The sequence below is a fragment of the Hypomesus transpacificus genome, unplaced genomic scaffold (genome assembly GCF_021917145.1).
Source record: "Hypomesus transpacificus isolate Combined female unplaced genomic scaffold, fHypTra1 scaffold_194, whole genome shotgun sequence".
Taxonomy (NCBI): domain Eukaryota; kingdom Metazoa; phylum Chordata; class Actinopteri; order Osmeriformes; family Osmeridae; genus Hypomesus; species Hypomesus transpacificus.
Genome location: NW_025813739.1, coordinates 24,721 through 86,529, shown reverse-complemented (window position 1 = coordinate 86,529; position 61,809 = coordinate 24,721). Strand labels below are relative to the sequence as shown.

Here is a 61,809-nt window from a genome sequence, read left to right as displayed (position 1 = left end):
TGCATCAAACCACCTAGTAATATAAGATTGAAAACCCTTCTATACAACAGAACGCCGGGACAAGCCCCTACATCTAGAATCTAATCAGATCTCCCCAACATATTGTAGACACACACAGCTGTAAAAGATGCATTCATTCATCTCTTTGTGCTACAGTTGATGTATTGCTAACCGTTGTGCTCTCAGCCCATCTCAGCCCCCTCCTCACCCCCCCCATCCCCCCCCCCCCCCCCCCCCCACCCCCCCCCTCCCATCCCCAGCAGTGAAGTGCACAGCTCTGTATGTCATATCCAGGGGTGATGGTGATCTATCCACTTCAGCTAGCGTTGGGGTTCCGCATTCAGTGGGATGTTTATGGCCGAAGGGATTTCGCACTCATAGCCCACCAGTGCTGGGAGCGGAGGCCGGGTGGGTAGAGAGGAGAGGAGACTGATTGAGTCTCCTGTTGCTGGGATAAAAGAGCAGTGGGAATCTGTGGATGGAGTTTCGCAGATAGTGAAAGGTTTGCTTGGTTGGGGGGAACTACACGGATTAGGAAACATGCTTTCGTTTCAGAAATGTCTGATATACTCTCCTCTTTCCGGAATCTCTCCAGGCTGAATGTATCCTGAGGAATTTTACTATTCTGAACCAAAGAAAAAAACTATTTATACTTTCTAATGAACAAGTGGGATCCTTCAAACTAAGAAGTGTACTTTTTTATTTTTCAAAAACGTCTGATATCGTAGTTCTTCCGATAATATTGTTGATCGTGATGAGTCACTTCCTGTTTTGATAGGATGAAAGACCTGAACTGAGAGGGTAGTGTGATGTTTGGTTCTCATGCACACATGCACGCCACATCCATCAAAGACCGTAAAAAGGTTCCAGGAGGGTTTTATCCATTTGATAAGCTTTAACAGGCAAAGCCAGTGGGTCTACTGTTAGAGGAAAACACCCTAAGAACTTCTTTCTGATCTCTTTGACCATGCTTTTGATTACCATGTATTTAATGGATAATATTCAGAAAGTGTACGGCTTAACTTTTCAGAATAACTTTCCGGCGAGAATACAAGATGGGTTTTTTTTTCCTGTGCAAAGTCACTGTAAGCTCACAGCCTAACACGACGTTTCCCAACCTGTCTCCGGGAAATCAGGAAACACCAAACAAGAGCGATCCTCTCTCCTTCTCCCATTCGTGCTTCTGCTGGTAAATTGAAGGAGATTGGACACACAGCGTTGTCATGTTTGTCCAAAACCAAAAGTGATGGCTGCTGACCTGACAGTTCAATCAAACTGGCAGTAATAGTTCATGAGAATCCATTTTATCTGTGTCCCTGTTCCTGGGGCTGTTTCATCAGCAGACACCTGCAACCCAGTGAAAACGAGAGAGCGAGGAGAGGACCTGCAGCTTCAAACAGGGCCCGGGATTTGTGTCAAGGATTCTAATCGGTGGTGGCATTATCGTGGCCTGCAGGCATCTACCTGGGGAGCTGTTTATCCAGGGACAGACTCAGGGCTCGGCGCTACCGGCTAGATTTTCCCTTTGAGGATAAGGAACTCAGGATCGGGAACATTCAGGGTTTGGCATCCATCTGTGGAACTGCTAAAATAGGTTGACATATATTTATAAAATGATACAAACAAGGTTATGACCAGTGATACGTGGTTTAATTGACTTGGAATGGCCTCTCAGATAATATCAAGCTATTTGAAGAGGAGATTAGAAGATAAATAGTGTTTCTTTTTTTACACGTTCATGTGAAAAGGTCCTTTACTCCTTAGAGATATTCCAATTAATGGTCGTCGCTCTGCCGTTCTAGAAGAAACCTGCTGCGATAAACGAACAGAGGCTCAGAATGATTTATCATGTCTGAGGGAAATTAGAACGCGTGAGCCTGGGGGTCACATTTCATCAGAACTCGGATCTCAGTGAGACGTATTTCCATGAGAAGCTCACTGAAGCAGAGAGCAAACTGGATGTCACAGTGGACCCTTACCCTGATTGAAATCAGAACCCATTTACAGTGACTGATCCCCCCCACACACACACACACACACACACACATACACATCTCCCTCCTGCTCCTCTGAAGTGTCTACTCACCTGCTTTAAGAAGTGGCTTTGCGTGTGCTTGGAGAGCACACCCCATACGGTAATGGATATGTTCAGCTCTGGGAAATTACGCCTGTTTGACGGATGACATATTGTGAGCTAATTTCAATCAAGAGCATTTAAGTATCAGTTTATAGGTTGAAGCATTTCGATGATTCATGAAACCAATTGAAGCACTTCATCTCGGCTCTCTTGACAAGAAAGCGTTCGCTTTACGAGATCCAGCAACAAGAGCTTGCTTGTGACAAAAAACATCAACCTTTTCTAACCCTAACCCCAACCCTGACTGTTTTTACCGACCCTAACAAATCAAGCAAGATGTCAAGCCTGACAGACACAGGTCAACACAGCTCGAACCTGAATTCCTCTCTTCTCTGGCTGCCTGTTGATCCTGGCTCCCTAGAGCAGAGGCTCATCATATGGATGTTGATCTGTGAGAGGTCTGTCTGAGAGCCACCTGTGTCCAGCCAGAGTCATTACGCTCCAGGCCTGAGCCTGTCTCTCCTGTTCCAGACCTTCTCACTTCCAGACCCCCTCACGAAGGGCGTCGGGGAAGCGAGGAATCGTCCGTGACACGGAGTTGACCTCCGTCTACAGTCTTCCAGACCACCCAAGCCCCACCCCCAGACCACCCAAGCCCCACCCCCAGACCACCCAAGCCCCACTCCCAGACCACCCAAGCCCCACCCCCAGACCACCCAAGCCCCACTCCCAAACCACCCAAGCCCCACCCCCAGACCACCCAAGCCCCACCCCCAGACCACCCAAGCCCCACTCCCAGACCACCCAAGCCCCACCCCCAGACCACCCAAGCCCCACTCCCAGACCACCCAAGCCCCAACCCCAGACCACCCGCATCATCAGAGGCAGGGAAACAGGCCTCCATGCAAACAGCCTGCATCTGTCCGTCCACTATTACGAACACACACACTTTTCATTTGACTCCTCACTTCAAACGCCAAACGGCATTTCAGAGATAGTCTCCACTTGTTTGACTAGAGGCAAGGCAAGCTCTCAAAACGAATTACTGGAGATAGAGAAGTAGAGTGTGTGTGCGTATGTGCGCGCGCGTGTGTGTGCGTTTAACAACCCCTCTTCCTTTCCAATGCATAATTTGAAGTCTGTCAGAGCACTTAGCTTCAAAATGCATTCTAATAATAAACCCTTCTCTCATTTTCCTGGGTTCGTTTTCCAGGTTTATTTGAAACAGAAAAACACACGTGTGCGTGTGTGACGCCACGCACTCACACGGCTAGTACATACGTGTGCGTGCGGGCGCATGCCCGCTGGTGTGTCCTCACCCACGCGTGTGCTGGTGTGTGAGGGTCGTATCTGCGGAACGTTGAGGCGTCATGACCGAGCCATTCCACCAGCTTAACCCTCCTCCCTCCGCCCAGATCCATGGTACCACCACCTCCTTAGAGCACGAGACCACCTAGGCTTCACTGTCAGACAGAAGAGAGGTGATGGGACAGAGTCCTTTCGCTGGTCTGGAGAGAGCCGGAGGTTAGAAGGCCTAAACTGTCGATCTGTGGTGTCTGTGGTTTGATGAAGGTCGTCAGCTGAGGTCAGAGACTTTACAGGACTCTCGAGATGAGGCGTGTTGTGGCGTTCGTTGCTGAAAGAAATAGAAAGGTCCTTCCGTGTGTTCCATGAAGGCATGATATTGAGGGGGTGACAAAGAGCTGTCGGAAGAAGGGTGAACTGGCTGGTGTGTTTACTTTAACCACATTTGCTGGAATGTGACTCTACGTGTTCAATTAGACGTAAAGAAGTAAAGTTAAATGAAGACAATATTGGCATGCTGTTAATGAAATTGAGCAGATGCAGTGAAACTGTACGAGAAAGTATTCGTTCAAGAAAGCTTTCATGCTTCGCGGAAATCCTTTGACACCCAGCCTATAGAGATGCTCAAACAGAACCACATGCCTAGACTGTGTCGTTTGTATTCAGTTGGAGCCCCCTCTACTTCAGCCCAATAAACACCTAGTGATACAGATGATGATGCCCTTCTGTCGAGACAAGCTGTCGTGAGTGGGTCGTTTAGGAGCCGGTAAAGGGGAGACGATGAACAGGCCGCTCTGGAAATGTATTTCTGATTGGTGTTCACACAACCAAGACAGCCACCGCAGCCTGGCGTTTCACAGTGAGCATGCGGGGAAAATTATTGGATTCCTAAAATGTCTCTCGAAAACGTCCTTTGCAAATTTTTCGACACAGAGATAATAAGCGATTGGCAGTGTGTTTCTTCTCCCCTAGTCTGCTACAAGACTTTTAGCACATTCTACACTCCTTTCCGACTTCTGCAGCAGGTCTAAACCAATTCATCACGATTGGGAAGATTAGTTTCAGTATAAAGAAAATCTTGGGGAAAAAAACTCTACACATTCCCAACATGCGGAATGAATGCAAATAGATTTGTTTGGTCTCGCTGAAATGGGTTTTGTCCTCTCCGCCTCAAATGACTGAGCAAACACATTGTTTGAAAGGCTGTGGTCAGATTGGGACAGCTGTGTCCAGAGAGATCTGTATGCTTCTCCTGAAGTAGTTCTGACACACACACACACGAGAGATGAGCAGCTGTTCCCATGTTGTGTTTCCTCTCTTTAGCTCTGATGGTGAATAAGTAATTGACAACAATCTCATGACCTCACGGTCCTTTCCCATTGTCCTGAGACCTGAAAGAAGAAGAAAAAAGGAAACAGAGCGAAGAGGAAGATGCTGGTTTTCGGGAGTTGTGGGGGGTGCCCCTGGTTTGAACCACACCAATGTGTGCCGTGTGCATCGGTGCACACCAGGGTCGGTATGAGAGAACAAAACCGTTCCCTAACGTCGGTGAATTCCCTTTATATACCCCATGCCCCAGTTAAATGCCAAGACTGCCTAGATTGATTATAGCTACCTTTCATCCAGTCTCCACTCAGACCATCCCCTGTTCCTTCTCCACGATGCGGAGGAGAGGGATGAGGAGGAGAGGAGGAGAGGGATGAGTAGGAGAGGGATGAGGAGGAGAGGGATGAGGAGGAGAGGAGGAGAGGGATGAGGAGGGGAGGGATGAGGAGGAGAGGAGGAGAGGGATGAGGAGGAGAGGAGGAGAGGGATGAAGAGGAGAGGGATGAGGAGGAGAAGGATGAGGAGGAGAGGAGGAGAGGGATGAGTAGGAGAGGGATGAGGAGGAGAGGGATGAGGAGGAGAGGAGGAGAGGGATGAGGAGGAGAGGGATGAGTAGGAGAGGGATGAGGAGGAGAGGGATGAGGAGGAGAGGAGGAGAGGGATGAGTAGGAGAGGGATGAGGAGGAGAGGGATGAGGAGGAGAGGAGGAGAGGGATGAGAAGGAGAGGGATGAGGAGGAGAGGGATGAGGAGGAGAGGAGGAGAGGGATGAGGAGGAGAGGAGGAGAGGGATGAGGAGGAGAGGAGGAGAGGGATGAGGAGGAGAGGAGGAGAGGGATGAGAAGGAGAGGGATGAGGAGGAGAGGGATGAGGAGGAGAGGGATGAGGAGGAGAGGGATGAGGAGGAGAGGAGGAGAGGGATGAGGAGGAGAGGGATGAGGAGGAGAGGAGGAGAGGGATGAGGAGGAGAGGAGGAGAGGGATGAGGAGGAGAGGAGGAGAGGGATGAGAAGGAGAGGGATGAGGAGGAGAGGGATGAGGAGGAGAGGGATGAGGAGGAGAGGAGGAGAGGGATGAGGAGGAGAGGGATGAGGAGGAGAGGAGGAGAAGGATGAGGAGGAGAGGAGGAGAGGGATGAGAAGCAGAGGGCTGTTATCTCTTGCCTGGTCCCCCTGTTTCAGTCCTTATTTACATACCCTCCCCTCAGAGCCTAATGAGGGTTTGGGACATCTAGCCCCGCCCCCTCCCCTCCCACCACCAGTTCCCGGCCCCAGCTTTGCCCCCCTCAGAGAGACACTTGTTCTGGAGAGCTCACCTGCTGAGATCAGGGAGGATGAGTGCTCTGGGAGGGATCTCCCCTGAAGCTAGCCCCCCCTCTCTCCACCCACCACCCTCCACCCCCCCCCACCCTCCACCCCCCCCCACCCTCCACCCCCCCTCACCCCCCACCACGCAGCCGGCTCCCTGTGACGCCTCTGAACTTTTCCACCGGGGGCCTTATTGAACAGCTTCCCAGCTTGTGGCAGTCAGAGAACCTCACCCCCTACCTTCCCCCTTTAACACCCCCCCCTCCCCTCCCTCTCCCCTTTTCTCCTCCCTTCTCCCTCCAAACTGGGCCAACACCACCCTTAGGGGTGGGGGGCTGTCTCGCCCTCCTGGCTGCTCAGCAGGTGAGGCCCAGCAGGACAAACTGGGGGAGTCTCTCAGCGTCCTGCCTCAGGTGGGTCGGTTGTGAGACAGATTTCCGCTGTGCTGAACACGTCCCTGTTAACTCTGTTGCATTCTGAATTAAATACAATACCGTGTCTGTCAAGCACAGGCACGAGGTGGTTGAGGTGTGGGTGGGCCCAGAGAAAAATGAGTAGGCACGTTTTCTACGGAGGGGGTAATGCGTCTATCGCATTACTGTAGGTCCAAAATGTGGGCAGCGTTAATTAGAACAGTAATGGATTGCCACTTGATCACCTTGTTAATCATGGCTGGTGAGGGGAAATCGTTGGTGGATCTGGAGCAAAAAACGTAGGCAAGTGGATAAAACAAAACGAAAATGATACACGGACCATGACGCACTGATCCCTTTCATGAATGCGTCTGTCGCCTGATTATAATTGTGTTGTTCTGTAGAGCCAGATCATTATCAATTGTCATCGCTCTCCTGTTTTGCTTTTCCGCACTGTCTAATTCTCCTTCTAGTTTCTTCCATGGATGCCATGACACGGTTTCAGCTCTCAGCCCACAGCCACAGCGTTGCTTCAGACACACATGGACTAAAGACCTTCAGACAGCGGTATGTGTAACATAGTGGTGTAGTCGATGCTGTGTCTTAAGTGGGATATATGTTCTTTAGGAGGCTTGAGGTGACAAGTAGCAGACATGTACGTTTTAATCTCCCCAAAAAAACACAAACTCAAAATACTTCTCAAATTTGATCCTACTCTTGACTCTGCTAGAGGATTTGCTCATGCCCGACCGATATCCGCTGACAAATAAATGGTGACTCGTGGCATCTGTCAGAGGGACAAACCAACTCACGTCTTCATTCTTCGCCATGCAGATACGAAACGATCACCTGCTCATTTGGAAGTCACGGCACATCTCTTCCTCGCTCGCTCTCGCACGGCTGTTCCTACGGCCTTTGTCTCATTTCACAGGTGCCAGGAGTCTTACTGGTTGGTGGCACAGTAATTTAGACATGATAGCCCCAGAGAATTAGACTGTAATGGGGGCAGTTACACTATGTTCAGATGCACAGTGGGCAGCTAATTACAGACCCAAGGCTTGACAATGACCGTGAGAGATAAATAAGCTCACGCCAACACAGCTGAACCTGTTATTGAGTATTCAAGGAACTATTTCCGTTTGTCAGGATTGTACTTATTATACGAAACGGTATATGTGTGTAGATTGTGTGTTCAATTCTACAAAAAAAACTGTGATGGTTCAATTTATTTTCTTCCTTGCCCTTGAGTGTCCTGTAATTAAATTGTTTTGCTGATGTGATTCTCCTTGTTGCCTTTTCAGGAAGTCAATAATATATCTAGTGTTAGCTGTTAATTGATCAGTCATCGGCTTCATTTAGTTTTACTTGCGATACAGTTTACATGCGATGCATGTTTTTCATGCATCGCATGAAATTAGTCTTAGTCTTAGTCTTCATTGTGCTGACTCAGGTCTTTCCAAGTCCTGAGAGAACCTTCCTCCCCCTCCTCCTCCCCCCTTCTCCCCCCCTTCTCCTCATCCTCGATCACCTGACTGTGGTGATTCTGTCTGTCACAGCACTGTTCCAAAGTCCCTCATTCAATTCAGCCAACTCCTTCCATCAGGCTGTGTTGCACACAAGAGGTGTGTACCAGTTTGGAACACACTACGAACATCATCTCGCATTCAAAGTTTACTGACATTTGACAAATCAGCACAATAACGTTTCAAACGGGCTGTCAGTATATTGCATATAAAAACTCCCCCGAGATTAAATGCATCAATTGAAACTGCATTTTCAAGTCACTATTCCATTGCCCCCTTTCACCTGCATTACAACTGTGAAAAATGGTTTCAATATTCTCTCTCAAAGCCAAAATGTGATGTGTTCCCTGCGTTTGGACATCTTAAGTTAAAAAGAAAATCACAATAAGTCTTGCTGTGTACGTGCAAGCCAGGGGTGCGTTCCTGCCTTTTCAGGTCCATCTCCTTTAAGCCTGAGTGTGCAGGATGTCTCTATTTATTTAGATGTAGCCATTTAGCAGACGCTCTTATCCAGAGCGACTTACAGTAAGTAAAAGGACGTTCCCCCCTGAGGCAAGCAGGGTGCCCAAGAACACAACACCATTTTTTTTGCATGGCCGGATTCAAACCGGCAACTTTCTGATTAATAGCCCTATTCTCTAACCACTCAGCCATCCGACCCCCTATTTATAAGCCGTTTAGTGGCGCTGGGGCACTGCCGGTTACACATCGTCGCGTTAGCTCTTTACATTAGCTACAACTTCTCAGGCTTTCAACGTCTAGCTTCTTTCTTGAAAACTGGAAACCATCTCAGGATCCCTTCTCCTCATTGCAATCTCATCCTCTCTTCATGGTGATGTACTTCTGTCTTTATCTCCTCATTAACCACATGAGCAACCCCAGCCTGGGGGGTCATGCCCCCGACCCCCACCATCTAACCCACATCCTTTTCCCCTCACCCCACCTAGTCTGAGATGCATCCCATTTCACAGACTCTATTTCTGTCCCTCCCTCCCTCCACTCCACTCCCTCCCTCCCTCCCTCCCTCCCTCCCTCCCTCCCTCCCTCCCTCCCTCCCTCCCCCTCCCTCCCTCCCTCCCTCCCTCCCTCCCTCCCTCCCTCGTGTGGCTGCAGGATGCTGATGCCTAATTAATCGCGACAAGCTGCAACATGGACACCACAGTCAGTCCTGTGAGGGGCCCAGTGTGCAGTGACCCTCAGTCTAATAAGGTCCCTGGAGGTGAAACAGCACAACAGCGGAAAAACACCGAATCTGGAATCTCTTCATGTCCTACAGCCCCCGACGGACAGATTGAGATGTTTTCAGATTTAGACGTGATTTTCCTTGTGCTCTGACATAAGTCCAGAATTTTCCGTTCTCTCTCTCTAGGCATTGCTTGTGTTGTGGATTTACGTCAAATCTCGACACCTTTGTAAAGGGTCTGGATCTTAGCCATGCATCAACTCAATGTTCAACCATGTTACCATGGTTCAGGCGGAAACATACCATGCTTTGAATAATGCATTTGTTGATTACCGTAATTAAAGAAGCAGTTAGTTACAGTCAAGATATCTATGATTTTAACAACATTTGTTAAAGCGTTGACAGGAAGGTGAAAATGAGGTTAAAACAGATGTAACACAGAGGAGCTGTAGCGTCCTTGAGTATTGCATCGTATACTGACTGAATATTGGATGGTACAAAAGCGATGTCAAAGCGATATTGTGTTACATCTGTTTTAATCTCATTTTCACCTTCCTGTCAACGCTTTAACAAATGGTGTTCACTTGACTTGACGTGACCATAACAAAAAAGGTGGTGGTGCAAAGGAAAGACTTATTATTCTGGATAGGTTTGGCTTTGCCAGAATCAAATTCAGGCCATTTCAATTATATGCTTTTGTACCATCCAACATTCAGTCAGCATACGATGCACTACTCAAGGAAGCTACAATATAATTGAAATGGCCTGAGTTGGATTCTGCTAAAGCCAAACCTATCCAGAATATTAAGCCTTTGTTTTGCACCAATACTTCTTTTGTTATGGTCACAAATTAAGTGTCAAGCGTACATAACATGGGGAACTTGCTACATTTGCTAAGTCAACAGATCCACTTTGCAAAGTGTTGACATCAACAGGAAGAGGAGGGCATGGATCCCAATAACACGCCACCACAGTCGGGATTTGGACCAGAGTTGTACTGACACATCGGGTGCCTGAGAGACTGTCAGGGTGAGAGACAGTTGAAACTTGAACATTTGCGTCCTGACACCAGATATCATAAATCACAACTCTCAAGTCCAGGTCTGCGTTCGAGAGTCGAGGCGATTCAGAAATCCATTTTGATTTCTCCAGCGGCAGCAGAAGATAAATCAATATGGCCACTCTTATACTTATCATGTAAAAGAGCAAGGGAGTGTACCCCATAAATCTCTGGTGGGCTGGCGTGCTCTCTCCTCCCTCTGCAGGGGGAGACCAGGATAGAAACAGGGCCTGTGCCGAACCCTCCTCACTCCATGTTTTACCACAGAGCTGCCAAGCGGCCCTTTGAAGTCTGAGAAGCAGCTGTTTACCAAGACAATCCTACAAGAACACAATCCCCCCTGTACACCAGCCCATGACATGGCAGGCTTTGATTCATCTTTTCTGAGTTGTGTTTAGACTTATAACCAGCAAGGCAAAAAATAGTTTTTCAAAGCTTAGCAAAAGGAATATCTTTGAAGAATTTAAAAATTCCACAGCTTTTTCAGCATAGAACACAATATTGCGATATATTTCGAGCTGATGGATGGACTGACGTTTCCTGAAATAATAAACCATGAGGTCTGAACAGAGAACACTGACACTGACTTTCTCGGAAAATAACGAAACAAAGTATGTTAGGCAAGAAATATAACGTATTCAGGCCATTCAAGTCTCGGACATTTTCTTAAGAATAAGAAAATGCATTATAATGAGGTTAGAGTATTTCACCGGCTAAAATAGAAGCGTTAATGAGGAACCTTGATTGGCTCTTCTGTTCTTGTCTAGTGAAAAGGTTACGCTTTACCAACACCATAGTTCACAGCTATTGTAAGCCCTACTCCCACCAACCCAAGCACCCTGCTGTGGGGGATAACAATAGCAGTTTTAGAGGACAGTTTGAGGACACGTTGTAAAATGATGAAAACCACAGGAAACATGGGCAGAGATGAGGTGTTTAGCACGAGGCGCTAGCGGCATTGGGAGGGACGGTACCAGGAGCTAGGGCACGGCGGAGGCAGAGAGAGGCAGAGAGAGACAGAGAGGCAGAGAGAGAGGTAGAGAGAGAGAGATAGACAGAGAGAGAGAGGCCGAGAGAGAGAGGCAGAGAGAGAGAGAGACAGAGAGCAAGAGGCAGAGAGAGGCAGAAAGAGAGAGGCAGAGAGAGAGAGAGAGAGACAGAGGCAGAGAGAGAGACAGAGAGAGAGAGGCAGATAGAGATAGACAGAGAGGCAGAGGCAGAGAGAGAGAAAGGCAGAGAGAGACAGATTCAAAGAGAGAGAGGCCTTGAGCAGATGTAGACAGACAAACACAAGGGAGGATAGGGGGCTGCAGATCTGTGAAAGAAGGTCCTCTAATCAAGGCCAAGTCATCTTGATTAAATCAGTTGTGCTTTGAAATGGGGTTATGCATATTGGGAACGTGTGTGACAAGGGGGCTTATGAACCACACATCTCGACATCTTTAAAAGTGACTTTTTAATTTCCTTGCCCCCTTTTGTGTTTCCGCCCCTCCCTCCCTCTTGCTCGCTCCATCTGTCCCTCCCTCCATCCCTCAATCCCTCCCACTCCACCCATCCCTTTCTCTCTCCCTCCCTCCCTTCCGCTCTCTCTCTCTCTCTCTCTCTCTCTCTCTCTCTCTCTCTCTCTCTCTCTCTCTCTCTCTCTAACTCTCTATTCCTCCCCCATGGTAGTACTGTGAGGTAGGATCAATGTGGTGTTCTCATTTGCTCCCCAACGTTCCATTCTTCCATTCATTCTCTCTGGAAGATTCTATTAGCATCTTCCACGGCTGAGATATTCCTTTAGTATTCTCCAAGACTCTCTCTTTTTTGGTCATCTCACACATTCCATCTTGCTTTGTTACTTTCCTTCTTTGCTGCTCTCCTCATTTTCACTCTATCTTTCTCCCACTCTTTCTCTCTCTTTCTCTGGCTGGAGAGTATGTAGTGGGTAGACCTTGTACCAAGATAAAATTATATAAAAAAAAATGTGCCTTCTGTTTCTTCAGAACTTGTTGAAAATTCTCTTAAACCTTTGAACAAGAGGCCGCTTGAACAGATGGGGAATTCTTAAGTGTGACAAGAATGTTACCCTGACAAGATAATGGACGATCTACATGACAGGCTGTCTTTGAGAATCAGAAAGAAAAACCACTTCTGTCTCTCTTTGAAAAGGCTACTGATTAAAGTGTGACACTGAGACCTCTCTCTGTGGCAAGTCCAGCCTCAAAATGATGGGGCATCGTCACGGTCACCTTGCCAAACCCCCGGACAGAAAACCCTTCCCTCACATCAGCTCTCAGCAAGCATCTGGGACCAAACAGGATCAGTACCAGTCATCTTTCATGTGATGTTTACGATCTTTGATGTTGTTTGTACAGGGAGTAATCCCCAACCCACCCAAAATAAAAATAAAACAAAAACTTGCGAAGAAAGAATGGCATCAGACCTAGGTGAGTGTGTTCCATACCTCTACAACAGCCTGCAGTCAGGACCTGAGGCTCAAGGGGTGATCTGTGTCAGACAGTCCATTAGCTGGTGTCTCTGAACACGGCATGTCATGATGAAGCCATGAATATGGAGTGCTGGAATGTTCCCCCAATTGATCCATATTCTCCCTCGTACACCTGGCCACTGGAGAGGTTGTCTGCCCAGACACACCTGCTGGAAGCCAGCGGGGAGGCAGAGAATCAGGTCCACTGAGAGCAGGATTATACAGGCAACTTGCTGGCTTTCTGCCTCCACCTGTGAGTCTGTACCGGCCGACTCTGCCTCCAAACCCCCCCCCCCCCCACCTTTCCAATGACAGGGTTGGATTAAAGAATCATCCCAAACTGACCGCTCGCTTTCAACGGGGTCAAAATATTGTGAGAATAATATAACCAGGTTGGTCCTTTAAAAAAAAAATTGTACTTCGAGTTCCTCCAGGCTTCCTCTTCTGCTAAAGATTTGATGATCTTCCATTGATTGGAGTCAGCCAATCCCAGGTAAGGCTGTATGAAGTGTGGGCTGCCTAAATCTCCTGATAGGCGCAGGCATTAACACAGAAAGGGAACACAAAGGCCTTAGCCTCCTGTATTATCTCCCTCTCACAGAGAGGAGACATGGAACATTAATCACTGGCAAAGCTACCTGGACCCTGCAAGGAAAACACACACACACACACAGAGATACACACACACACACACACACACATAGACACACCAACTGACAGAAACCCAGACAAACATAATACTAAACTGTATTAAGTGGCAGTTGCTTTATTTGCCTTGGAATGTGTTTGATCCCACATGACTTACGGGCCTGACCTTCACTGTGTATAATGTAACTGAGGATTAATGGACAGAATGGATTAATAGATCAAATTAATGTTTTATTGGCTGTGTAATTAATGAGTCAATTCAGGTCAGAGGTGCTGAGTCATCAGAACCTGTTGTGAGTGGATTATGCTCTTTTGCCTATTTTTCCAAATAAACATTGTTGTCATGCATGGTCTTAGGCCTAAGAATAGGATTCATTAAATCCCTCATTACAATCACTGATGATGACATGGCGCTAGAGTGAGATGTAGGGTAACTAGCCATGGGTACTAATTTGCAAATAATTGATGAAGTAGACACTACATTTGCACAAAGTGCAACTTTCATATATTATGCATGCGGTTTGCATATTCAATGGTATTTTAACACACTGCACTGTGACTCATTTTCTATGCAACAACATCAGCTCAGTGTCTTTTCAGACGGCTAAAAACCATGTTCTGCTTTTCAAATGCCCAAGACATGCTAACCACAACACATTTAAAGTAACATTTAAGACAAACAATAAGCTGTCGCACAATGGTTGTTTTCCCAAACCCATATTCGCTGAAGCTCAGTGTAATTATATAGGTAGGGTAGACTGTGGGCTGCTGAGTTTATGTAAAGTGATGAGGAATGAGCTTCTTATAAAGACCTTGCCTGGGGCTGCACTGTGGATTTATGTCCTGCTCCATGGAACGAGTCTCTCCCCAGATACTGGGAGGGAGGGAGGGAGGAAAAGATGAGAGAGGGAGGGAGGGGGGAAAAGAGGGAGGGAGGGAATGAGATGGGGATGGAAGGAGAGAGAGAGAAGGGGGGAAGAAATGGAGGGGGAGGGAGGGGGGAAGAGAGGGAGAGAAGGAGAAAAAGAAATTGGGTGGGGGGATGGAGAGAGAACGAGAGGGAGGGAAGGAGAGATAGGGGGTGGGAGAAGGGAGGTGGAGATGGAGGGGGGGAGGGAGGGAAGGAGAGAGAGAGGGGGAGGGAGGAAGAGAGAGAGAAGGGAGGAAGTGATAGAGGGGGGAGGGAGGGAGGATGTGATGGAGGGAGAGAGGTAGAGAGGGAGGGAAGGAGAAGGAAAAGGACAAATTCACTAGAATTTAATAAGGTGTTGTCACAGCAGATAGCCCGGCCCTATATCAACTACGCAGAGACGAGGGGGAGCTCTGCCAACCGGGCTGAATCCAGCTCTGTTCCTCTGGTGCGTCTGGAGGTGGTGAAGGCCTCTCCTGGACTACCTACCTGCAGCACACACTTCACCTCCACCTTCACCCTGCTGTCCCAGTCTCATTCTCTCTTATTCAACCTCACATCAACAACAAGAGCTTCAAACTCCCATCCTGATCTGACAGACAAACCCAAATCCTTCAACAAACCCCATATTTCAACACGCCCAAAATAGTATTATTAACCCAATATTTCATATTATTATATGGCAACGACGGTACAAGCTTTCTGATTGGCTAATGGGTAGTCATGCCAGCCGCGTATTGACCGCGGTCTGATAAGTATTCTTAATGCCCTCTGACGTCATCTTCAAAATGGGTGATATCGACGAGTCAGCTGCTGAGTTTTACTATCTTGATGATGCGAAGATTTGTCATCAAAAGTGAGGATGAAGACTAGACTCTTTGAATCACTTGTGTCGTTATTTTGTGTAGAAATTTTAGCAAAACCATGGTGTCCGCTTTCTATCAAAAGTAATGAGTTGCTAGGCAACACATGACACACACGACTTGAGAGCTAGCACAATTAGCCTAGAGGTACCATTTACTTTCGTTTACACAATGAAAAGAAGCTAAAAATGCCATATAATAAACTACTTACTAACCTCGGCTTTGCCGTATCGACCGAGCGACACACCGTTCCAGCCTCAGTAATATTTCCCGGCATGACCTCACTCTCGGTTAGTAAGTAGATAATATTGTTTCAAGCAAATACAAGTACAGGGATAGCCACAATTCAATTGATGATTAACCAATGTTACTGCAACACAGTCAATTCACTGAATAGACCGATATTGCGGTAGGATGAAGTGGTGATACAAACCTCACCTGGAGAAAACATTATTTGATCGATCTATGCCATTCATCTCATCATTCATCATCTGCATTTGGTCTGCTCATTCTTGTTTTTATATATATTTTATATTGAAATGATGGACACTTATAATACAGTATTCTGCAGAGCGATGCCGAGGTTGTGAGTTCGAGCCTCACCTGGAGCATTGATATTTGGTTGGTCTTTACTTTGTTCATCATATGGAACTGAGTTCTTGAATTATCTGTTTCAGGCGTCAATCATACTCTTCGTACAGATTTGGCACAAGCTGGTGGTCTTTCATCTGCTCCAGTGGTGCAATAGGTTAGCGAGCGGTACTTATAAGACAGTATTCTGCAGAGCGATGCCGAGGTTGTGAGTTCGAGCCTCACCTGAAGCATAAGAAATGTAATATATCTTTGGTCTGTAAATAGAAAACAAGAGAGTTCTTGAAACAAGGGTTTCAATCTCAGAACAATACCAATGAAATAGCCCAATACTTCTTCCAAAGTGAAATTGTGAGTTGGAACACATTTATATCTCACTAATAGTTTATCTAATTTCAATAGTTTTCTGTTTTCTAGATGGATTTCAGAACTGCATTACGTGAACACTGTACAGAAGGTCTGATCTGATAAGTAATGTCATCCTTTCAACTGCTCCAGTGGCGCAATCGGTTAGCGCGCGGTACTTATAAGACAGTATTCTGCAGAGCGATGCCGAGGTTGTGAGTTAGAGCCTCACCTGGAGCATTGATATTTGGTTGGGCTTTACTTTGTTCATCATATGGAACTGAGTTTTTGAATTATCGGTTTGAGGCGTCAATCATACACTTCGTACAGATTTGACAGGGGCTGGTGGTCTTTCATCTGCTCCAGTGGTGCAATCGGTTAGCGCGCGGTACTTATAAGACAGTATTCTGCAGAGCGATGCCGAGGTTGTGATTTCGAGCCTCACCTGGAGCATTGATATTTGGTTGGGCTTTACTTTGTTCATTATATGGAACTGAGTTCTTGAATTATCGGTTTCACTCGTCAATCATACTCTTCGTACAGATTTGACAGGGGCTGGTGGTCTTTCATCTGCTCCAGTGGCGCAATCGGTTAGCGCGCGGTACTTATAAGACAGTATTCTGCAGAGCGATGCCGAGGTTGTGAGTTCAAGCCTCACCTGGAGCATTGATATTTGGTTGGGCTTTACTTTGTTCATCATATGGAACTGAGTTCTTAAATTATCGGTTTCAGGCGTCAATCATACTCTTCGTACAGATTTGGCACGAGATGGTGGTCTTTCATCTGCTCCAGTGGCGCAATCGGTAAGCGCGCGGTACTTATAAGACAGTGTTCTGCAGAGCGATGCCGAGGTTGTGAGTTCGAACCTCACCTGGAGCGTTGATATTTAGTTGGGCTTTACTTTGTTCATCATATGGAACTGAGTTCTTGAATTATCGGTTTCAGGCGTCAATCATACTCTTCGTACAGATTTGTCACGAGATGGCGGTCTTTCATCTGCTCCAGTGGCGCAATCGGTTAGCGCGCGGTACTTATAAGACAGTATTCTGCAGAGCGATGCCGAGGTTGTGAGTTCGAGCCTCACCTGGAGCATTGATATTTGGTTGGGCTTTACTTTGTTCATCATATGGAACTGAGTTCTTAAATTATCTGTTTCAGCCGTCAATCATACTCTTCGTACAGATTTGACAGGGGCTGGTGGTCTTTCATCTGCTCCAGTGGCGCAATCGGTTAGCGCGCGGTACTTATAAGACAGTATTCTGCAGAGCGATGCCGAGGTTGTGAGTTCGAGCCTCACCTGGAGCATTGATATTTGGTTGGGCTTTACTTTGTTCATCATATGGAACTGAGTTCTTGAATTATCGGTTTCAGGCGTCAATCATACTCTTCGTACAGATTTGTCACGAGCTGGCGGTCTTTCATCTGCTCCAGTGGTGCAATCGGTTAGCGCGCGGTACTTATAAGACAGTGTTGTGCAGAGCGATGCCGAGGTTGTGACTTCGAACCTCACCTGGAGCGTTGATATTTAGTTGGGCTTTACTTTGTTCATCATATGGAACTGAGTTCTTGAATTATCGGTTTCAGGCGTCAATCATACTCTTCGTACAGATTTGTCACGAGATGGCGGTCTTTCATCTGCTCCAGTGGCGCAATCGGTTAGCGTGCGGTACTTATAAGACAGTATTCTGCAGAGCGATGCCGAGGTTGTGAGTTCGAGCCTCACCTGGAGCATTGATATTTGGTTGGGCTTTACTTTGTTCATCATATGGAACTGAGTTCTTGAATTATCGGTTTCAGGCGTCAATCATACTCTTCGTACAGATTTGGCACGAGCTGGTGGTCTTTCATCTGCTCCAGTGGCGCAATCGGTAAGCGCGCGGTACTTATAAGACAGTGTTCTGCAGAGCGATGCCGAGGTTGTGAGTTCGAGCCTCACCTGGAGCATTGATATTTGGTTGGGCTTTACTTTGTTCATCATATGGAACTGAGTTTTTGAATTATCGGTTTGATGCGTCAATCATACTCTTCGTACAGATTTGTCACGAGATGGCGGTCTTTCATCTGCTCCAGTGGCGCAATCGGTTAGCGCGCGGTACTTATAAGACAGTATTCTGCAGAGCGATGCCGAGGTTGTGAGTTCGAGCCTCACCTGGAGCATTGATATTTGGTTGGGCTTTACTTTGTTCATCATATGGAACTGAGTTCTTAAATTATCTGTTTCAGCCGTCAATCATACTCTTCGTACAGATTTGACAGGGGCTGGTGGTCTTTCATCTGCTCCAGTGGCGCAATCGGTTAGCGCGCGGTACTTATAAGACAGTATTCTGCAGAGCGATGCCGAGGTTGTGAGTTCGAGCCTCACCTGGAGCATTGATATTTGGTTGGGCTTTACTTTGTTCATCATATGGAACTGAGTTCTTGAATTATCGGTTTCAGGCGTCAATCATACTCTTCGTACAGATTTGGCACGAGCTGGTGGTCTTTCATCTGCTCCAGTGGAGCAATCGGTAAGCGCGCGGTACTTATAAGACAGTATTCTGCAGAGCGATGCCGAGGTTGTGAGTTCGAGCCTCACCTGGAGCATTGATATTTGGTTGGGCTTTACTTTGTTCATTATATGTTACTGAGTTCTTGAATTATCGGTTTCACTCGTCAATCATACTCTTCGTACACATTTGACAGGGGCTGGTGGTCTTTCATCTGCTCCAGTGGCGCAATCGGTTAGCGCGCGGTACTTATAAGACAGTATTCTGCATAGCCATGCCGAGGTTGTGAGTTCGAGCCTCACCTGGAGCATTGATATTTGGTTGGGCTTTACTTTGTTCATCATATGGAACTGAGTTCTTGAATTATCGGTTTCAGGCGTCAATCATACTCTTCGTACAGATTTGGCACGAGCTGGTGGTCTTTCATCTGCTCCAGTGGCGCAATCGGTAAGCGCGCGGTACTTATAAGACAGTGTTCTGCAGAGCGATGCCGAGGTTGTGAGTTCGAGCCTCACCTGGAGCATTGATATTTGGTTGGGCTTTACTTTGTTCATCATATGGAACTGAGTTTTTGAATTATCGGTTTGATGCGTCAATCGTACTCTTCGTACAGATTTGACAGGGGCTGGTGGTCTTTCATCTGCTCCAGTGGCGCAATCGGTTAGCGCGCGGTACTTATAAGACAGTATTCTGCAGAGCGATGCCGAGGTTGTGATTTCGAGCCTCACCTGGAGCATTGATATTTGGTTGGGCTTTACTTTGTTCATTATATGGAACTGAGTTCTTGAATTATCGATTTCACTCGTCAATCATACTCTTCGTACAGATTTGACAGGGGCTGGTGGTCTTTCATCTGCTCCAGTGGCGCAATCGGTTAGCGCGCGGTACTTATAAGACAGTATTCTGCAGAGCGATGCCGAGGTTGTGAGTTCGAGCCTCACCTGGAGCATTGATATTTGGTTGGGCTTTACTTTGTTCATCATATGGAACTGAGTTCTTGAATTATCGGTTTCAGGCGTCAATCATACTCTTCGTACAGATTTGGCACGAGCTGGTGGTCTTTCATCTGCTCCAGTGGAGCAATCGGTAAGCGCGCGGTACTTATAAGACAGTGTTCTGCAGAGCGATGCCGAGGTTGTGAGTTCGAGCCTCACCTGGAGCATTGATATTTGGTTGGGCTTTACTTTGTTCATCATATGGAACTGAGTTCTTGAATTATCGGTTTCAGGCGTCAATCATACTCTTCGTACAGATTTGTCACGAGCTGGCGGTCTTTCATCTGCTCCAGTGGCGCAATCGGTTAGCGCGCGGTACTTATAAGACAGTATTCTGCAGAGCGATGCCGAGGTTGTGAGTTCGAGCCTCACCTGGAGCATTGATATTTGGTTGGGCTTTACTTTGTTCATTATATGGAACTGAGTTCTTGAATTATCGGTTTCACTCGTCAATCATACTCTTCGTACAGATTTGACAGGGGCTGGTGGTCTTTCATCTGCTCCAGTGGCGCAATCGGTTAGCGCGCGGTACTTATAAGACAGTATTCTGCAGAGCGATGCCGAGGTTGTGAGTTCGAGCCTCACCTGGAGCATTGATATTTGGTTGGGCTTTACTTTGTTCATCATATGGAACTGAGTTCTTGAATTATCGGTTTGAGGCGTCAATCATACTCTTCGTACAGATTTGACAGGGGCTGGTGGTCTTTCATCTGCTCCAGTGGCGCAATCGGTTAGCGCGCGGTACTTATAAGACAGTATTCTGCAGAGCGATGCCGAGGTTGTGAGTTCGAGCCTCACCTGGAGCATTGATATTTGGTTGGGCTTTACTTTGTTCATCATATGGAACTGAGTTCTTGAATTATCGGTTTCAGGCGTCAATCATACTCTTCGTACAGATTTGGCACGAGCTGGTGGTCTTTCATCTGCTCCAGTGGCGCAATCGGTAAGCGCGCGGTACTTATAAGACAGTATTCTGCAGAGCGATGCCGAGGTTGTGAGTTCGAGCCTCACCTGGAGCATTGATATTTGGTTGGGCTTTACTTTGTTCATCATATGGAACTGAGTTCTTGAATTATCGGTTTCAGGCGTCAATCATACTCTTCGTACAGATTTGGCACGAGCTGGTGGTCTTTCATCTGCTCCAGTGGCGCAATCGGTAAGCGCGCGGTACTTATAAGACAGTGTTCTGCAGAGCGATGCCGAGGTTGTGAGTTCGAGCCTCACCTGGAGCATTGATATTTGGTTGGGCTTTACTTTGTTCATCATATGGAACTGAGTTTTTGAATTATCGGTTTGAGGCGTCAATCATACTCTTCGTGCAGATTTGACAGGGGCTGGTGGTCTTTCATCTGCTCCAGTGGTGCAATCGGTTAGCGCGCGGTACTTATAAGACAGTATTCTGCAGAGCGATGCCGAGGTTGTGATTTCGAGCCTCACCTGGAGCATTGATATTTGGTTGGGCTTTACTTTGTTCATTATATGGAACTGAGTTCTTGAATTATCGATTTCACTCGTCAATCATACTCTTCGTACAGATTTGACAGGGGCTGGTGGTCTTTCATCTGCTCCAGTGGCGCAATCGGTTAGCGCGCGGTACTTATAAGACAGTATTCTGCAGAGCGATGCCGAGGTTGTGAGTTCGAGCCTCACCTGGAGCATTGATATTTGGTTGGGCTTTACTTTGTTCATCATATGGAACTGAGTTCTTGAATTATCGGTTTCAGGCGTCAATCATACTCTTCGTACAGATTTGGCACGAGCTGGTGGTCTTTCATCTGCTCCAGTGGAGCAATCGGTAAGCGCGCGGTACTTATAAGACAGTGTTCTGCAGAGCGATGCCGAGGTTGTGAGTTCGAGTCTCACCTGGAGCATTGATATTTGGTTGGGCTTTACTTTGTTCATCATATGGAACTGAGTTCTTGAATTATCGGTTTCAGGCGTCAATCATACTCTTCGTACAGATTTGTCACGAGCTGGCGGTCTTTCATCTGCTCCAGTGGCGCAATCGGTTAGCACGCGGTACTTATAAGACAGTATTCTGCAGAGCGATGCCGAGGTTGTGAGTTCGAGCCTCACCTGGAGCATTGATATTTGGTTGGGCTTTACTTTGTTCATCATATGGAACTGAGTTTTTGAATTATCGGTTTGAGGCGTCAATCATACTCTTCGTACAGATTTGACAGGGGCTGGTGGTCTTTCATCTGCTCCAGTGGTGCAATCGGTTAGCGCGCGGTACTTATAAGACAGTATTCTGCAGAGCGATGCCGAGGTTGTGATTTCGAGCCTCACCTGGAGCATTGATATTTGGTTGGGCTTTACTTTGTTCATTATATGGAACTGAGTTCTTGAATTATCGATTTCACTCGTCAATCATACTCTTCGTACAGATTTGACAGGGGCTGGTGGTCTTTCATCTGCTCCAGTGGCGCAATCGGTTAGCGCGCGGTACTTATAAGACAGTATTCTGCAGAGCGATGCCGAGGTTGTGAGTTCGAGCCTCACCTGGAGCATTGATATTTGGTTGGGCTTTACTTTGTTCATCATATGGAACTGAGTTCTTGAATTATCGGTTTCAGGCGTCAATCATACTCTTCGTACAGATTTGGCACGAGCTGGTGGTCTTTCATCTGCTCCAGTGGCGCAATCGGTAAGCGCGCGGTACTTATAAGACAGTGTTCTGCAGAGCGATGCCGAGGTTGTGAGTTCGAGCCTCACCTGGAGCATTGATATTTGGTTGGGCTTTACTTTGTTCATCATATGGAACTGAGTTTTTGAATTATCGGTTTGAGGCGTCAATCATACTCTTCGTGCAGATTTGACAGGGGCTGGTGGTCTTTCATCTGCTCCAGTGGTGCAATCGGTTAGCGCGCGGTACTTATAAGACAGTATTCTGCAGAGCGATGCCGAGGTTGTGATTTCGAGCCTCACCTGGAGCATTGATATTTGGTTGGGCTTTACTTTGTTCATCATATGGAACTGAGTTCTTGAATTATCGGTTTCAGGCGTCAATCATACTCTTCGTACAGATTTGTCACGAGCTGGCGGTCTTTCATCTGCTCCAGTGGTGCAATCGGTTAGCGCGCGGTACTTATAAGACAGTGTTGTGCAGAGCGATGCCGAGGTTGTGACTTCGAACCTCACCTGGAGCGTTGATATTTAGTTGGGCTTTACTTTGTTCATCATATGGAACTGAGTTCTTGAATTATCGGTTTCAGGCGTCAATCATACTCTTCGTACAGATTTGTCACGAGATGGCGGTCTTTCATCTGCTCCAGTGGCGCAATCGGTTAGCGTGCGGTACTTATAAGACAGTATTCTGCAGAGCGATGCCGAGGTTGTGAGTTCGAGCCTCACCTGGAGCATTGATATTTGGTTGGGCTTTACTTTGTTCATCATATGGAACTGAGTTCTTGAATTATCGGTTTCAGGCGTCAATCATACTCTTCGTACAGATTTGGCACGAGCTGGTGGTCTTTCATCTGCTCCAGTGGCGCAATCGGTAAGCGCGCGGTACTTATAAGACAGTGTTCTGCAGAGCGATGCCGAGGTTGTGAGTTCGAGCCTCACCTGGAGCATTGATATTTGGTTGGGCTTTACTTTGTTCATCATATGGAACTGAGTTTTTGAATTATCGGTTTGATGCGTCAATCATACTCTTCGTACAGATTTGTCACGAGATGGCGGTCTTTCATCTGCTCCAGTGGCGCAATCGGTTAGCGCGCGGTACTTATAAGACAGTATTCTGCAGAGCGATGCCGAGGTTGTGAGTTCGAGTCTCACCTGGAGCATTGATATTTGGTTGGGCTTTACTTTGTTCATCATATGGAACTGAGTTCTTAAATTATCTGTTTCAGCCGTCAATCATACTCTTCGTACAGATTTGACAGGGGCTGGTAGTCTTTCATCTGCTCCAGTGGCGCAATCGGTTAGCGCGCGGTACTTATAAGACAGTATTCTGCAGAGCGATGCCGAGGTTGTGAGTTCGAGCCTCACCTGGAGCATTGATATTTGGTTGGGCTTTACTTTGTTCATCATATGGAACTGAGTTCTTGAATTATCGGTTTCAGGCGTCAATCATACTCTTCGTACAGATTTGGCACGAGCTGGTGGTCTTTCATCTGCTCCAGTGGAGCAATCGGTAAGCGCGCGGTACTTATAAGACAGTATTCTGCAGAGCGATGCCGAGGTTGTGAGTTCGAGCCTCACCTGGAGCATTGATATTTGGTTGGGCTTTACTTTGTTCATTATATGTTACTGAGTTCTTGAATTATCGGTTTCACTCGTCAATCATACTCTTCGTACACATTTGACAGGGGCTGGTGGTCTTTCATCTGCTCCAGTGGCGCAATCGGTTAGCGCGCGGTACTTATAAGACAGTATTCTGCATAGCCATGCCGAGGTTGTGAGTTCGAGCCTCACCTGGAGCATTGATATTTGGTTGGGCTTTACTTTGTTCATCATATGGAACTGAGTTCTTGAATTATCGGTTTCAGGCGTCAATCATACTCTTCGTACAGATTTGGCACGAGCTGGTGGTCTTTCATCTGCTCCAGTGGCGCAATCGGTAAGCGCGCGGTACTTATAAGACAGTGTTCTGCAGAGCGATGCCGAGGTTGTGAGTTCGAGCCTCACCTGGAGCATTGATATTTGGTTGGGCTTTACTTTGTTCATCATATGGAACTGAGTTTTTGAATTATCGGTTTGATGCGTCAATCGTACTCTTCGTACAGATTTGACAGGGGCTGGTGGTCTTTCATCTGCTCCAGTGGCGCAATCGGTTAGCGCGCGGTACTTATAAGACAGTATTCTGCAGAGCGATGCCGAGGTTGTGATTTCGAGCCTCACCTGGAGCATTGATATTTGGTTGGGCTTTACTTTGTTCATTATATGGAACTGAGTTCTTGAATTATCGATTTCACTCGTCAATCATACTCTTCGTACAGATTTGACAGGGGCTGGTGGTCTTTCATCTGCTCCAGTGGCGCAATCGGTTAGCGCGCGGTACTTATAAGACAGTATTCTGCAGAGCGATGCCGAGGTTGTGAGTTCGAGCCTCACCTGGAGCATTGATATTTGGTTGGGCTTTACTTTGTTCATCATATGGAACTGAGTTCTTGAATTATCGGTTTCAGGCGTCAATCATACTCTTCGTACAGATTTGGCACGAGCTGGTGGTCTTTCATCTGCTCCAGTGGAGCAATCGGTAAGCGCGCGGTACTTATAAGACAGTGTTCTGCAGAGCGATGCCGAGGTTGTGAGTTCGAGCCTCACCTGGAGCATTGATATTTGGTTGGGCTTTACTTTGTTCATCATATGGAACTGAGTTCTTGAATTATCGGTTTCAGGCGTCAATCATACTCTTCGTACAGATTTGTCACGAGCTGGCGGTCTTTCATCTGCTCCAGTGGCGCAATCGGTTAGCGCGCGGTACTTATAAGACAGTATTCTGCAGAGCGATGCCGAGGTTGTGAGTTCGAGCCTCACCTGGAGCATTGATATTTGGTTGGGCTTTACTTTGTTCATTATATGGAACTGAGTTCTTGAATTATCGGTTTCACTCGTCAATCATACTCTTCGTACAGATTTGACAGGGGCTGGTGGTCTTTCATCTGCTCCAGTGGCGCAATCGGTTAGCGCGCGGTACTTATAAGACAGTATTCTGCAGAGCGATGCCGAGGTTGTGAGTTCGAGCCTCACCTGGAGCATTGATATTTGGTTGGGCTTTACTTTGTTCATCATATGGAACTGAGTTCTTGAATTATCGGTTTGAGGCGTCAATCATACTCTTCGTACAGATTTGACAGGGGCTGGTGGTCTTTCATCTGCTCCAGTGGCGCAATCGGTTAGCGCGCGGTACTTATAAGACAGTATTCTGCAGAGCGATGCCGAGGTTGTGAGTTCGAGCCTCACCTGGAGCATTGATATTTGGTTGGGCTTTACTTTGTTCATCATATGGAACTGAGTTCTTGAATTATCGGTTTCAGGCGTCAATCATACTCTTCGTACAGATTTGGCACGAGCTGGTGGTCTTTCATCTGCTCCAGTGGCGCAATCGGTAAGCGCGCGGTACTTATAAGACAGTATTCTGCAGAGCGATGCCGAGGTTGTGAGTTCGAGCCTCACCTGGAGCATTGATATTTGGTTGGGCTTTACTTTGTTCATCATATGGAACTGAGTTCTTGAATTATCGGTTTCAGGCGTCAATCATACTCTTCGTACAGATTTGGCACGAGCTGGTGGTCTTTCATCTGCTCCAGTGGCGCAATCGGTAAGCGCGCGGTACTTATAAGACAGTGTTCTGCAGAGCGATGCCGAGGTTGTGAGTTCGAGCCTCACCTGGAGCATTGATATTTGGTTGGGCTTTACTTTGTTCATCATATGGAACTGAGTTTTTGAATTATCGGTTTGAGGCGTCAATCATACTCTTCGTGCAGATTTGACAGGGGCTGGTGGTCTTTCATCTGCTCCAGTGGTGCAATCGGTTAGCGCGCGGTACTTATAAGACAGTATTCTGCAGAGCGATGCCGAGGTTGTGATTTCGAGCCTCACCTGGAGCATTGATATTTGGTTGGGCTTTACTTTGTTCATTATATGGAACTGAGTTCTTGAATTATCGATTTCACTCGTCAATCATACTCTTCGTACAGATTTGACAGGGGCTGGTGGTCTTTCATCTGCTCCAGTGGCGCAATCGGTTAGCGCGCGGTACTTATAAGACAGTATTCTGCAGAGCGATGCCGAGGTTGTGAGTTCGAGCCTCACCTGGAGCATTGATATTTGGTTGGGCTTTACTTTGTTCATCATATGGAACTGAGTTCTTGAATTATCGGTTTCAGGCGTCAATCATACTCTTCGTACAGATTTGGCACGAGCTGGTGGTCTTTCATCTGCTCCAGTGGAGCAATCGGTAAGCGCGCGGTACTTATAAGACAGTGTTCTGCAGAGCGATGCCGAGGTTGTGAGTTCGAGTCTCACCTGGAGCATTGATATTTGGTTGGGCTTTACTTTGTTCATCATATGGAACTGAGTTCTTGAATTATCGGTTTCAGGCGTCAATCATACTCTTCGTACAGATTTGTCACGAGCTGGCGGTCTTTCATCTGCTCCAGTGGCGCAATCGGTTAGCGCGCGGTACTTATAAGACAGTATTCTGCAGAGCGATGCCGAGGTTGTGAGTTCGAGCCTCACCTGGAGCATTGATATTTGGTTGGGCTTTACTTTGTTCATCATATGGAACTGAGTTTTTGAATTATCGGTTTGAGGCGTCAATCATACTCTTCGTACAGATTTGACAGGGGCTGGTGGTCTTTCATCTGCTCCAGTGGTGCAATCGGTTAGCGCGCGGTACTTATAAGACAGTATTCTGCAGAGCGATGCCGAGGTTGTGATTTCGAGCCTCACCTGGAGCATTGATATTTGGTTGGGCTTTACTTTGTTCATTATATGGAACTGAGTTCTTGAATTATCGATTTCACTCGTCAATCATACTCTTCGTACAGATTTGACAGGGGCTGGTGGTCTTTCATCTGCTCCAGTGGCGCAATCGGTTAGCGCGCGGTACTTATAAGACAGTATTCTGCAGAGCGATGCCGAGGTTGTGAGTTCGAGCCTCACCTGGAGCATTGATATTTGGTTGGGCTTTACTTTGTTCATCATATGGAACTGAGTTCTTGAATTATCGGTTTCAGGCGTCAATCATACTCTTCGTACAGATTTGGCACGAGCTGGTGGTCTTTCATCTGCTCCAGTGGCGCAATCGGTAAGCGCGCGGTACTTATAAGACAGTGTTCTGCAGAGCGATGCCGAGGTTGTGAGTTCGAGCCTCACCTGGAGCATTGATATTTGGTTGGGCTTTACTTTGTTCATCATATGGAACTGAGTTTTTGAATTATCGGTTTGAGGCGTCAATCATACTCTTCGTGCAGATTTGACAGGGGCTGGTGGTCTTTCATCTGCTCCAGTGGTGCAATCGGTTAGCGCGCGGTACTTATAAGACAGTATTCTGCAGAGCGATGCCGAGGTTGTGATTTCGAGCCTCACCTGGAGCATTGATATTTGGTTGGGCTTTACTTTGTTCATTATATGGAACTGAGTTCTTGAATTATCGATTTCACTCGTCAATCATACTCTTCGTACAGATTTGACAGGGGCTGGTGGTCTTTCATCTGCTCCAGTGGCGCAATCGGTTAGCGCGCGGTACTTATAAGACAGTATTCTGCAGAGCGATGCCGAGGTTGTGAGTTCGAGCCTCACCTGGAGCATTGATATTTGGTTGGGCTTTACTTTGTTCATCATATGGAACTGAGTTCTTGAATTATCGGTTTCAGGCGTCAATCATACTCTTCGTACAGATTTGGCACGAGCTGGTGGTCTTTCATCTGCTCCAGTGGAGCAATCGGTAAGCGCGCGGTACTTATAAGACAGTGTTCTGCAGAGCGATGCCGAGGTTGTGAGTTCGAGTCTCACCTGGAGCATTGATATTTGGTTGGGCTTTACTTTGTTCATCATATGGAACTGAGTTCTTGAATTATCGGTTTCAGGCGTCAATCATACTCTTCGTACAGATTTGTCACGAGCTGGCGGTCTTTCATCTGCTCCAGTGGCGCAATCGGTTAGCGCGCGGTACTTATAAGACAGTATTCTGCAGAGCGATGCCGAGGTTGTGAGTTCGAGCCTCACCTGGAGCATTGATATTTGGTTGGGCTTTACTTTGTTCATCATATGGAACTGAGTTTTTGAATTATCGGTTTGAGGCGTCAATCATACTCTTCGTACAGATTTGACAGGGGCTGGTGGTCTTTCATCTGCTCCAGTGGTGCAATCGGTTAGCGCGCGGTACTTATAAGACAGTATTCTGCAGAGCGATGCCGAGGTTGTGATTTCGAGCCTCACCTGGAGCATTGATATTTGGTTGGGCTTTACTTTGTTCATTATATGGAACTGAGTTCTTGAATTATCGATTTCACTCGTCAATCATACTCTTCGTACAGATTTGACAGGGGCTGGTGGTCTTTCATCTGCTCCAGTGGCGCAATCGGTTAGCGCGCGGTACTTATAAGACAGTATTCTGCAGAGCGATGCCGAGGTTGTGAGTTCGAGCCTCACCTGGAGCATTGATATTTGGTTGGGCTTTACTTTGTTCATCATATGAAACTGAGTTCTTGAATTATCGGTTTCAGGCGTCAATCATACTCTTCGTACAGATTTGGCACGAGCTGGTGGTCTTTCATCTGCTCCAGTGGAGCAATCGGTAAGCGCGCGGTACTTATAAGACAGTGTTCTGCAGAGCGATGCCGAGGTTGTGAGTTCGAGCCTCACGAGCTGGCGGTCTTTCATCCGCTCCAGTGGCGCAATCGGTTAGCGCGCGGTACTTATAAGACAGTATTCTGCAGAGCGATGCCGAGGTTGTGAGTTCGAGCCTCACCTGGAGCATTGATATTTGGTTGGGCTTTACTTTGTTCATTATATGGAACTGAGTTCTTGAATTATCGATTTCACTCGTCAATCATACTCTTCGTACAGATTTGACAGGGGCTGGTGGTCTTTCATCTGCTCCAGTGGCGCAATCGGTTAGCGCGCGGTACTTATAAGACAGTATTCTGCAGAGCGATGCCGAGGTTGTGAGTTCGAGCCTCACCTGGAGCATTGATATTTGGTTGGGCTTTACTTTGTTCATCATATGGAACTGAGTTCTTGAATTATCGGTTTCAGGCGTCAATCATACTCTTCGTACAGATTTGGCACGAGCTGGTGGTCTTTCATCTGCTCCAGTGGAGCAATCGGTAAGCGCGCGGTACTTATAAGACAGTGTTCTGCAGAGCGATGCCGAGGTTGTGAGTTCGAGTCTCACCTGGAGCATTGATATTTGGTTGGGCTTTACTTTGTTCATCATATGGAACTGAGTTCTTGAATTATCGGTTTCAGGCGTCAATCATACTCTTCGTACAGATTTGTCACGAGCTGGCGGTCTTTCATCTGCTCCAGTGGCGCAATCGGTTAGCGCGCGGTACTTATAAGACAGTATTCTGCAGAGCGATGCCGAGGTTGTGAGTTCGAGCCTCACCTGGAGCATTGATATTTGGTTGGGCTTTACTTTGTTCATCATATGGAACTGAGTTTTTGAATTATCGGTTTGAGGCGTCAATCATACTCTTCGTACAGATTTGACAGGGGCTGGTGGTCTTTCATCTGCTCCAGTGGTGCAATCGGTTAGCGCGCGGTACTTATAAGACAGTATTCTGCAGAGCGATGCCGAGGTTGTGATTTCGAGCCTCACCTGGAGCATTGATATTTGGTTGGGCTTTACTTTGTTCATTATATGGAACTGAGTTCTTGAATTATCGATTTCACTCGTCAATCATACTCTTCGTACAGATTTGACAGGGGCTGGAGGTCTTTCATCTGCTCCAGTGGCGCAATCGGTTAGCGCGCGGTACTTATAAGACAGTATTCTGCAGAGCGATGCCGAGGTTGTGAGTTCGAGCCTCACCTGGAGCATTGATATTTGGTTGGGCTTTACTTTGTTCATCATATGGAACTGAGTTCTTGAATTATCGGTTTCAGGCGTCAATCATACTCTTCGTACAGATTTGGCACGAGCTGGTGGTCTTTCATCTGCTCCAGTGGCGCAATCGGTAAGCGCGCGGTACTTATAAGACAGTGTTCTGCAGAGCGATGCCGAGGTTGTGAGTTCGAGCCTCACCTGGAGCATTGATATTTGGTTGGGCTTTACTTTGTTCATCATATGGAACTGAGTTTTTGAATTATCGGTTTGAGGCGTCAATCATACTCTTCGTGCAGATTTGACAGGGGCTGGTGGTCTTTCATCTGCTCCAGTGGTGCAATCGGTTAGCGCGCGGTACTTATAAGACAGTATTCTGCAGAGCGATGCCGAGGTTGTGATTTCGAGCCTCACCTGGAGCATTGATATTTGGTTGGGCTTTACTTTGTTCATTATATGGAACTGAGTTCTTGAATTATCGATTTCACTCGTCAATCATACTCTTCGTACAGATTTGACAGGGGCTGGTGGTCTTTCATCTGCTCCAGTGGCGCAATCGGTTAGCGCGCGGTACTTATAAGACAGTATTCTGCAGAGCGATGCCGAGGTTGTGAGTTCGAGCCTCACCTGGAGCATTGATATTTGGTTGGGCTTTACTTTGTTCATCATATGGAACTGAGTTCTTGAATTATCGGTTTCAGGCGTCAATCATACTCTTCGTACAGATTTGGCACGAGCTGGTGGTCTTTCATCTGCTCCAGTGGAGCAATCGGTAAGCGCGCGGTACTTATAAGACAGTGTTCTGCAGAGCGATGCCGAGGTTGTGAGTTCGAGTCTCACCTGGAGCATTGATATTTGGTTGGGCTTTACTTTGTTCATCATATGGAACTGAGTTCTTGAATTATCGGTTTCAGGCGTCAATCATACTCTTCGTACAGATTTGTCACGAGCTGGCGGTCTTTCATCTGCTCCAGTGGCGCAATCGGTTAGCGCGCGGTACTTATAAGACAGTATTCTGCAGAGCGATGCCGAGGTTGTGAGTTCGAGCCTCACCTGGAGCATTGATATTTGGTTGGGCTTTACTTTGTTCATCATATGGAACTGAGTTTTTGAATTATCGGTTTGAGGCGTCAATCATACTCTTCGTACAGATTTGACAGGGGCTGGTGGTCTTTCATCTGCTCCAGTGGTGCAATCGGTTAGCGCGCGGTACTTATAAGACAGTATTCTGCAGAGCGATGCCGAGGTTGTGATTTCGAGCCTCACCTGGAGCATTGATATTTGGTTGGGCTTTACTTTGTTCATTATATGGAACTGAGTTCTTGAATTATCGATTTCACTCGTCAATCATACTCTTCGTACAGATTTGACAGGGGCTGGTGGTCTTTCATCTGCTCCAGTGGCGCAATCGGTTAGCGCGCGGTACTTATAAGACAGTATTCTGCAGAGCGATGCCGAGGTTGTGAGTTCGAGCCTCACCTGGAGCATTGATATTTGGTTGGGCTTTACTTTGTTCATCATATGAAACTGAGTTCTTGAATTATCGGTTTCAGGCGTCAATCATACTCTTCGTACAGATTTGGCACGAGCTGGTGGTCTTTCATCTGCTCCAGTGGAGCAATCGGTAAGCGCGCGGTACTTATAAGACAGTGTTCTGCAGAGCGATGCCGAGGTTGTGAGTTCGAGCCTCACGAGCTGGCGGTCTTTCATCCGCTCCAGTGGCGCAATCGGTTAGCGCGCGGTACTTATAAGACAGTATTCTGCAGAGCGATGCCGAGGTTGTGAGTTCGAGCCTCACCTGGAGCATTGATATTTGGTTGGGCTTTACTTTGTTCATTATATGGAACTGAGTTCTTGAATTATCGGTTTCACTCGTCAATCATACTCTTCGTACAGATTTGACAGGGGCTGGTGGTCTTTCATCTGCTCCAGTGGCGCAATCGGTTAGCGCGCGGTACTTATAAGACAGTATTCTGCAGAGCGATGCCGAGGTTGTGAGTTCGAGCCTCACCTGGAGCATTGATATTTGGTTGGGCTTTACTTTGTTCATCATATGGAACTGAGTTCTTGAATTATCGGTTTGAGGCGTCAATCATACTCTTCGTACAGATTTGACAGGGGCTGGTGGTCTTTCATCTGCTCCAGTGGTGCAATCGGTTAGCGCGCGGTACTTATAAGACAGTATTCTGCAGAGCGATGCCGAGGTTGTGAGTTCGAGCCTCACCTGGAGCATTGATATTTGGTTGGGCTTTACTTTGTTCATCATATGGAACTGAGTTCTTGAATTATCGGTTTCAGGCGTCAATCATACTCTTCGTACAGATTTGGCACGAGCTGGTGGTCTTTCATCTGCTCCAGTGGAGCAATCGGTAAGCGCGCGGTACTTATAAGACAGTATTCTGCAGAGCGATGCCGAGGTTGTGAGTTCGAGCCTCACCTGGAGCATTGATATTTGGTTGGGCTTTACTTTGTTCATTATATGTTACTGAGTTCTTGAATTATCGGTTTCACTCGTCAATCATACTCTTCGTACAGATTTGACAGGGGCTGGTGGTCTTTCATCTGCTCCAGTGGCGCAATCGGTAAGCGCGCGGTACTTATAAGACAGTGTTCTGCAGAGCGATGCCGAGGTTGTGAGTTCGAGCCTCACCTGGAGCATTGATATTTGGTTGGGCTTTACTTTGTTCATCATATGGAACGGAGTTTTGGAATTATCGGTTTGAGGCGTCAATCATACTCTTCGTAGAGATTTGACAGGGGCTGGTGGTCTTTCATCTGCTCCAGTGGCGCAATCGGTTAGCGCGCGGTACTTATAAGACAGTATTCTGCAGAGCGATGCCGAGGTTGTGAGTTTGAGCCTCACCTGGAGCATTGATATTTGGTTGGGCTTTACTTTGTTCATTATATGGAACTGACTTCTTGAATTATTGGTTTCAGGCGTCAATCATACTCTTCGTACAGATTTGTCACGAGCTGGCGGTCTTTCATCTGCTCCAGTGGCGCAATAGGTTAGCGTGCGGTACTTATATGACAGTATTCTGCAGAGCGATGCCGAGGTTGTGAGTTCGAGCCTCACCTGGAGCATTGATATTTGGTTGGGCTTTACTTTGTTCATCATATGGAACTGAGTTCTTGAATTATCGGTATCACGCGTCAATCATACTCTTTGTACACATTTGACTGGGCTGGTGGTCTTTCATGTGCTCCAGTGGCGCAATCGGTTAGCGCACGGTACTTATAAGACAGTATTCTGCAGAGCGATGCCGAGGTTTTGAGTTCGAGCCTCACCTGGAGCATTTATATTTGGTTGGTCCTTACTTTGTTCATCATATGGAACTGATTTCTTGAATTATCGGTTTCACGCGTCAATCATACTCGGCGTACAGATTTGACAGGGGCTGGTGGTCCTTCATCTGCTCCAGTGGCGCAATCGGTTAGCGCACGGTACTTATAAGACAATAATCTGCAAAGCCATGCTGAGGTTGTGAGTTCGAGCCTCACCTGGAGCAATTGATATATTGATCTATCTTTGGTCTGTAAATAGAAAACAAGAGAGTTCCTGAAACAAGGGTATCAATTTCAGAACAATACTAATGAAATAGCCCAACACTTCTTCCAAAGTGAAATGTTGAGATGGAATACCTTTATATCTCACCAATTGTTCATCTTATTTCAGTAGTTTTCTAGGTGGATTTCAGAACTGCATTATGTGAATACTGTACTGATGGTCTGATCTGATAAGTAATGCCATCCTTTCAACTGCCCAAACCAGCCTGGCAACGCCCCCTTTTGTGACAAACCAGGAAGCGAGTGCGCAGAGAGCAGGTGGAGAGTGTTTGTTCATAATACGTTTTTGTCGTTATAAGGTGTCATTTCGTTTCGTTCGTACAACAAGAGAGTTCCTGAAACCATGAAATACCAATGAAATAGCCCAATACTTCTTCCAAAGTGAAATGGTGAGTTGGAACACATTTATATCTCACAAATATCTCTTTTCAGTAGTTTTCTATTCAGTAAGTGGATTCCTGAACAGCGGCATATGAATACTGTACTGAAGGTTTGATCTGATAAGGAATATCGGCCATTCAACTGCTCCAGTGTCACACCAGCTGCTTAGTCTGTCCTTCTACACGTAGACACAATTTCTTTTTTAATGGTTTTAACCAGGACTTTGTTATCAGGACACACCCGTGATGTGCTTATTACACATAAAAAATATAAAAATAAAACATACCTATTTGTATATGGATAGTAGAATCCTGCTCACCATGCCTCTGTGAAAGGAAAACCCCAAACTGTCTGGCAAACAACAAATGCCGTCCACCTGGGGTTTTCAGTTTTACCTCTCAGTATTAAACCATGGACCCTTTGACCCACAGTTATGTGCTCAAGTCGGTGATCGACTCATCATGTGCTCCCTGCCATCTCACCATATGTGAGGATATCACCCAAACCTTCAACTCACATCTTTTTGGGGGTTTTATTACTAAAGACTTCTCAGTCTTAAGCGTGTCCTTAATTATCAGTACACAGTGGCTGCAGGAAGACTGTTTTCCTTGCTCCTGTATTTCCCCTGTCATAAATTTCCTGCGTTAGTGTCGAAGCATTAATTTATAGCTCATGTTGTCAGCAGAGGCAGGGCCTGGTGCTGGCTCTTACCATCAATCTGAATGCCCAGGAGAAACGGCCAAGTTGCATATTGTCACAATTCCAATGTGTTATTTATTATGTGGAATTAAAAAGTAATGCGTATTAATGAACCATAGGGCATAATCATGTCAACCTCTGTCATCTCTCTAAGATAAGACTTAGTATGTAATGTGCAAGGAAGCAAAAAAATATAAAATTAGGAATCACTGATTGCAAAGGGTTTAGACTTGTCTGAGAAAACCACAACATTGGCACGCCAAGTTGACTCTGAGAAACCATGTTTATCGTTTAGTGTAAGACAACGTCCACTTGTTTTGTGTACGTTGTTAGTATTAGGTAAGGTTAATATTGCCTTTGGCTTCCCAGACGAATGGATGGCAGGCAGTTGGTCATTTCTCCACAGAAGGTACTAAAACCCTTGGATCAGGTTCACATGATGTCAGAGACAGTGCTGGGAGTAGCATATGTCAGATGCCCTGTTAGACCTTCTCATGGTTCCACAAAGGAAATAGAGTTACTCTATCAACTGTTTGACACAACACAAACTTGCCCAGACCTTTTGAGCATTTGCTTGCGAGCACATGTCTTTTCATAAAAATAGATAATTGAACGTTCGATTATAGGGAAAATATTGGCGTGTCAGACTTTTGGAAGACTACATGATCTGTTTACTGCAACGTGTGAACAATCGGCTCAGCGGACAGTTACTGTGTCTGAGAGTCTGTGCCTGCTGTGGCGTGATGTCACGCTCACCTGGAGGGTTTGAGCTTTTTGTTACGTAACCATGAATCAAGGGATTTTCATCTGCTAAAGAGTTGTGAATGTTCACCTTAACTGTGGTGGCTAAACTGACAATTTTGTTTGAAATAACGACTTTTGTTGTAGATCTGTTTGTTGGAAAACCTGTCCTGTCCGGTTGTGAAGGTACATTTTCGTCCCTGTAATCAGTAAAGTCTACCTATCTATCACTGTAATCTGTCTGTCTGTCTATCTTTCTATCTGTCTGTCTGTCTATCTGTCTGTCTATATTTCCGACAGTCTGTCTCTCAGGAATATAAAAATTGCGTCAGTTTCCTCACGACATGCAGTGGCTGAGCTCTGCCACTATATTACCGTTGTATGTTACTGTAGCATGTTACTGTGATCAATGTGTTGCCATTTCCTCCACATCACTCTGTAAACACCACACCCTTAACATGCACAGGAGGAGCAGAAGATTCTGCCCTCACCAATTCCAACTGCCTTCCTGACCCATTCTCCACAGTGCTTGATGAGACACTTTATCATGATTGATTGATTACGAATGAATGGAGTTTTTCACTTTCCAGCGAAAGACGGGAGAATGAGATCATGCAAATGACAAAGGTGGTGATGTGGATCCAATTAATGACCTCCTTGGAATAAAATTAATCACCAGAATGTATATGGCATAGGCCCTTCAATAAAAAATTCGGAATCACCAGATGAGAAAGACGAAACGTATTTACATACAAATTGTCTGTGATTTAATCCCACACTCACTTCTGCACACACACTTAGACACACATGCACAAATACACACACACACACACATGCTTGGACACACACTCACACGTACTGTACATCATCTGTGGTTTTGTTCAGCTGTTTCCCAATTGTTAGCACCTGGGTAAGTTTTAGCAAAACAAATAGCCTTTTATTGAATTGACATGCACATGTTCGAATGCCCAACATTCTGTGCAATGTGACATTTTTCAGTAAACAGCTGGCGTTGCTGGGGGTGTCATCTGTGATATTGTCACGGCACACATGGCAATCACCCTCAGTCCATTCTGTCACAGGGACCAATGTCCATTTAGCGAGTGACCCGGTGTGTCCCACCAACCAATAACATGTTTTTTCAGAGCTTGGTGAACAATCCTATTCGGTTTCACCGTTTCGACGTAAGTGGGGATATTCAGTGATTGTTTGAACATCTGAACACACAATTGAAATTAGTATAACGGAGGACAGGGGCAGAGAAAACAGTATTTTGTTGATATGCTTCAACGGGAGTCAGTCCAACTCTCATCGTGTATAATTGTGGTGTGCGGTAGAGTTCCCTGCTTGCTGTCTGTGTACACTCCATACTCCACTGTGTAGAAAGAGGGGGTGACAAGCATGAAGGCTCTTTACTGTGTCATACCTAATTGGTTTGCGTGAGCGTGTGTGGATGTGTATCCGTATGCGTTTCTGCGCGATGTGTATGCGAATGCCTTTGTGTGTGGGTGTGTATGTGTGCGTGCATGTGTGTGTGTGTCAGTCCTGTGATGATTCTGTCACCCTCCATCTCTTCCCTGACATTGGCGCGTGTACCTCCCACACTCTGTATCCGAAAGCATCCCGACATCAACAGTTGACTACCTGAGCTGACTTGAAGCCCCACATGTCCTCTGCTTCTCAAAACACAATATTTTAACCCCCAGACTATCCCATTGCCAAAAACCAACAGTCAACTGCAAATACAACCACAGACAAAAACTATTCTATGGCGTGGTGAAATAATACTAGGATGTGGTCCATTTTGTGGTGTTTTCCTGCAGTGCACACAAATTGTCAGGATTTATTTGTTGCAGTTGAAAACAGAGACATTCTGATTCATTTAATAGGTATAATATGGTCAGAGCTGGATTTAGACTAGCCAGAGTCCTGGGGCGAATCACTTTGTCTTGGCCCCTTGTTCCACCCCCAAAAAACAAACACATAAATCTATACCACACAGCATCATGAAGCTAAACTGGAGCACTGTAACTACACTGCTTAAAGCTAACGAACAAGAACAGTTACAGTAATAATAATGATACCAACAGCAGACAAAGAAAAGATAACGGTTTAACCAAATGGTTTTATTTTTGTTACTGACTTTGCAGTCTTTTTCAAAAGCTCTCATTGCTGCGTGGTAATCTCCAAGCACACACCTTCAGAAACCAGACAGGAACCATGTCGAGTAGTTTAAGGAAACTTTTTAAAAGTCTTAAAAGGCGGTTGAGCGTCCAGCCTCGGGGTAGAGAGTTCTCTGTGTCCAGTCCCAGGCTCCTCAAAGCTGCTGCTGAGTTTGGCACCTGGGGGTTGTGTCTCTCAGTAGGACCTGGCGTCGGGCCTGCAAATGCTCTCAGAGCCAGGTGTTGTTTTATTTATCTGGGAGCATGAGTGACCTATCTACCTGAACACTGCAGTCCAGCCTCTTAAGAGCTGCTGTCTCTCTATCTCTCTCTGTATGTGGTGTCTCGCCCTTTCTGTTTATCTCTCTCTGTCTCTCTCTCTTTCTCATTTTCCCACTCTCTTACGTCTCTCCATGTCCCTCTCTCTCTCTTTTCTCTCTCTCTGTCTGTCTCTCTCTCTCTCTCTCTCTCTCTCTCTCTCTCTCTCTCTCTCTCTCTCTCTCAGCCCAGTAAAGATAAACAACCATCATCAGCATCCATCTTTGAGCTGTCATAAAAAAACGACTGTTGTTGTGACCTCTCTGAAGAACGATGTCTGCCTAAGTAAAATATTTTCAAGAACTTGTATGTCTGAGTTGTAGTGTCTGGTTTCCGCCCTGTTTTTAAGTGAGTTTTCCACAGACTGTGACCTCTACAGTTTAGGAGAACAGTGTTTATTCTGCTCCATCAGGTGAAAATTGTCGATTTCTACATCTTTTCAAAAATAATTACCTTGTTGTCAATGAAGCACAGCCTGTCTGAACAAGAAAGAATAAACAGAAAAAAGACAGCTTTCTTTGTGCTTTGTAACGATAGTTTGCATAAAGCGATTATGCCTGTCTGCCGTCACTCTGCTGCTAATTCATCTCATTTTTGTTTTAATAACAAATTCATACCAAAGGACATTTGAGGGAGAAGGGTTGGTCGCTATGGCAACGTCGAGTGCCCTCGCTCGGCTGTTGACTGGAGGACCGCTATTGTGCAACCAGCGGTGTTTCTACAAAGCATCTCTCTGAGCTGGGCCGATCTCAAGGTCTCGCTCTGGGAATGTTGAGTTCCTTGGTAATATTCACTGTTGTTTCAGTTGAAACCACGCTCGCTTAGGGCCAGTCAAACTAGATCTCGGTTTTGGACGTATAGGCTATTTATCAAGTAGGCCAACATGAACGTAGGAAGGATCCATTTTCAGTGAGCTACCGGGGCGCTGTGGGAATTCTTACGAGTCTGAGATCTGGCAGTGAATGATCATGATGACACGACAAACTTAGCACACATGTCCGTGCCACTTCTAGCATGATCAGGCACGATACAGGCAGTCTGTCTGTCTGAACAGACAGTTTAATTCACATTCCCTCCCGTTGCAGATGAAAACAAACCTTTTCCATTTAATCCATTAGCCTTGATGCTATTGACATGAGCATTGCGCGATGTCAGTTGGCGGAGTTAACTTCATGAACCCTTTGCAAATGAAGTTCACTTACGACGCTATTGTATGCCTGAGTGGCAACAATGTGAGTTAGCAGTAAAAGCAATAACACATCCATTAGGGTGGCTGGAGTTACAGTAAAAGCATGTTTTGCAGGAAGGAAAGCCTCCTTTTATTAGAAGCGCTTCCGATTATCTAGTCATATATAATGCCTCCGGTTTATGCTTTATTGAAACGGAAGGTTCACCTTGAAAGTGTGGTGGAAAATGTTGTCAGTCTTCACTAGAACAATGCCATTATCAGTTAAAGTTCCATATTAGACAATCAGCCCACTGGATTGTCTCTAAACAGAAAGACAAATGACCGGTTCAGACACAGTGCATGTAACAAAGTCTCTGAGGCATGAAGGTCAGAGGACAGAATTTACAGGTACAAAAGGAAAAACACAGATGGCAAACAGCCAACAGGTGTCCACTGTTTTAGTCAGGTGGGAACAGCCTACATCGGACAATCACGTCATTCAGGAAGGATTACCGTTTCATCAACGTGGAAGGATTCGTTGCTATGGTCACCGTGACTCCTGAGCCCAGGCCATAAATGTGTATGTTGGGTCCTAATGTTCCAAATGCCCGTTGGCAGGATAGGCATGATATTGTTGGGATCACTTTCAAAACAGTTTTCTTTCCCAGCTCATGAACTATACAACACTGACAACCAATCACAATCCATCCGAATTGACTAAAAGGCTTGCACATTTGAAATTGAAGATCACATGCAATAAGCTAATATAGTTATAGTTATAGTCCTCGTTATCGTCCTGGGTGTGAACGTGCCTTTACCGTGCATCAAATGTAGCCTACCTGTATGCAGTTTACAGGATGCAGATCTGTCGTTGATATATCACCATGTTTCTGCACAGTATAAACAGTCGCTTTGGTGCAAATTGTTTTATTAGCGTTCTAATTGTGATGCGCAACGAATGGCAACGAGATGGCGTGGTCGTTATTTTCTTTGGGTGTGTAGATAGATAAGCATTGAATGACGACACAGCGTTTCTTTGCATGGGTGATTGTCAGACTGGCGATGAGCCTGCCGTGGCATTTTAAAGTGTGGTATTTACAGCGGCTGTCTAATTTTGCTAAATGACATATTTCCCTTTGTAATGACTATGCCAGTCTGGCTTTGTCTTAATCAGTTTGAGGGTAATAGACCATTGTAAAAGTAATGCAATCTCTAAACGCCAGCTTGGTTTGTCCTTAAGTCATTAGCCAAGAAAAGAGCCCCATATAGAGTTAGAATCAGTTTTATAAGTTTGCACTTATAACCCCCCCCCCCTCCCTCCCTCTCTCTGTCTGTCTCTCTGTCTGTCTCTCTCTCTCTCTCTCTCTCTCTCTCTCTCTCTCTCTCTCTCTCTCTCTCTCTCTCTCTGTCTCTCTCTTTCCCTATTTCTCTGACATCCAGAGAGTTTGAACCCAAGGTCTCACAATTTGCAGGGCAGTCTTTCAGTGAGCTAAACTCATGGCCAACCACATGGACATATCTCTGAACATATCTCATCAGCTAACTAAAAAAGCTCAGTTTAACTACAAGCGAAAACATCCTCAACGAAGACCCGTGCTCCTGGTCAGGCATTCATTTAGTCCACGGGGCGTACGGCGAAGGGACTTGGATCTTCAACCTCTTGGCCCGGAGTAACACCCTCTACCACTGAGCTGCAGTCATCCTCCTTAACCAGGCCCTGTTTACTCTGAGCTGCAGTCATCCTCCTTAACCAGGCCCTGTTTACTCTGAGCCAGGCTCACTTCACCTTCATGGTCACCTTCTGCTTCATGGCCCAGTACCCCTCCACTCATCCTGTGGAGTACGGCTTCGGATCAAATCCTCTGGGGGCCGATGCCGAGGCAACAGGCTTTAAAGACAAACTGCTCCCTCATTCTGCTTCTGCCCAAGACCTTGGGTTTGGCTCGGGCTACTGAATTAGGCTGAATGTTCAGGTGTGTCGTCGTCAGGTATTGTGTTGTGCAACAAGTCTGGCGGAGGGTAACAATGTGTCGGTGAAACCGTACGTGCTGCTACGCTCTTTTGGCTCAAGCTCCATTCTGCGAGCTGTGTGTGCCTCCTTTAAGTTTTATTTTGATGGTAAAGTTTGTGCAGTTGCTTTTTTATATTAGGTCGGTGTTTAATTGCGATGCAGTGTCCTACATGATCTTGCCAGTTGAAGAGCGTGTAGGGTGAGATTAATCCCTGTTTGTTTAATGGTTGGAATAATGTAAAATGCAATGTAACAAACAATCTTGTACAGATTCTGTTTTTTTTTTAATGCAGGTTCAATAAACATGTTAAGATTTATGGAATCTTAAAGGCATTGTAGGTAAGTTTTGGTTTATTAGTTGCAATCAGGACATTATGTACGTTTATTTCAGCAAATATGGCAAAAAATGCATCTCACCAACATTACCAATCCTGCCTCTAACTCTCTTCTTACTGTAAATGTGTTAGTTCGAGTGGATGCATGGGAGGTCAATTTAAGGCTTGCAGACAGAAGGCAAACATCATTAGCGTAGCCACAGAAACCAGAACCAGAAATAGACAAATCTGTCCTGACCGTCCTGCCACCCCAAACTGAAGCGTCTTCCAACATCCATAATAGAGTTGTGAAATCTTCGGCTACATTTTACGACCCTCACGGCTACACTGGAACCAGGGGGTCACACTATCACAAGTCAGGTAGGATAATTTACAACACCACAGTGTTTGTTTTGGTTTACACTTACAGGATTGTGACTGTCCCCTCCTCAGTGTATTCTTCATTAGCAACAGCCAGTGGGGAGCCAAACAAACGAAAGCACCATACTGCTCAGGGGTAAATTTCACAATTCTGTAGAGAGTTGTCAGACAGTTCACGGCTATTCTGTCGGGTCTGCAGGCTCCTCGTGGGCCTAATGAAGGCGTTCTTTTTTCTCCTTTAAATCCCCTTTTCCTGGGGTTCATCCTCCCCTCTGTCTCATAATTAAGTCAGTCTATGAGGCGTAAAGGCTGAACTCTCCAGAAATAAACCCTGAAAATTCCAGACCATCTGCTCCTCTCCGGTCTCCTTCGCTGCAGCATCCTCCCCCCACCACCACCACCACCACTATCTCTGTCACTGCACCGTTCAGAGTTACGTGTTTCCACACACTGTTCACACACACCCACATCACACCTAGGGGGAAGATGTATTATGCAAATAATTTGTAATGAATTTCCCCACCTATCGACTACTTCCCCACTTCTGTCTCTCTCCAACTGGCTCCGTACCCCCACCCCTCTCCCCTCAACCACACACGCGCCTATACAAACACACACACACTCTTGTTCCCTCTCTCTTTCTCTGTGTTACTCTTTTCTACATCCCTCTATCCCCTTCTCTCTCTTTCTCTCTTTCTTATCCTCTCCCTCCACCGACAGCCAAGTTGCTGTGATTGACCAGAAAGGTATGAATGAATCTCCTGCATAATTGGGAGCTTTCATTGATTAATGATTTTGTGCACGTCAGTGTTTGCATTTCATCCCCATCTCCGGGGATCAGACGCCTTGTACAATCACATCAGTTTGTTCTCTTTTGTTGTGAGAGACAGTCATGCTGTTTTCGCAATATTGAGGTATCCCACTGTTCTGCTTGATTCTACAAAAACATGCTAAACATAAATGAGATGATTGAGTTATTTCTTTGATAATGAAAGCGGGTGGCTCAGTCGAACGTGTTTGTCCTGCAAGCTGAAACTGGACCTTGAGAACATGACAGAGCTGTAATAGTATCTGTGTGAAGCTAATTAGCTCATTAGTAAGTATCCAGACGGTTTCTCAGGAACGAGGACAGCAAAGTTTGATCTTACTGTAACCTTGCTCCCTGCAGGGTCATCAGTCGTCCACTAGGGGGCACTTTGTGGGCCTACATCCACCAACACCACCGTTTTTTGTCGCTTCAATCGAAAGATGACTAAGCGATCCCCTTTTTGATCGTCAAAGTCGTCTTTAGATCACAGGTCGTCTGCGCTATGTCTTCAATGTCATCACAGGTCAGAGGTCATATGAATGTCTTGGTTCGATTAAACTAGGGAAGTCAGTTAGCTTTCAGTACAGTGTGTTGGTGACAGTGTTCAGTATAGTCTGTTGGTGACTACAGTGTTCAGTACAGCGTGTTGGTGACTACAGTGTTCTGTACAGTATGTTGGTGACTACAGTGTTCAGTACAGTGTGTTGGTGACAGTGTTCAGTACAGTGTGTTGGTGACAGTGTTCAGTACAGTGTGTTGGTGACTACAGTGTTCAGTACAGCGTGTTGGTGACTACAGTGTTCTGTACAGTATGTTGGTAACTACAGTGTTCAGTACAGTGTGTTGGTGACTACAGTGTTCAGTACAGTGTGTTGGTGACAGTGTTCAGTACAGTGTGTTGGTGACTACAGTGTTCAGTACAGTGTGTTGGTGACAGTGTTCAGTACAATGTGTTGGTGACTACAGTGTTCACTACAGTGTGTTGGTGACTACAGTGTTCAGTACAGTGTGTTGGTGACAGTGTTCGGTGCAGTGTGTTGATGACTACAGTGTTCAGTCCAGTGTGTTGGTGACAGTGCGCAGTACAGTGTGTTGGTGACTACAGTGTTCAGTACAATGTGTTGGTGACTACAGTGTTCAGTACAGTGTGTTGGTGACTACAGTGTTCAGTTCAGTGTGTTGTTGAATACAGTGTTCAGTACAGTGTGTTGGTGACTACAGTGTTCAGTACAGTGTGTGGGTGACTACAGGGTGACTTGGGGTGATGCTCTCAGTGACACATCTCACGTCAGCCGTGCTCATGTGATATATATTAAAATGTGCGGTGTGACGGCCGTGTAAGCCTGTTCGATCTCTCAGCCTCGCAGAGCCGATCCCTCACCTTTATTCCTCCGTCTGGCCTTCATCTGCCCGCGCCTGAGCGCCTCCATTAATTACCCTGCAGCTGGGAGCAAACAACAGCTACAAGCAGCACATCAGATCCCTTACGGACAGAGACGGGCTCTCCTGTCCCGCTTTTTCACCGGGAGCGTCACGCTCGGCCTTTCGCGGTTTTTATGTTCTCTCATACATCTGAGGCGATGTTCCCCGAGCACAGCTCTGCGGCCCGGCCAATAAGCACGTCTGGTGTCGGTAGGCGGGTTTCATTGTTTCTTGATGATCTCCTGGTGAATGCACCAGGGTGGACCAAAGCGAGGGAATGTGGGACATAAACAATGACAAAGGCCTTTATCTTTCCCCCCGGAGGAACCCTGTTCCCTGGGATGCTATCCACCATTTCTGCTGCTGCTGCTGCTGTTGCTGCCTGGATATTACATCATCGCCACATAGTGAAAGATGGGAATCGTCCCCTGAGGAATGTGAATTGATGGCAATTTGGTGGGAAATGAGAGTACAGAACTGTTGTAAATAGCTGACTTTAGAAGCCTGTGTTTTGGCCCTGAAGCTAACTGTGTACTTTTAGTCTCGGTATCAATGCATGTACGCCATGTTATGGATGGCCTTGTTAGGTTTATTATGAGATACAGTGTTCAATGGGATATTATGCTGATTTCATATCGACACTGCTAGTTCGCTTAGACTCCCTAAGGTAGATTTTTCGATGAACCTTAATTTCCACACATCATTCTGGCTGCACAGATCTATCTGAGGGTTTCTGAAGAGCTTGAAAGAGATTAAAGATCAATTTAGTTCCGGGCTCTTTTAATTGATCCAAAACTCTCACTAACACAAACAGTAGGCTTGAATCTGTTTGAGCTCTTTATTATTTTACCGTTGTCTCTGGGAAAAATTCATTTTCTTCTTTTTCTTTTTCCATCTCGCCCTTGTGGCTTGTTGATGATATCTCTCATAATCAATCTCTCCTCGTGAGCGCACTGTTCATGAAACCCTGCGAGTTTGTCTGCTCCGGAGAGACAGACTTCTAATATTTGCACGGCCTGTATCGTGAGATTGAAACAAAACACCAGGTGATACAGTAGGCTACTCTGCAGAGACAAATCAATATATTCACAGGAGCAGAAACACTGCACACCTTCTCTGACTTGATTTTAATCAAAGGGAATACGGCACAGAGGAGATATTCATACCGTATAATTATTAAATTAGGCCCTATGTCTAATTGTGAATATTTTTCTTACTCTGACCACATTCTCATTCATCGCTAGTCTTGTGTTTCTGGTAAAACTATGAAATCTGAGCTCTTTATTTCACAACCTCAACTAACACGATATTTACTGTGCTAGGAAATATATTTGTTTATATATATATATAATATATATTTATATATATTTGTATATATTGTTTGTTGAAGTTAAATATTCCATAACGATAGGGGGATCTGAGCATCAACAGTTAAGAGATAAGTTCACCCCTCAAATACTTGTTTTTCAAATGACAAATTACACTCCCCAGTGATTGGGTAATTATTTTTTATTGCAGTGTTCATATAGTTATGGGTTACATTCAAGCTTTACCATTGAAGTATCCAATTCTCTCTCCCAATCTAATGCACTTTCCATTTCAATGAACTGTCAGATTTCATGTGTGGCACCCCTCTCTGCAGCCAGCGGACGCATCATTCATATTCAATAGAGTATGCAAATCTCCAGTCAACCAGACGCAGTTCAATGAAATTTAGATCCTTCCACATCCTTAGCATTCTGTCAAAGGACTACACCATGACAGGCTTCGATTTACAGCTCTTCACAATGTGCTGAGGGTAAGAATTGCTGACGACTGCCCATAAATATGGATTTGGCCCACAAACTGCAATCAAAGAATTTACAAATCATAGAATTGTATTTCCTGTTTATTAAACGCATGTTTGTTTGTTGGACTGGATGGCTTGATAATTTGGATTACATTTAGGAGGCTTTACGAAATATCTTTTTTATGTTGTCCTGTGCAGTTGTGGTTAGACAGTGTCTTATTGCTTGTTTAACACATCTAATTAGACGTTTGATCCAGTGTACTCCCAAAACCACTTATCAAGGTTTGTTTTCAGAAATACCTTTTTCCCATGAGTGTGGCCACTGTGCAGATCCACACACACACACACACACACACACACACACACACACACACACACACACACACACACACACACACACACAGACCCACGCACGCAAAAACACACACACGCACGTCCAAAACACACAAACACGCTCGCGCGCGCTCCTATAAGATCCCTCCCCGTGATCCTCATCTCAGCGTTTCACGGGCAGCGACCCAACAACCTGTCTTCCTCCCCTCCAGCCCCGTCTCCAGCAGCCCGCCTCACAGAGCACGGCAGATGGAGGCCCAACCTTCCACGGAAACGCTCCCGCTGACTTCCTGAAATAGCCATGCGTCAGGTTGCTGAGCGGTTAGGGAATCGGGCTAGTAATCAGAAGGTTGCCGTTTCGATTCCCGGCCGTTCCAAAATGTACGTCGTGTCCTTGGGCAAGGCACTTCACCCTACTTGCCTCTGGGGGGAATGTCCCTGTACTTACTGGAAGTCGCTCTGGATAAGAGCGTCTGCTATATGACTAAATGTAAATGTCCAGGTTTCCCAGATTCGTTAAGAAGCTCTCAACGGTAAGACCGTCTTAGGAGCTTTCTAAGAGCATTCTAGAGCATTCTTAGAACGCTCCTAAGAAGCTCTTAGCGTTACTGTAAGAGCTTCTTAATGAATCTGGGAAACCCGGCCAATGTCAGAGACAACAGGTCCGAGAGAAACACAACGAGGTGCCCCAGAAGAGTTTCCGAAGGGTGAGAGGAAGACGTGGCGTCGGTGTGATATGGGTGTCGAACGCCCCCTCGAACCTCCGTCGGGATCGTGGAAGAGGCCCCAAGGATCCTGCCTGGCTCCGGCGTGCCGTGACGGATGAGACACGGAGCGCAGACAGAGCCCCTTGTCTGTCGCCGCAAGACAAAGGGCTTGTCGAGCAGCTCCTCCTGAGAGGGGCGGGATGGAGGATGAAGGGATCGGGGGGTGAAGACTGAGAGGGTGTCAGGTGGATCCCGACAGGTCGTTTCCCATCCATGCAGGGGTCCCGGACTGCAGAGTCAGCAGTGGTGGATTCAGACGTTGATGACAGCTATGGATGCACGCGGCCCGGCTCCTCCACAAGGCCATTCCTCCTCATCAGCCCCTCAGAGGGAGAGCTGGCCTGAGTCAGCACTACGCCGATTAAAATGTCGCTGTGTGGCCTCCCCTCTGCTTTACTCCTCTGTTCTTCACCGTGGAGAAGGAGCGAGGGGGGAGGGGGGAAGAGAGATGGTCCGTCAAACGGTGACCACCTTCATCCTTGCTCCTCCAGACATCTGCGGACTGTCTCTTGTAGTGACAGAGGACTTTCTTTGGAGTTGTCCCGAAACCGCGAGTCTACCCAGTAGCAACTCGTAGAAATACCTCCGCACAAACACGATGTGATGATTTAATCTAACGTTAAACGGGATGTTAGACACAGTCGCTTCTAAAAGATATACAGGACTGTGCAAAAGTCTTAGGCACAAATATAACATTTAAAAAAACTAAAGCAAAAATGCTTTAAAAAAATAGTGACTTGAAAAGAACAAACAAACCTTTTCTCAACATTGTGCTTTCATACATTTTTTTTATGTTTAAGACAATATTCATGTTGAATCTCTGGGGTGCCTAAGTTAAAAGGTGCACAACACAGTCCCTGCTAAAAGACAAACGAGGTCAATCCCTTTGTACGTTGTGATGATGTCCTTCTGACCACATAACATTTTATGTGGCTTTGACAACAGATTCAGGAGTCTCTTTTGACAAAACACCATGAGCCAGCTTAGAAGGACGGGGTCATCTTAGAACACAGAAGAAAAGAAAATCTCAAAACGAAGGAAATATAGGCAAACCTCTTAAGTTTGTCTTTGAAATATGAAGTACAGCAGACCATGGCTGTGGGCCTGTTTTCTGTACTCTTTGATGAATGGTCTGGGCTGAGAGACTCTGCTTAATGAAGGAGCTGTGGGTTTGTATCCCTGTTCAGCCCCTCTAGGGAGCTCGGAATGAATTCTTCCCCCAAAAAACGTCCCCTCTCTCCAGAGCTTTCTCTCGGCTTCTCCCCCCTCCACACTGCTCAAGTAGGGCGAATTTGGGTTCTTGAATCCATTACGTGAGAGTCACTGCAAACATTTAAATTATTCATTCGGGGAATGATATAAAGCCGGCGAGACAGAGTTGCCCTAAAACAAGACAAATCAGTCTTTAATTGAATATTTAGAAGTCTGAGGAGATCCCGATATCGGCCTTGATTTGACATCTGACGTGACGAGGAAGTTGATTAGCTGTCAGAGGGTGTGCCATGTGCTCCTGCTCCTATGTCCGTGGTTCTGGATGGGATTAATGAGAGGAAATGGCCAATCAGAGAGCTCCCAGAGATCCCTGCTCCAATCCCTGGAATTGGAGGACTATGCGGGTCAGCTGACCCAGCCTGGATCCTCCATAGCTGAACCATCCTGGATCCTCCATAGCTGACCCAGCCTGGATCCTCCATAGCTGAACCATCCTGGATCCTCCATAGCTGACCCAGCCTGGATCCTCCATAGCTGAACCATCCTGGATCCTCCATAGCTGACCCAGCCTGGATCCTCCATAGCTGACCCAGCCTGGATCCTCCATAGCTGACCCAGCCTGGATCCTCCATAGCTGAACCATCCTGGATCCTCCATAGCTGACCCATGCAGCCTGGATCCTCCATAGTTGACCCAGCCTGGATCCTCCATAGCTGAACCATCCTGGATCCTCCATAGCTGACCCAGCCTGGATCAGACCTGGAGTCAGATAACAAGGCTCTGGTTGCTACAGCAGAGTGATGCTGGGCCAGTATCGACTGCGCCTGTCACGCACTCTGATGACTGGCGTCAAAACGCTCTCTGACTAACAGGATCTATCAAAGCCACGTCACTCTCCGAGAGCTCTCCTCCCCTTTAGTCCCAGCGGTGGGTCTCTGGAGATGAGAAGCGTCAAGCGATTATCTCTCCACACTCCACTTATTGACAGGAGTCCTGAAATCACAGGCCCTTCTCAAAGGCTGCTAAACGTTCGGATGAGGGCTGAGTAGAGGTCAGCCAATCACAGCCTTTCATGTTAAGCGTGTAAATATATACAGTAGAAACAGGATGAAAGACATGTAGAGAACCAATCAGAGTCCATCGTGCAGTTGAAGCATGTGTAGATCAAAGTGACCTAAACATAAACAGAGTCTCAGTGGAATAAAATCCTTCTAATGTGAAAGGAGGAGCCAAGACAAACATCTTAAACATAAGGAGAGCCCCTCTCACAGCGCTTTTATATTTACAAAAAATAAATAATAATAATAATTTTTGCTCACGTCATATCAGCACAAAGGTTTTTTTGGGGGGGTGAATTCTGCTACTAACCTATCTTACCTCGGAAAGGACACTTAGAATATGTTTGAAACTGAACCATGTAACAAAACAGAAAAAAGAAAAATAAAGAGAGGGATGTCAGAAGGGGAAAAGCAAGGAGGAGTGTGTCATAGAAGCAGACAGCCTATCGCTGAATAACAGTTCACAAGTTCATTTACCGACAGGGCGCGCGATGCACTGTGACTTACTCTCAGTCTTCCAGTCCTCCAGTCACTCTCCCTGTCCCCCAGTCACTCTCCCTGTCCTTTGACTCAGACTCTGTCTCTGCGCCTCTCTCTCTCTCCTTCATTCAGGACCAGACCCCATACCCAAGGCACCCTGCCGCATTTGTCATCTTTGCAAGCGCTAACTAATAAGAAAAAAATCAAAGTTAATTATGCATATCCTTTTAATCCAGCTAGTCAGGGCTGGATTATAGCTGAGTCACCTCAGGCTCAGCTCACCTAGAGAAGGTATTCTTCAGACAACACACCGAGCCAAGTAAACAACTGAAATGAGACTGCGCCCCAGGTAAAGCGACCGCAGATAAGAAAATCAGGCTGTGGCAGCCTATTGTCGGATGTTTATGAATTAACATTATGTTGCCAGCAGATGGTACATTTTGGCAAATTTGTATCGCGTTCGTAAAATGTCACACGCTGGACAGATGGTGTTGGACAATGTCAAATTCAGCGGGGATGATTCACCGCAGCCAATCTAAAGGCTACAGACAGATGTTCTGTGCTGGTTCTTACAGCCACAACCTCCTCACTCACGTTATCACGACGCATCAGTCGCCCTGACTACGGCTGCCAGCTTGAATTAGCGACGGGCTGACGTGCAGAGGAACTTCCTGTCTCCCTGTCGTCTCCACGGAGACGGAGGGGATGGATATCGCCCTCAGCTTGCGCCCGCATTTTGCATCCACTCTGCTTCACACCACGCCGGCTGTGAAGCAGGCCGACTGTACAGGAAGCCCCGCACTTCAACCTGACCTCGCTCTCTTTCTCCCCAATGAAGATTTAGGAGCGTTCACAGACGGCAGTTGGAGTTTGGCTGAGGCGAGACGTTAAATTAAAGCACAACCGCAAGCCAGCACATTTACAGTCCAAATATCAGTGTAGTACTCGAAGCATTTATTAAGCTGCTATCTGAAGCATTGGGAATTTAGGTGACAATAAAGGTGATTTGTTTTAGCTTTCATGTTGTCCACACAGAAGCACTTTCAGTGGAGGAACGCCAACAAAGGAAATGTTGCTGACTGTACACTGAAATCAAGGACAGTGTGTGAAATGCGTGGCTCTAATGACGTGACTTGTCTTGACTTGTAATCAAGGCACGTTTCCTACCTTTACCTTGAAAATCGATGGCAAAAAAACAACCCAGACTGAGTTCATTGGAGAAGTTATTCAAGTTATTAACTCCCAAGGAAGTGCGTTACACTACATCTATGACAGGTGACATATTGAGCTGTCTGCTGCAATTGTACATCGATAACATCATGAAGCCTTCATGAAGGTTTTTTTTTTTCACGTGAGAGGAGTTCAGTACAGCACTTTGTGTTCTCATTGACAGGAGAGAGCTCCTGTTTTCAGAGAGCTTTGCTGGTTTGACATCTAAGGTTAGCATGTCGTGGAGTGAAATAATGGTGAAATGAAGCAAGGTGAACCGAGACAACTTTTGCACTCCTGGTTAAGACTCTATACTGACTGTGGTCGAGTGTCACTGTCTGTAGGGACACAAACATGCTGCATCACAGTAAACATTAATGATGCGTTCAACAACTATCACATCAACACTTGATGACAGGAAATCAAGCCTTTGAAGAGTTCTGGTTCTTGCAAACACACTCACAACTACGCACAACCTGTTGCAAGCCCCCTCTCCCTCTCTCTCTCCCTCCCTCTCCCTCTACCCCTCCCTCTCCCTCTCCCTCTCCCTCTCCCTCTCCCTCTCCCTCTCCCTCTCCCTCTCCCTCTCCCTCTCCCTCTCCCTCTCCCTCTCCCTCTGTTTTGATGTCCAATGCTTGGATTTCAGATATTTACCAGCCTGGATTTAAACAGTGGCCTATCTCATTCCCGTGTAGCGAAATCAATGGTTTCACTCATCTGATTGGAGAAAAGGGAGATGAAGATCCGGCACCAACCAGGGGTTCTTCAGATTCATCCCACTACACCGCATGTGCATAGGTCACACAAAAACAAATGAATCAATATGGTGCATTTTAAGAGCTTACTGAAAGGAAGTGATTCACGGAGCGCTGGCAATTTGTCCATGTTTATTTATTTCCACGCCGGCTTGATTATTATCTCTTTTCCGTCCTTCCACCAGCCAGCCTGTCATCTCATCTTCAGAAGTCTCTATGATCTGTTCCTTATCCTGGCTTTACAAGCACAGCAGGGGGGGGATTTGAATGCCTTAGACGGGTCCTGATAAACACCAAAGACAGGGTCACCCAGGGCCCGGCTGACTGCACCGCTGGCCTCTGTAGCAGAACAGCGGCTGAGGTAGTGTCAGCCAGAGTGTGTGTTAGTGTTTCTGTGTGTGTGTGTGTGAGGGGGGGGGGGGTAACCGGTGCTGGTTTGTGTGTGTATTTGTCTGTAAGTTTGTCCACTGAGACAGAGAGAGAGAGATCGGAAGAGAAGGGGAAATAGAAAAAAGAAAGAGAAAAAAGAAAGAGAGAGAGAATGAGTAAGAGAGAGTGGAAGAGAATGAGTAAGAGAGAGGGAGAGACAGAGAGAGGGAGAGACAGAGAGAGGGAGAGACAGAGAGAGGGAGAGACAGAGAGAGGGAAAGGAAACCAGACCAGGGTAGAGTATGAATGGTGCTGCATGTTTGCGGTTCCCTGTACAGCACCATGGCTGTGAAGCCTATAAATAAGAGATGGATTAATCTTAGCTTTTCCTTTCACTCCTTACCGCGCTTCATTCAATTTACAAATGGCAAATAGAATTGTGAGGCCAGGCTTTTGAATGAAATATTTTCCGAAGCTTGCCAGAAAGCAATATTGAGGTTTATTTATTAATATTCTTTGTGGTGTAATAAATTCAGCTTTATACTAAATCAAGAGCTATCTTATTGAATGTAGCTCTCTTATACCATTAGTTCATCTGTTCATTTAGTATTTCACTAAAGAACTCTCAATGGCAAAGAGGACGGTTATTGTCTCCACAGATATTTGATATGATGAGATCAGGATCCTGCCTCCATGTTTGTTCTGCAACTCTCATCCAACTGGTACAAGAGAGACAGAGGTTTTCCAAACACTATTATTCTTCAGCATGAACATGAAAAAAAACACACACTCAGAACATCCAGCGTAGTATTCACACGACACACACACACACACTCAGCCCCTGGGCATCAGTGGAGTCCTGGCTGGTGACAGTGTGGGTGGAGAGTGTGTGTGATTCAGACAGCGTCGGGTCACTGTCCCCAGGGTGAGTGGAGGGAGATGGATAGGCACTGAGGCGTGATGGGGAGAGAGGTGTGTGATGCTACCCTGCCACATCCCTCCTGCTGTCTTCCTGTTGACATCACCACCCTGAGGCAGAGTCTAAACACACGCTCAATGAATCATAGGACTGAGCCAGGGACTTTGACTGCTTGGTTCTTCCCCTCTGCCAGTCACCAGCAGGGGGATTCTCAGTCGTGGTCAGGCTGAGGACATGGAACAATCTCCCGCCTTGTCTGCACTCTTGGGATGGTAGATTGCATCCTGGCAAACAAGCAGACAAATATGAGGCAGTTATCACGATCTCTCGCAGAGAGAGGATCCTGTGATCCCAATGACTTCTGACCGTGAGTAGCTGGGACTTGGGGAACTTGGGGGGAGGGGGGGGGGGGGGTGGTGGCAGGGACTGGTCCACAAAACAAACGATTGTGTGGATGAGTATCCAGAAGAAAGTCACTTCTACAGTGTCTTGTAATTACTAAGTCAAACAAACCTGTGTTTCAGCATTGAATTGAGTATATACCCATGCAGATTACTATACATACATACATGTACAGTATATAAGGATGTATACGTAAGCTTGCACACACACATACATACACACACACACACAGACACACACATATACATACATGCACAGACATTTCCACGTGGAATGAATCCATGTGATTCAGTACCATATTCCCAGAATTCCAATCACTGATATATACAGCCCTTCATGGCCACATATAATTGATAAGGGCTAGCAAACCAACCTGGTGACAGGATTGGGGCTGGGCAGCAAGGAAATGGATTGGCTGGATAAATCACTGATAGGAGCTAGACATATTTTAATAGACCAGCTAGAGAGTCCACAACCACAGATTTACAACCAACTGGGTTTTCAATGTGTGTTTTTGTTTGTGTGTGTGTGTTTTGTTTGTGTGTGTGTGTTTTGTTTGTGTGTGTGTGTTTTGTTTGTGTGTGTGTGGTTAAACACGTGCATGTGAACATGTATGTTTAACGGAGCTGTGCTAAATCTACTTGTGGCTCAGGTTTGAAAGATCAATTTGTGGTTGAATTAGCAGAGTTTGCAATGCTAATTCTGTCTCTCATGCGGCCTCTCTCTGGGTCAAGAGACACTAGTAACACACAGTGCATCTGCTCACATGCACAGAAGGATCCTTAGAGACACCAGATGAATTGTTCCTCTCTCCACAACCCACCCGCTGATGTGAACACTGCATCAACAGCACACCCACCTCTGATCACTAGTTAGAGATTTCGACATTCTGGAAGTTTTCACGGGACGTTCTCATCAGTGTTTATCGTTTTCCGCGCAGTCAAGGAACCTGACTGTTTCTCCTCAGAACACTGAGAACCTTCACGTCTTTTATGTCCTGATATCACGGAGAACAGGGTTCCATAAGCGTGCACGTAGCTCTACTTGGGGACGGTGACTGTCCAGATTAGAACATCAAGAAATTCCATTCAATCTCAAAGCTGTTCTGCAGATCAGAGAATGAGGAGATGGGGTGTAGATGATGTAACACTGATAAGTGAGGAAGTGATTCTGCAATCATTTTATGTTAACATTTTACGTAACTGAAGAAACGGGGGAACAAAGAAAGATAAGACAGAAAACAGGAAGGGAAAACTGACAGTATTTACTTGAACTTGACATTGCTTTTGAAACAGGAAATTACATACACAAAACCTCCCAGTCAAATTTATTAATCTAGATGATCATATCCAGCCTTGTTTGCATGGTAAAATACCATACTTTTAGGACTTGTCAGTCCTACGCCATTCTGTTTGATGAAAATATCGTTCCATTTGTCTTTGAATCTTTGTTTTACACAATGCTACTTGTGAGGGAAGGAAAACAGACATCAAAAACTCCAAGGGGAATGCATGACATGCCTTGTCTGTGTATACAGGACCATTGTGTTAAACCCTCTTATCATAACCAGGTGAGTATACAGGACCATTGGGAGCCAACCTGCAGGAGCCAGATAAAGAAATTGGCTCCATACCCATGAGGCCATTACTAAGAGAGTACTCCTAGCTGTTTCTCTGGACCTTTGATCTGGGATTACATGGACAGTGAAGGGAGGGGAGCAGAGCAGAGGGGAGGGGAGGGGAGGGGAGGGGAGGAGAGGGGAGGGGAGGGGAGGGGAGGGGAGGGGAGGAGGGGAAGGGAGGGGAGGGGAGGGGAGGGGAGGAGAGGGGAGCAGAGCAAAGGGGAGGGGGGGGAGGGAAGGGGAGGGGAGGAGGGGAAGGGAGGAGGGGAAGGGATGGGAGCAGAGGGGAGGGGAGGGGAGGGGGGGGGGAGGGGAGGAGAGGGGAGGGGAGGGGAGGGAAGGAGGGGAAGGGAGGAGGAGGGGAGGGGAGGAGAGGGGAGGAGGGGAGGAGGAGGAGAGGGGAGGGGAAGGGAAGGGAGGAGAGGGGAGGAGGAGCGGAAGGGAGGAGAGAGGAGGAGGAGGGGAGGAGGAGGGGAGGGGAGGGGAGGGGAGGGGAGGGGAGGGGAAGGGAAGGGAAGGGAAGGGAAGGGAGGGGAGGGGAGGAGGGGAGGGGAGGGGAGGAGGAGGGGAGGGGAGGGGAGGGGAGGGGGGGAGGAGGGGAGGAGGGGAAGGGAGGAGAGGGGAGGAGGGGAGGGGAGGGGAGGGAAGGGGAGTTACCCCCTCTAGGGTGGACAGTGCTAACTCACCACCTAACTCCCAGTAGCAGTGTAGATATGAATTTTGACTTAGCTGCTACTGTACGTGATGGGGTAGGAATGGCTTCTCTCTGCCCTCTGAAATCTTTGACAAGCAAGAAAAATCCCAAGAATGATTTTATTGGTCTCTTGAAATTGTATTTTTCACCAATCCTGTTTCCTCTTAAGAAAAAGTCCTTGGATTTAAAACAAGCAGTCCTTTTACGTGTGTTTGCTTTGTGTCCCTTAGCTCTGACAACTATTGGCAATAAAAACCAAGTTCAGGTTAAACTTCCCACACACAGTCTGTTCTCTTTTGCTATCTGCCTGTTTGGTGGGATTGATTTGTATTGAACTGTATTCAGGAAACAATAACAAGACTGTGGAAGAAGCAGCACAACAGGGTAGGCTTGTATCTGGTACTGCATGCATGTCCTTTGTAAAGACGAAACCAGTAAACGCTGTGATGAGTGCTTCCTAAAAACAGATCTGAGAGAACTGAAATGTACCCAAACAAAAGAAAATTATTGTTTTGGCCTGGATAATGTGTGAATACACCTGCTTGGTTTGAGAATAGAGCAATTGGTGAGGCTTGGATTGTTGTCGAGGAAGATGGTGCGGAGTGGCTTGGGGTTGTCAGGGTTACAACGTTCTCCGGTGTCTTTCCTCATGCTTCCGTGTGTTCCCTTCCTGTGCTCCCTGTTGGTCTCTCTGTGTGTGTGTGTGTGTGTGTGTGTGTGTGTGTGTGTGTGTGACCCTGTCCTGCTGCTCACTCACTGGGTCCTGCACACCTGTGTTCAATCACCTCTAAACTCCACTGTTTCTGGGCCCGGGCTAGGATTGATGCCTGGTTCGGCTGGCCTGCAGTTGACCTGCAAGCAGTTGTCATAGCTTGCAACACTGCCATCTATGTAGATAATTACAGTAATGCTATACCCCCCTTTTTAATTAATTTAATTCCCCCCCCCAAAACGTTTTCATTTGTATTGTATCTGTTGGTGTGTAAGTGTTTCACATCATAAAGAATTCCACTGTTTCTACTTATAGTAGAACTGTCACAGCCACAGCCGTGCCCCCGTGTTTGGTTTTGCCCTGCCCTAGTGTTTCCCTGTGTCCATCACTGTCTTCACCTGTGTCTGTTATTGTCTTCACCTGTGTCTGTCATTGTCTTCACCTGTGTCTCGTTCAATGGTTTCAGTTGTCGTTAGACTCATCATGTCCACCTGTGTCTTGTTTGGTTCTGTGTATTTTAGGTTCCTGTTTTGTGTCCAGTCTTTGTCTTGTCCTTACCCTTGTTACCATGGGTACCCTGTCTGTTCCCGTTTTGTGAATAAACCCTTTTTGATGCCTTGCCTCACTACTCTCCTCCGTTTGGGTCCTACCCCACCACTCCAAGTGACAAATCAAATGTATTTGTATAGCCATTTTTACACGCAAGCATGTCACAAAGGGCTTCACATACGCCCATAGAACTGCCAATTAACAAAAGCCCACTCAACCCTCTCCTCGTGGATTTCAGTCTGTGGTCGTGACCCGTGTCTGACCTCCATAGTGATTAGCTTTTGATTCCAAGTTTGATCTAACATGGTTTTGGTAACTTGTCTTTCCTTCAGTCCAGGGTTGTTCTTTGTCTGCCTGCCAGTCTGTTCCAGCCCGCCCACGCCATTCTCCAGCTCCCAACCTCCCTCCACAAAACCAACCTTCGTAAACCTCACTTCAACTCCCGGGCTTGTGTTCTCTGTCTGGGTTCTCGCTGTACCGCATAATGGTGTTAAATTGAATATACAGCAGTCATTATGCAGACATAATTTATCATCTTGCATTTATATCATCCTGCAGACGTTTTGGGAAATAATTCAGACTGTCCTTATAAAACCACATATGAAACACATATGAAACGTTCACACATTCATACAACTGAAAACTCACATAGACACACGTACATATTTTGGAAATAAATATTTTGATTGCTGTCGTAAAGTTGAAAACATATTTGTAAAATGTTCAAAACCCTATTTTGGGAAAGACGGTTGAGAATTGTATTTTTTTGAAAGAAAGGTTGAGAAAAAAGCCTGAAATGCACCCCCCCATGTCATTCATTTTCTGTAACATCAACTGATTTTTACTGTACATTGAAGGGACTAGTATGAGTGACCAGAATACCTTTCATGATTGTGGCCCTTGACCAGTTCTGCTGTGTGCAAGATGGTGCGGGGTGGGGATCGATGACGGCTGCTGTCTCACGTTACTCACATACCTTTAGGCCTTTTCGCACATTCATACGATGTCACTTCCTCTTTCAGCAGAGGCTTTTCTCACAAAACACCGAGCAGAATCTCTGTTGTGTGCTCCACCAGGGACCCTTGAGACGTGAGGTGAACTGCCGTGCGGCGGGGGGGGGGGGGGTGGGGGTGGGGGGGGGGGGGTGGGGGGGGGTTCGACTGAGAGCGACGCTCACTAACCCTGTCAGCGAGGAAGAAACCTTCAGAGAGCCCCACACATGACACCACACATCCATCAACGAAGACTTCAAAGTCCGACTTCTCTTTTTAATTTTTCTCGTGTTGCCCCGAATTAGCTCACAGTTTGTTTGCTTCCACCTTAATGTTTTTCTTCTGTTTTCCATCTGTGAACAAATGGTTGTTTCATGCCCTACAAATGCTGTTGGCCCTGTCGGGTGTGAAACATCTGCTACTAACCCCCACGGGCATGGAGAGCCTCCCTCCGTCTCCTCCGAGGCTGGAGCCTCCCTCCGTCTCCTCCGAGGCTGGAGCCATCTTGACACAGGCCAGACAAATCTCTCTAGCCCACTGGAGATACGGATGAATGCACACATTGTACAGTAAATAATAGCCAGGCTGATACAGTGGGTTACATTCTCGAATGCATTGTTAAGAGGACTTCTCTACACGGCCCACCCACCGCCGATTCAAATTTGAGATATTTTTAGCGTTGCAGTCTGTGAACAATGCTTTGTTTTCAAAGGCTGGATCTAGATCTGTTTGAGTGTGAATGTATGAAGGATTGGATCGTTTGGGTGTACAGCACATCAAAGCATTGGCTGCTAGTCAAGTTGTCTAGATTCTAGACAATTCATCTTGTCATCCTCGTAGCAAGTACTTCTTTATTGTGCTTGTTAAGTTTTTTCAAATAATTGTGAAGGATGAGGGGTCTAACGTTATGCTGTTCATGCCTCGCTTGCTCTGGGGGTGATTATAAGCATTTGAAGTATGTAATTGAAGGTGTTTTGTATGATTTTGTATTTAACACCATGGCAACAATGAAGCTGGCACTGTCATTAATAAAATAGTGCAACCATTCACATTTGAATATTCAGTGACAAATATGCCATGGGAGCATTTGGGCTGTTGTGCATTTCGAAAAGTTGATCAGTAAGAGTGCTTTTCTACCTTCCTCAGTTTCCATTTAACTTTGTTGTGGAGTGATGTGTTTTTGTCTTTCTGGCTGCTGGTCTATGCTAATTGAATGAGAAAAGGCAGCAAGCCAATTCTTCGTTTTGGGTCTTTGTTTCATGTTGTACAGAATAGGCTTTCTGTTCAAAAGCCCAAAGCCCTCTGTTGCCATTTAAGAACAGACAGAATTTCATGATGCAGTGGACAATGTAATGTTTTGTGTTTTTGCGCGTGTGTGAAATGCACAGCGGAGTCTGTGTGTGTGTCAAATGCACAATATGAGTCAGTGTTTGTGTGTGTGTGTGTGGTGTGTGTGCGTGTGTGTGTGTGTTGTGAAGTTACTCTATGTTGCCTCTCAGAGATAAGTCAGCTATCTCCTTTTCTTGAAATTGGGATATGCTCTTTCCGTTTGAACAGATCCCTGACCTTTCTACTCTCAGACTGTCTCCTCATTGGGGGAGATTGTCTATATCACATATCCTCCAGAGATTACCAGGGGGTTCTCTATCAAAATATTGTTTTTGGAGACGGTCCTCTGCCAGAGACAGACATATTTTAGGCCCGTTCTTTCGGAAAGGTTTATAGGATTTCAAACTTCTCTGGGCTGCTGAAGAAAATAAAAATGGTAAACTATTAATGTCATCAAAGCTGTGCATTAAAGGCCCAAGCATAAAAAATAAAAAAAAAGTTTGGAAACAGTCTAAAGTGAAATGTGTGTGTATGTTTGTAAATGACAGATTATCCAGAAAAGCTATAGTACCATATGCTCCGTGCAGCAGGATCATAGCAGACCGTTAAAAGGATTGCACTAGTTCTATTAAGGCCGGCAAACACTCTTTAGACGTTAAACCGTTAGACGTATCATCTTGAATTGTATTTCTAACGCTGCAGCCAAAGAGTGACAATCCAATAAACAACGCGTAGCTTTCATCATCAGAATCCACCTATACGTGTTGACGGCCAACATCCCTCAAGTGCTGCATACACAACACAGGGCTACACACAACTAGATAAAACCTACACACACAAGGTTGTCTCGTTGTACACAGGCCTCACCTATACGTCAACATAAGTTTCTCTGGCCAGCCTCAGCCTGGCATCGTTACCTGGAGGAGTCACAGTGGACTACTGATGGTGGCTTCTGCTGGGAGTCTTGTGTTGCTACACCTAAGGTGGGCTGTTTTCGTTAACCCTGTCCAGTACCACAAACGGGTCACCACTCTGGGGAGGTGATTACGCTCCAGTCTGGTTAATGGTCCTTACTGACAGCACTTAATGAAAATTAATGGCCAGATTTACTGGAAGTCTCCATACACACTAGCAGAAAAAAAACGTTTAGCTCCCCCTATCTTTAGAGGGAGGTTACTGTCTCTTTAGCTCCACTATTGATCCATACATTAGGAGGCGTTGTATGTCAACAGAGGGAAGAACCAGACATGTATAGAGCACCTACGGTAAATAACTCTAATCATTCTTGTTTGTTACCGGAACTACACATGTTAAAATACGGGGCAATTGAGGAGGGCAATTAATCAAATTTCCCGGCCCCGCCCCGATCAGGCTTTATGAGTAATCGAATAACTTGTGCTCAAGAAAGACCTTCGGCCTTGGCGGCAACCATACTTCCTATCCTTCGGTTATGCCGTGTGGAGATTTAGACTGGGTGTCTGAGATCCCTGCCCGGTCCGGCTAACAGCCCCGTGAAGGCTTCTCTAATGAGTATTAATGGAGAGCTTGTCTGTGGATCAGTGCTCTCTTCGCTTAAATGCAGGCTAAAGACCATCGGCTTAGTTTATTTGCATACTGAGTGTCTCTCCATCCAGCTTTCGTGACACAAACCTTTCATTTGAAGATCCAAGCCGTGGTGTTTTCCCAAAGCAGGTCACAATGGACAATTTTATTCGTCCTTGATAGGGAACTATTTTTGCAGCGTCAAATACCAACATAATAACACACACCAATACACTTGAATCATTTCAGTACATCCCATACCAAGCCCAAACCCCCGAGTTCACAGGCCCAGCAACCAAACAGCTGACACAGCAAACGCAGAAGATCAATGTCTCTTCACCGTTGCAATCCGTGCTTTCTAAAACAATAGGGAAAAAACATTCAGCAACTGTGCAAAAGTATCTATCAGCATTGTGCACAGGTGGGCAGAAGCATTCGTGGTAACATTCCAGATAGCTTGTGGAGTCGGTGGAGATCAGCTTGTGGAAAACGTCAGAAAAAGAACACCCAGACGAGAACCTCAACTGGAATGTCCTTCTGACGTGAGACGGGAGGTTTAATTCACGTCTGTGTGATGATGGACTTGCCTGTGTGTGTCAGACTCACCCTTCTGTTATTACACTGAGGCCTCAGGCATTAGCAGTCAATGCAAGCATGATCCATTTGAAACCGTAGCAATTTATGAGGCTTGTTTCTGCTGATACAGCTTGGCTGTCAGAATCGTTAGTGTGCACACAAACATCTCCTCTTCCGGAAGCAGGGAAATGCATACAGAGCAGCCATGCTGAGAGAGAGAGAAAGAGATGGAAAGAGAAGTCCACTTTTTCCGTTTCTCTGGCTTTATTCTGCCATCTCTCATTCTCTCTGTTTCTGTGGCATGTACACTCCCTCCCCCCCCCACACACACAGACTCTCTGTCTCTATCTCTCTCCATCCCTCTCTCTCTCCCTCATTTTCTCTCATCCTGCCATTCACAGATAATCTTGTTGTTCCTCTCCTTCCAGCGGAGCAAAGCTCCATCAATAGGAAATTAGGATTTGGGTAGAGAGCTGTCAATCACTTTTCCTGGAGTCTGTTCATCCTGATTGTGTTAGGCATTAA

General features: G+C 46.2%; 81 non-coding genes across 81 annotated transcripts; all 81 read left to right on the top strand.

Annotated features, from left to right (window-relative positions):
* Positions 1-16,168: 16,168 nt before the first annotated feature.
* Positions 16,169-16,262, top strand: trnai-uau. The gene is made up of 2 exons: positions 16,169-16,206; positions 16,227-16,262. It is a non-coding gene; the product is annotated as a tRNA-Ile (tRNA).
* A 119-nt stretch (positions 16,263-16,381) lies between these two features.
* On the top strand, positions 16,382-16,475 carry trnai-uau. The gene is made up of 2 exons: positions 16,382-16,419; positions 16,440-16,475. It is a non-coding gene; the product is annotated as a tRNA-Ile (tRNA).
* Positions 16,476-16,594: 119 nt separating this feature from the next.
* On the top strand, positions 16,595-16,688 carry trnai-uau. Its single transcript has 2 exons — positions 16,595-16,632; positions 16,653-16,688. It is a non-coding gene; the product is annotated as a tRNA-Ile (tRNA).
* Positions 16,689-16,807: 119 nt separating this feature from the next.
* On the top strand, positions 16,808-16,901 carry trnai-uau. Its single transcript has 2 exons — positions 16,808-16,845; positions 16,866-16,901. It is a non-coding gene; the product is annotated as a tRNA-Ile (tRNA).
* Positions 16,902-17,020: 119 nt separating this feature from the next.
* trnai-uau lies at positions 17,021-17,114 on the top strand. The gene is made up of 2 exons: positions 17,021-17,058; positions 17,079-17,114. It is a non-coding gene; the product is annotated as a tRNA-Ile (tRNA).
* Positions 17,115-17,233: 119 nt separating this feature from the next.
* Positions 17,234-17,327, top strand: trnai-uau. Its single transcript has 2 exons — positions 17,234-17,271; positions 17,292-17,327. It is a non-coding gene; the product is annotated as a tRNA-Ile (tRNA).
* Positions 17,328-17,446: 119 nt separating this feature from the next.
* On the top strand, positions 17,447-17,540 carry trnai-uau. The gene is made up of 2 exons: positions 17,447-17,484; positions 17,505-17,540. It is a non-coding gene; the product is annotated as a tRNA-Ile (tRNA).
* A 119-nt stretch (positions 17,541-17,659) lies between these two features.
* trnai-uau lies at positions 17,660-17,753 on the top strand. Its single transcript has 2 exons — positions 17,660-17,697; positions 17,718-17,753. It is a non-coding gene; the product is annotated as a tRNA-Ile (tRNA).
* Positions 17,754-17,872: 119 nt separating this feature from the next.
* trnai-uau lies at positions 17,873-17,966 on the top strand. Its single transcript has 2 exons — positions 17,873-17,910; positions 17,931-17,966. It is a non-coding gene; the product is annotated as a tRNA-Ile (tRNA).
* A 119-nt stretch (positions 17,967-18,085) lies between these two features.
* Positions 18,086-18,179, top strand: trnai-uau. The gene is made up of 2 exons: positions 18,086-18,123; positions 18,144-18,179. It is a non-coding gene; the product is annotated as a tRNA-Ile (tRNA).
* A 119-nt stretch (positions 18,180-18,298) lies between these two features.
* Positions 18,299-18,392, top strand: trnai-uau. The gene is made up of 2 exons: positions 18,299-18,336; positions 18,357-18,392. It is a non-coding gene; the product is annotated as a tRNA-Ile (tRNA).
* A 119-nt stretch (positions 18,393-18,511) lies between these two features.
* trnai-uau lies at positions 18,512-18,605 on the top strand. The gene is made up of 2 exons: positions 18,512-18,549; positions 18,570-18,605. It is a non-coding gene; the product is annotated as a tRNA-Ile (tRNA).
* A 119-nt stretch (positions 18,606-18,724) lies between these two features.
* trnai-uau lies at positions 18,725-18,818 on the top strand. Its single transcript has 2 exons — positions 18,725-18,762; positions 18,783-18,818. It is a non-coding gene; the product is annotated as a tRNA-Ile (tRNA).
* Positions 18,819-18,937: 119 nt separating this feature from the next.
* On the top strand, positions 18,938-19,031 carry trnai-uau. The gene is made up of 2 exons: positions 18,938-18,975; positions 18,996-19,031. It is a non-coding gene; the product is annotated as a tRNA-Ile (tRNA).
* Positions 19,032-19,150: 119 nt separating this feature from the next.
* Positions 19,151-19,244, top strand: trnai-uau. Its single transcript has 2 exons — positions 19,151-19,188; positions 19,209-19,244. It is a non-coding gene; the product is annotated as a tRNA-Ile (tRNA).
* A 119-nt stretch (positions 19,245-19,363) lies between these two features.
* trnai-uau lies at positions 19,364-19,457 on the top strand. Its single transcript has 2 exons — positions 19,364-19,401; positions 19,422-19,457. It is a non-coding gene; the product is annotated as a tRNA-Ile (tRNA).
* Positions 19,458-19,576: 119 nt separating this feature from the next.
* On the top strand, positions 19,577-19,670 carry trnai-uau. The gene is made up of 2 exons: positions 19,577-19,614; positions 19,635-19,670. It is a non-coding gene; the product is annotated as a tRNA-Ile (tRNA).
* Positions 19,671-19,789: 119 nt separating this feature from the next.
* trnai-uau lies at positions 19,790-19,883 on the top strand. The gene is made up of 2 exons: positions 19,790-19,827; positions 19,848-19,883. It is a non-coding gene; the product is annotated as a tRNA-Ile (tRNA).
* Positions 19,884-20,002: 119 nt separating this feature from the next.
* On the top strand, positions 20,003-20,096 carry trnai-uau. The gene is made up of 2 exons: positions 20,003-20,040; positions 20,061-20,096. It is a non-coding gene; the product is annotated as a tRNA-Ile (tRNA).
* A 119-nt stretch (positions 20,097-20,215) lies between these two features.
* Positions 20,216-20,309, top strand: trnai-uau. Its single transcript has 2 exons — positions 20,216-20,253; positions 20,274-20,309. It is a non-coding gene; the product is annotated as a tRNA-Ile (tRNA).
* Positions 20,310-20,428: 119 nt separating this feature from the next.
* trnai-uau lies at positions 20,429-20,522 on the top strand. Its single transcript has 2 exons — positions 20,429-20,466; positions 20,487-20,522. It is a non-coding gene; the product is annotated as a tRNA-Ile (tRNA).
* Positions 20,523-20,641: 119 nt separating this feature from the next.
* trnai-uau lies at positions 20,642-20,735 on the top strand. The gene is made up of 2 exons: positions 20,642-20,679; positions 20,700-20,735. It is a non-coding gene; the product is annotated as a tRNA-Ile (tRNA).
* Positions 20,736-20,854: 119 nt separating this feature from the next.
* trnai-uau lies at positions 20,855-20,948 on the top strand. Its single transcript has 2 exons — positions 20,855-20,892; positions 20,913-20,948. It is a non-coding gene; the product is annotated as a tRNA-Ile (tRNA).
* Positions 20,949-21,067: 119 nt separating this feature from the next.
* trnai-uau lies at positions 21,068-21,161 on the top strand. The gene is made up of 2 exons: positions 21,068-21,105; positions 21,126-21,161. It is a non-coding gene; the product is annotated as a tRNA-Ile (tRNA).
* A 119-nt stretch (positions 21,162-21,280) lies between these two features.
* Positions 21,281-21,374, top strand: trnai-uau. The gene is made up of 2 exons: positions 21,281-21,318; positions 21,339-21,374. It is a non-coding gene; the product is annotated as a tRNA-Ile (tRNA).
* Positions 21,375-21,493: 119 nt separating this feature from the next.
* On the top strand, positions 21,494-21,587 carry trnai-uau. The gene is made up of 2 exons: positions 21,494-21,531; positions 21,552-21,587. It is a non-coding gene; the product is annotated as a tRNA-Ile (tRNA).
* A 119-nt stretch (positions 21,588-21,706) lies between these two features.
* trnai-uau lies at positions 21,707-21,800 on the top strand. The gene is made up of 2 exons: positions 21,707-21,744; positions 21,765-21,800. It is a non-coding gene; the product is annotated as a tRNA-Ile (tRNA).
* A 119-nt stretch (positions 21,801-21,919) lies between these two features.
* trnai-uau lies at positions 21,920-22,013 on the top strand. Its single transcript has 2 exons — positions 21,920-21,957; positions 21,978-22,013. It is a non-coding gene; the product is annotated as a tRNA-Ile (tRNA).
* A 119-nt stretch (positions 22,014-22,132) lies between these two features.
* On the top strand, positions 22,133-22,226 carry trnai-uau. The gene is made up of 2 exons: positions 22,133-22,170; positions 22,191-22,226. It is a non-coding gene; the product is annotated as a tRNA-Ile (tRNA).
* Positions 22,227-22,345: 119 nt separating this feature from the next.
* On the top strand, positions 22,346-22,439 carry trnai-uau. The gene is made up of 2 exons: positions 22,346-22,383; positions 22,404-22,439. It is a non-coding gene; the product is annotated as a tRNA-Ile (tRNA).
* A 119-nt stretch (positions 22,440-22,558) lies between these two features.
* On the top strand, positions 22,559-22,652 carry trnai-uau. Its single transcript has 2 exons — positions 22,559-22,596; positions 22,617-22,652. It is a non-coding gene; the product is annotated as a tRNA-Ile (tRNA).
* A 119-nt stretch (positions 22,653-22,771) lies between these two features.
* trnai-uau lies at positions 22,772-22,865 on the top strand. Its single transcript has 2 exons — positions 22,772-22,809; positions 22,830-22,865. It is a non-coding gene; the product is annotated as a tRNA-Ile (tRNA).
* A 119-nt stretch (positions 22,866-22,984) lies between these two features.
* trnai-uau lies at positions 22,985-23,078 on the top strand. The gene is made up of 2 exons: positions 22,985-23,022; positions 23,043-23,078. It is a non-coding gene; the product is annotated as a tRNA-Ile (tRNA).
* Positions 23,079-23,197: 119 nt separating this feature from the next.
* trnai-uau lies at positions 23,198-23,291 on the top strand. Its single transcript has 2 exons — positions 23,198-23,235; positions 23,256-23,291. It is a non-coding gene; the product is annotated as a tRNA-Ile (tRNA).
* Positions 23,292-23,410: 119 nt separating this feature from the next.
* trnai-uau lies at positions 23,411-23,504 on the top strand. The gene is made up of 2 exons: positions 23,411-23,448; positions 23,469-23,504. It is a non-coding gene; the product is annotated as a tRNA-Ile (tRNA).
* Positions 23,505-23,623: 119 nt separating this feature from the next.
* On the top strand, positions 23,624-23,717 carry trnai-uau. The gene is made up of 2 exons: positions 23,624-23,661; positions 23,682-23,717. It is a non-coding gene; the product is annotated as a tRNA-Ile (tRNA).
* A 119-nt stretch (positions 23,718-23,836) lies between these two features.
* trnai-uau lies at positions 23,837-23,930 on the top strand. Its single transcript has 2 exons — positions 23,837-23,874; positions 23,895-23,930. It is a non-coding gene; the product is annotated as a tRNA-Ile (tRNA).
* A 119-nt stretch (positions 23,931-24,049) lies between these two features.
* trnai-uau lies at positions 24,050-24,143 on the top strand. Its single transcript has 2 exons — positions 24,050-24,087; positions 24,108-24,143. It is a non-coding gene; the product is annotated as a tRNA-Ile (tRNA).
* A 119-nt stretch (positions 24,144-24,262) lies between these two features.
* On the top strand, positions 24,263-24,356 carry trnai-uau. The gene is made up of 2 exons: positions 24,263-24,300; positions 24,321-24,356. It is a non-coding gene; the product is annotated as a tRNA-Ile (tRNA).
* A 119-nt stretch (positions 24,357-24,475) lies between these two features.
* Positions 24,476-24,569, top strand: trnai-uau. The gene is made up of 2 exons: positions 24,476-24,513; positions 24,534-24,569. It is a non-coding gene; the product is annotated as a tRNA-Ile (tRNA).
* Positions 24,570-24,688: 119 nt separating this feature from the next.
* On the top strand, positions 24,689-24,782 carry trnai-uau. The gene is made up of 2 exons: positions 24,689-24,726; positions 24,747-24,782. It is a non-coding gene; the product is annotated as a tRNA-Ile (tRNA).
* Positions 24,783-24,901: 119 nt separating this feature from the next.
* On the top strand, positions 24,902-24,995 carry trnai-uau. Its single transcript has 2 exons — positions 24,902-24,939; positions 24,960-24,995. It is a non-coding gene; the product is annotated as a tRNA-Ile (tRNA).
* A 119-nt stretch (positions 24,996-25,114) lies between these two features.
* trnai-uau lies at positions 25,115-25,208 on the top strand. Its single transcript has 2 exons — positions 25,115-25,152; positions 25,173-25,208. It is a non-coding gene; the product is annotated as a tRNA-Ile (tRNA).
* A 119-nt stretch (positions 25,209-25,327) lies between these two features.
* trnai-uau lies at positions 25,328-25,421 on the top strand. The gene is made up of 2 exons: positions 25,328-25,365; positions 25,386-25,421. It is a non-coding gene; the product is annotated as a tRNA-Ile (tRNA).
* A 119-nt stretch (positions 25,422-25,540) lies between these two features.
* trnai-uau lies at positions 25,541-25,634 on the top strand. Its single transcript has 2 exons — positions 25,541-25,578; positions 25,599-25,634. It is a non-coding gene; the product is annotated as a tRNA-Ile (tRNA).
* A 119-nt stretch (positions 25,635-25,753) lies between these two features.
* Positions 25,754-25,847, top strand: trnai-uau. The gene is made up of 2 exons: positions 25,754-25,791; positions 25,812-25,847. It is a non-coding gene; the product is annotated as a tRNA-Ile (tRNA).
* Positions 25,848-25,966: 119 nt separating this feature from the next.
* Positions 25,967-26,060, top strand: trnai-uau. The gene is made up of 2 exons: positions 25,967-26,004; positions 26,025-26,060. It is a non-coding gene; the product is annotated as a tRNA-Ile (tRNA).
* Positions 26,061-26,179: 119 nt separating this feature from the next.
* Positions 26,180-26,273, top strand: trnai-uau. Its single transcript has 2 exons — positions 26,180-26,217; positions 26,238-26,273. It is a non-coding gene; the product is annotated as a tRNA-Ile (tRNA).
* A 119-nt stretch (positions 26,274-26,392) lies between these two features.
* Positions 26,393-26,486, top strand: trnai-uau. The gene is made up of 2 exons: positions 26,393-26,430; positions 26,451-26,486. It is a non-coding gene; the product is annotated as a tRNA-Ile (tRNA).
* A 119-nt stretch (positions 26,487-26,605) lies between these two features.
* trnai-uau lies at positions 26,606-26,699 on the top strand. Its single transcript has 2 exons — positions 26,606-26,643; positions 26,664-26,699. It is a non-coding gene; the product is annotated as a tRNA-Ile (tRNA).
* A 119-nt stretch (positions 26,700-26,818) lies between these two features.
* trnai-uau lies at positions 26,819-26,912 on the top strand. Its single transcript has 2 exons — positions 26,819-26,856; positions 26,877-26,912. It is a non-coding gene; the product is annotated as a tRNA-Ile (tRNA).
* A 119-nt stretch (positions 26,913-27,031) lies between these two features.
* On the top strand, positions 27,032-27,125 carry trnai-uau. Its single transcript has 2 exons — positions 27,032-27,069; positions 27,090-27,125. It is a non-coding gene; the product is annotated as a tRNA-Ile (tRNA).
* A 119-nt stretch (positions 27,126-27,244) lies between these two features.
* On the top strand, positions 27,245-27,338 carry trnai-uau. The gene is made up of 2 exons: positions 27,245-27,282; positions 27,303-27,338. It is a non-coding gene; the product is annotated as a tRNA-Ile (tRNA).
* Positions 27,339-27,457: 119 nt separating this feature from the next.
* On the top strand, positions 27,458-27,551 carry trnai-uau. Its single transcript has 2 exons — positions 27,458-27,495; positions 27,516-27,551. It is a non-coding gene; the product is annotated as a tRNA-Ile (tRNA).
* A 119-nt stretch (positions 27,552-27,670) lies between these two features.
* Positions 27,671-27,764, top strand: trnai-uau. Its single transcript has 2 exons — positions 27,671-27,708; positions 27,729-27,764. It is a non-coding gene; the product is annotated as a tRNA-Ile (tRNA).
* A 119-nt stretch (positions 27,765-27,883) lies between these two features.
* On the top strand, positions 27,884-27,977 carry trnai-uau. Its single transcript has 2 exons — positions 27,884-27,921; positions 27,942-27,977. It is a non-coding gene; the product is annotated as a tRNA-Ile (tRNA).
* A 119-nt stretch (positions 27,978-28,096) lies between these two features.
* Positions 28,097-28,190, top strand: trnai-uau. The gene is made up of 2 exons: positions 28,097-28,134; positions 28,155-28,190. It is a non-coding gene; the product is annotated as a tRNA-Ile (tRNA).
* Positions 28,191-28,309: 119 nt separating this feature from the next.
* On the top strand, positions 28,310-28,403 carry trnai-uau. Its single transcript has 2 exons — positions 28,310-28,347; positions 28,368-28,403. It is a non-coding gene; the product is annotated as a tRNA-Ile (tRNA).
* Positions 28,404-28,522: 119 nt separating this feature from the next.
* On the top strand, positions 28,523-28,616 carry trnai-uau. The gene is made up of 2 exons: positions 28,523-28,560; positions 28,581-28,616. It is a non-coding gene; the product is annotated as a tRNA-Ile (tRNA).
* A 225-nt stretch (positions 28,617-28,841) lies between these two features.
* Positions 28,842-28,935, top strand: trnai-uau. Its single transcript has 2 exons — positions 28,842-28,879; positions 28,900-28,935. It is a non-coding gene; the product is annotated as a tRNA-Ile (tRNA).
* A 119-nt stretch (positions 28,936-29,054) lies between these two features.
* Positions 29,055-29,148, top strand: trnai-uau. The gene is made up of 2 exons: positions 29,055-29,092; positions 29,113-29,148. It is a non-coding gene; the product is annotated as a tRNA-Ile (tRNA).
* Positions 29,149-29,267: 119 nt separating this feature from the next.
* Positions 29,268-29,361, top strand: trnai-uau. The gene is made up of 2 exons: positions 29,268-29,305; positions 29,326-29,361. It is a non-coding gene; the product is annotated as a tRNA-Ile (tRNA).
* Positions 29,362-29,480: 119 nt separating this feature from the next.
* Positions 29,481-29,574, top strand: trnai-uau. Its single transcript has 2 exons — positions 29,481-29,518; positions 29,539-29,574. It is a non-coding gene; the product is annotated as a tRNA-Ile (tRNA).
* A 119-nt stretch (positions 29,575-29,693) lies between these two features.
* Positions 29,694-29,787, top strand: trnai-uau. The gene is made up of 2 exons: positions 29,694-29,731; positions 29,752-29,787. It is a non-coding gene; the product is annotated as a tRNA-Ile (tRNA).
* Positions 29,788-29,906: 119 nt separating this feature from the next.
* trnai-uau lies at positions 29,907-30,000 on the top strand. Its single transcript has 2 exons — positions 29,907-29,944; positions 29,965-30,000. It is a non-coding gene; the product is annotated as a tRNA-Ile (tRNA).
* Positions 30,001-30,119: 119 nt separating this feature from the next.
* Positions 30,120-30,213, top strand: trnai-uau. Its single transcript has 2 exons — positions 30,120-30,157; positions 30,178-30,213. It is a non-coding gene; the product is annotated as a tRNA-Ile (tRNA).
* A 119-nt stretch (positions 30,214-30,332) lies between these two features.
* On the top strand, positions 30,333-30,426 carry trnai-uau. The gene is made up of 2 exons: positions 30,333-30,370; positions 30,391-30,426. It is a non-coding gene; the product is annotated as a tRNA-Ile (tRNA).
* Positions 30,427-30,545: 119 nt separating this feature from the next.
* On the top strand, positions 30,546-30,639 carry trnai-uau. Its single transcript has 2 exons — positions 30,546-30,583; positions 30,604-30,639. It is a non-coding gene; the product is annotated as a tRNA-Ile (tRNA).
* A 119-nt stretch (positions 30,640-30,758) lies between these two features.
* On the top strand, positions 30,759-30,852 carry trnai-uau. Its single transcript has 2 exons — positions 30,759-30,796; positions 30,817-30,852. It is a non-coding gene; the product is annotated as a tRNA-Ile (tRNA).
* A 119-nt stretch (positions 30,853-30,971) lies between these two features.
* On the top strand, positions 30,972-31,065 carry trnai-uau. The gene is made up of 2 exons: positions 30,972-31,009; positions 31,030-31,065. It is a non-coding gene; the product is annotated as a tRNA-Ile (tRNA).
* A 119-nt stretch (positions 31,066-31,184) lies between these two features.
* Positions 31,185-31,278, top strand: trnai-uau. Its single transcript has 2 exons — positions 31,185-31,222; positions 31,243-31,278. It is a non-coding gene; the product is annotated as a tRNA-Ile (tRNA).
* Positions 31,279-31,397: 119 nt separating this feature from the next.
* trnai-uau lies at positions 31,398-31,491 on the top strand. Its single transcript has 2 exons — positions 31,398-31,435; positions 31,456-31,491. It is a non-coding gene; the product is annotated as a tRNA-Ile (tRNA).
* Positions 31,492-31,716: 225 nt separating this feature from the next.
* trnai-uau lies at positions 31,717-31,810 on the top strand. The gene is made up of 2 exons: positions 31,717-31,754; positions 31,775-31,810. It is a non-coding gene; the product is annotated as a tRNA-Ile (tRNA).
* A 119-nt stretch (positions 31,811-31,929) lies between these two features.
* On the top strand, positions 31,930-32,023 carry trnai-uau. The gene is made up of 2 exons: positions 31,930-31,967; positions 31,988-32,023. It is a non-coding gene; the product is annotated as a tRNA-Ile (tRNA).
* Positions 32,024-32,142: 119 nt separating this feature from the next.
* Positions 32,143-32,236, top strand: trnai-uau. Its single transcript has 2 exons — positions 32,143-32,180; positions 32,201-32,236. It is a non-coding gene; the product is annotated as a tRNA-Ile (tRNA).
* Positions 32,237-32,355: 119 nt separating this feature from the next.
* trnai-uau lies at positions 32,356-32,449 on the top strand. The gene is made up of 2 exons: positions 32,356-32,393; positions 32,414-32,449. It is a non-coding gene; the product is annotated as a tRNA-Ile (tRNA).
* A 119-nt stretch (positions 32,450-32,568) lies between these two features.
* On the top strand, positions 32,569-32,662 carry trnai-uau. The gene is made up of 2 exons: positions 32,569-32,606; positions 32,627-32,662. It is a non-coding gene; the product is annotated as a tRNA-Ile (tRNA).
* Positions 32,663-32,781: 119 nt separating this feature from the next.
* Positions 32,782-32,875, top strand: trnai-uau. The gene is made up of 2 exons: positions 32,782-32,819; positions 32,840-32,875. It is a non-coding gene; the product is annotated as a tRNA-Ile (tRNA).
* Positions 32,876-32,994: 119 nt separating this feature from the next.
* On the top strand, positions 32,995-33,088 carry trnai-uau. The gene is made up of 2 exons: positions 32,995-33,032; positions 33,053-33,088. It is a non-coding gene; the product is annotated as a tRNA-Ile (tRNA).
* Positions 33,089-33,206: 118 nt separating this feature from the next.
* trnai-uau lies at positions 33,207-33,300 on the top strand. Its single transcript has 2 exons — positions 33,207-33,244; positions 33,265-33,300. It is a non-coding gene; the product is annotated as a tRNA-Ile (tRNA).
* A 119-nt stretch (positions 33,301-33,419) lies between these two features.
* trnai-uau lies at positions 33,420-33,513 on the top strand. The gene is made up of 2 exons: positions 33,420-33,457; positions 33,478-33,513. It is a non-coding gene; the product is annotated as a tRNA-Ile (tRNA).
* Positions 33,514-61,809: the final 28,296 nt, after the last annotated feature.